We start from the raw sequence: 72,089 nt of genomic DNA on the forward strand, positions 1-72,089 counted from the left end.
AGAAACCCACCTCTATAGGTATCACAAGGGATAAGAAACTAAGAGTAATGCTACTCGACGCCAGAAGTCTAAACCTCAAGATGCACGCACTCAAAACTCTCCTTAGCATGGAGAACATAGATATCTGTGCAGTAACAGAAACCTGGTTCAAGGCTCCTGAGAGCACCCCAGCATTACCAGGTTATACCTCATACCATGCTTTTCAGCCCCAAAACTTGGACTGAACCACAAAAGGAGGGGGTATCAATATTCATCAAAGATACCCACACCTCCAGGTTGGTGGCACAGCACGAAGCATCAGAGACTATCCATGTGCAACTAACAGTGGGTAAAGCTGCCTTCCAGTTTATAGCCTGCTACAGACCACCCTCCCAAACCCAGGAACCCCACTTGGCCTTCCCGAGAACACTGGAAAATATGAAGGTCTCTCCAAACACCATTATATTGGGCGACTTCAATTACCCAAACATAGACTGGGAGCATTACTCTAGCTCCAACACCCTAGCCCAAAGGTACCTAGAATTTATAAACTCAAATGCTATGGAACAACTTGTTACCACTCCCACAAGAGGGGAAAACATACTGGACCTGATCACCACCAACATGGAGGCTCTATGCTCCAGACCAGAAGTGTATCCCTCACTGATAAGATCAGACCATAAACTAATCTCACTGGATATTCACATCCCGACCCCACCCCCTGCCCAGAAAACCACAGTGAAAAACTTCTCTAAAGCAAATTTTACACTCCTCAAAACCGAGGTGGAATCCTTCAAAGCCCCTGGGCCTGTGGAAAATACGGCCCGGACCGCAGAATCCTTTATAAACGCATTCTATGAACACCTTCAGGAATGCATGGATCATGCAATCCCAAATAAAACCAAGACCCAATCCTCCAAAGGCAGGCGTCCTGTCTGGTGGACCCCAGCCATAAACAAACTATACAATAGAAGGAGGAAGCTACTACATGATAGAGCAAAATCCCAAAAAGGGAAGGCATCTCTGATCAGTATTAGCAAAAAACTACGGGCACTCATAAAATCGTCTAAGGCCAGCTTCGAGAGTAAAATTGCACAGGACACTAAGGATAATCACAAGGCTTTATTTAGTTATGCTAGGAACCTGGGTTGGAATTCCCAGATATGCTCAGAATTAGTCCAAAATGACAAAAAATACACCGAACCCACAGACATTGCCAACATCCTAGCTGACAGGTTCAGCGCAAACTCCCCCCCCTCCCCACCAAAAGGGCAAATATCTATCCCAGCAGAGTGCTGCCCCCCTGACATCTCAGATGCTCAGGTAAGAGCCGCCCTCTCCAAAGCAAAAAACACAGCATCAATGGGACCAGACGGTGTCCTGGGCTGCATCCTACATGAACTCCAAGAAGAGCTAAACCCAAACATAAAACTACTGTTCAATCTCAGCCTTACTACAGAATATGTACCCAAAGAGTGGTGTACAGCAACAGTGGTCCCTCTCCACAAAGGTGGTGCCTCAACGGATTCTGGAAACTATCGCCCCATAAGCCTGACTAGCTTGGTCTGCAAAGCTATGGAAAGGATCATCATGGACCTCATAAATAAAGATATTGGGGACCTACAGACACTGGATCCTACCCAGTTTGGCTTTGTTAAGGGCAGATCCTGCCTCTTAAACCTGGTTGATTTCTTTGAAACAGTCACCAAGGCCATTGATGAGGGGAAGGTGGTTCACACAGCCTACTGGGGCCTCGCAAAAGCCTTCGATACAATATCCCACTCAGGCATTATAGATAAGCTCACCAGCTTAAATATAAACCCCTATGTCACTAGATGGGTTGCAAACTGGCTCAAGGACAGAACCCACATGGTTAGAATTGCTGGAGCCATGTCATACTCCAAACCAGTTACAAGTGGCGTCCCACAAGGCTCAGTCCTGGGACCTCTCTTGTTCGGTATATATTTCTCAGAGGTACAGGCCAACACGGAAGGACTGTGGCTGATCAAGTTCGCAGATGACTGCAAACTAGGCACCATAATAGACTCTCCAGCCGACACAAACATCCTACAAAAGGGCCTCATAGAAACAGACAACTGGTGCCAGAGCCATGGCCTCAAGCTAAACGCCAAAAAGTGTATAGTCATCCCCTTTGGAAAAAACAAAATGCCCACAAATTACCACATAAGTGGTAATCCATTAAGTACGGAAGAAGTAATTAGGGACCTGGGGACCCAAGTTAATAGCAATCTCTCATTTGAAAACCACGTGGCCAAAGTGGTTAGAAAAACATTTTATATAGCCCACCTAATCATGAAGGGATTCACATCTAGATCAGGGGAGGTCATCGTGCCTCTTTACTCATCCCTCATCAGGCCCATAATTGAGTACAATGCCCCTTTTGGGATGTACCTTACCAGACACCTGCAGCAACTGGAAAGACCCCAAAAGTACCTCACCAAGAGGATCAAAGGGCTCAAACAGATGCCATATGCTGCCCGGTTAAAGAAACTCCAGCTCTACTCAGTGGCATACCGCCTGTTCAGAGGCGATCTGTGCCTGACGTATAAGGCCATGTCCAACCCAGAATTAAGGGACATGCTGCACCTCAAAAAATCCAAATCCCATCGAGCTACACGCTCGAGAGACTTGAACCTCAGCACTGAAATAAATAGGACATGCTGGAGGGACAGATTCATAACCCAGAGGCTCCCTTCACTATGGAATAAAATCCCAGTCCAGGTTAGGCAGAGTCTCTCATTGACTCTCTTCAAGAGGAATCTTGATGAGTGGATGGGAGATCGTAGGTTTACCCCGGGTATCACTTCTGTGTCACTGTTAGACAGAGGCACAGTATACTAACCTCGAAAAAGGGCATAGCAAAATTAATTTAAAATGGGTGGCGAAAGCCAAACATACTCTGGCTAGGCTTATAAATGCCCTAGGGCAGATAGCCTAGTATGAACCTATGACCCTATAATACACTGTTAAACAAATACAATTAGAATGTCATCTTTTCCTTGGGACCCATTTGCTGAAAATTAATACAGTATTGTCTGTAAGGTCTAAATGCATAGCCTGAAGTCTACTGATTAAAGATTTATAGGTTCATAGGGTAATACAAGGCTCTTGAACTAGTGAACCATTTGTGGCATAGCCACAAGATCTGAGTAAGAATTTACCAAGACATGAATTAATACCAGACCCTGTCAGAATAAAATACATTATACAGAGGTTTAATTCTTGTCCATAAGGAACTGGGAAGCCAGACCAGGTATGTAATTGTGATTGACAATCCCATCATCCACGTTAAGGGTCAGGGAGCTACTCTGCTTTACATCCAAGTAGAGTCTGTTCCATAAAATAGCCTTTTTCTGTGATAGATACCTATTTTGCAAGTAGGTCCTATTTATGTTTTGGTGAAAGCGTAGATCTTTTAAGCATGTGTGCAGGTCATAGAAGACTGGATCTTTTCAGTCTCTGTACACTAGACAGAGGTTACGTAGACGTGTACAAATAAAAATCGGGCATTTACAGTGATTAGTTGATGCTGCAGTACATTGCTGTTAACTGCAGTGTGCTTTCTAAAGCTGCAAAAGCAAGTCGGGGATGAGAAGAAAGAAGGTCACAGCCAAAATGTAGCAGATATGTATCCAGTGAGAACGGGTGTCCCAAAGTCACCCACTGATATCATCCCTGAAACTATAAAGTTATGAATGCCATATATATATATATATATATATATATATATATATATATATACATGTGTGTGTATATACACACCTGTCGACAGGCAAGCATCACTTGATAAGTTTTGACATAACATAGCTTTTGCTCTACCACACCCCTAAAGTGTATCTCATTATGTGTAATGTTTCTCAGTTTGAATCTTTAAAGGCCATGTTCCTCATTGTTCCAAACTGAAAGGGACTGCTGCAAAATCATAAAAATTTAACTAAAATCTAATGTAAATACTGAATCATATTATGTCAGCAGAATAACTTGTGTAAAGTATAACCTTTTTTAAGTGTAAAGTAACACATTTTTAACTGTATTGTGAGCATTCTAGCTGAAAGGGTTGGTAAGCTATTAGTAAGTGTCCCTCAGGTTGCCAATTTGTTCCACATTATGGGAGATAACTGTTCCACATTTTGGAGATAGAAGGTTGAGTTGTATATTCTGCTACTGCATGTACACTTGCTCATGCATACGTAGACACAGACAAACTCCTATGTACTCACATATATAGGCAGGTAGGTGTATATACACACACACACACACACACACACACACACGCACACGCACACGCACACGCACACGCACACACACACACACACACACACACACACACACACACACACACACACACACACACACACACACACACACACACACACACACACTTTGTTTATCGCTGATTATTTTTGGATTTGTATATGATTCTGGTGAGATTTACGCCTGAGTGGTTAGAGCTGTGGATCTATCCATCTGTTTATCAGCACTGAATTCTCAAACTGTTCTTTTGCCTCTCTTCCTGAAATGTAGCCCAAGGTGCAGTTTTAATCAAGGGGGCTCAGCTGAAGGTTTATCAAATTTAAGCTAGTGTTACTTTTCAAAATGCACAAAACGTCTTGTCCTACACAGTATAATGCACATTTTCATCAATACTGCGATTCCGTTACACTTGCTTGATTCTGAACATAAACAAAGTACAGCTGCTGGAAACATTAATAAAGCAAAATGACAGTTTTACCTGGTGGTAAGGCTAGTAAGATCACATTACTGTGAATAATTGCTTAAAAACAATTGGTCGTGTTTCGTAACTTCCAAGACGTTGACTGTTCAGACTTCAGCATCTGATCTATTTTTTTTCCCCTTCACATAAACTGTCACTTCAGTGCCATTGTACAAAAGGTTTGCAGCCATACTATTTATCGACAAGTACGTTATTTAATGTACTTTCTAATGAGTCTTACTCAATAAGGACCTGCACCTAGTCACTGAAAAGCACCAACATTTCTTTAACTGACTTGTCCCAAAGCAAGAAACTTTACCAACTGAAAGTGAAGCGCAGGACTTCATGATGCCTGTTTATCGTAATTTCTATCTCAGGAACAAAGATTTGTTTATGCAAGCATTTACATTGAAGAAAAGAGAAAGGAAGTAAGGTTCTTAAAGCCGAATATGCAGCTATGTTTAAATTTTTTTGTTGTTTTTCTAGCAATGCAACAGAAGGAATTAATAAGTGCATGATTTTGACTGCCAGCAATTTTTCCGAAGCAGCAGAGCTCAAGTACAGCTAGCTATACAACGGTGGCAAGATGACAAGCTTGCTTATTTACTAAAATGGTTTTGACATCGAGTGCAACAGAATAAAAATGTTACATAAGTTGCATGGAAATTCATTATAAGGTTGTACAGTGACTTCTACTGGAAGATAAGCATGACTGTTACATGTGAAACAGTGCATACTATTTAGATCAACTAATCGTGGAGAATCATTGAGTTTTCATGAAAAAATAACAGAATATTGCAGCAGTACAAATATTGTTAAAGTGATAGACTGAGGTAATGTTTACTTTTATGACCCATGCTTAACATTTCTTTTTAAATAAAATGCTAACATGAAGGACTGCACTTCGACAAGCAAATGCCTTTGGAAAAGGCTTCTGAAGCAGACTTGAAATGATAAGACACAGCCTAAAATAAGGGGTGGGGCAAAAGACTAAACTTATAACTGGCTACAAAGTGTTCAACAAATTGCTTTTTAGAATGATCGTTCATTGTCGTCACTAAAGAAAGAAACCACAATGAGCGATCGTAAAAAAACAAAGTTTTAATATAAGGAGCAGTTGGTAACTACTTAATAACAGGAACCCCTTGCCATACCACTCAAGGACGAATAAAAAAACAAGTATATGTACAGATGTCTTGCATGCAAGGGCTTACCAACTGCTTCTGACAGTAAAACTTTTGCTTTTACAAGGATCACGGATTGTGGTTACTATAGAAATGAACCACAATGAACGATCATTCTAAAATTAAAGTTTTACTATAAGGATCAATCAAAAAGCAGGAGGAACCTCTGTGCTCTACCCCTCAGCTTCTTAGAGCAAAAAATCTGCACTAAGCCTAGAATAATGGGGGTTACAAAAGAGCCAAAAAATAGGGACCAATTTTAGAAAGATGCTGAACTAACACTCCTGTTAAGTTGCATTTTCCGTATGGTATGAAAACTGAAATGACGCATGTCATTACATACTGGCTTGTGGCTACAAAACAAAAGGAGGCACAAAGAAGAGCCTTATTATCAGAAAATGTTTATGTATCCATCGTTTGTTAAGCACTTTTAAGTGAAACTGCATGCACTTTTAAGTACTTAACAACAGCTTGTTACAATAAATGGTTGGCTAAAATGATTGATCACTGCCATTCATAAAGAAAGCATATCAGCAATTAAGTAAATGAACAAATAAAAAAAAACACAGTAAGAAAACTCAAGACACTAAAGAGACGACACAGACTGACCACCTGTGTAGTTATTCTCCGCGCACAGACAATGGGAGCAAAGATGCAAAAAAGTTGGAAGTGTAAGCACCATTGAAAAGTGATAGGAACATAAAAACAAAATGTAGTTGATACTGGGAGCCAAAACGGGATTGGAATTTAAGAGATACAGGATATTCAAACAAAAAAATGACACTGTGGGCAGAAACGTTAGTGACGTGGTAAACTGGGCGTTACTTTGGTCAGCAGTAGTGTGGACCCGAATTTTAAACACTGGGATTGTTCCTTTAAGGGACAGGAGTTATTCAGTTGGTGTTGTTGTGTCTTTCGGCTTATCCCGGTGAGGGGTAGCCACAGCGGAACTCCAGTCCGCTAATGTTTGGTAGTGGATTTTTACGTGCCGAGTTACCAGCCCTGACGCACAACCTTCAACGAAGGCACATCCATTCACGCATGCCTCCACACAGAAGACGCTCTAGCTGAGAATCGAACGTGACAACATCTTGCTGTGAGATGACAACGCTACCGCAGCACCACTACCATGTGTTGGGCTGATGATAGTTACAAAGAAAGACAAGTTGTGTGATACATAATGTATGTAAAAGGAATCAAAAGTTAATATGGTTTGTTTTCTTTTATGTTAATGCACTCTTACCTGTGTCTAAAATGATAATTTAATAAAGTTGTTTAAAAAACTTTAAAGAAACGTTAATAAAAAAACAAAAGAAAGAAAAAAAAACATTCCTGACATTTGTATTAGCGACTGCATGAAGTATAAGTATGTTTCAAAATCCATCTTGCATCAGGATAGAAAAATACTAAATGAAATACCTGTACTGGTTGAGTTTTTGGTTTAATCTAGAACAGAAAATGCTGTTGAAGGAGGGATAATTAGTAGGGCAAATAAAATATTGCTCCATAACTCTAGGAATCAATCTGAAGAGGTCAGAAAAGATTGTGAAGAGAGTTTAGGTATGTAATTCACAAAGAAACAATGGGAGGACACATGTATGGATCCCAAACATGAAACAAAGTCTATAAGAGTTGGCTTTTTTGCCTGGAAGAGTTTTCAGAGATACATTTATACCCCAAGCAGACTCCAAATATTTTTTCTTCAGGTAGATGGCAAATGTTAGAGGTGTGATGAGGAAGAAAGAGGTAACTGGCAGTATGTGTTTTAGAAGTGAAATGAGCTGGCAGCCTTTAACATTTCCCCTACTCCAAAGGTGCCCAATACTTGGTCAGCCTGGGAGGACATGGTTGATAGGCCACACTGCTTTGCCAGGGATGGTCTTTGCCTGTCATGTCTAGTCTTTCAGATATTGGCCAAAACATCATATTAAAGCATCATTAATACCATTCTTTTCAGCCCCAGAACTCGGACCAAAATACTAAAGGTGGGGGAGTATCCATTTTCATCAAGGATACCCACACCTCCAGGTTAGTGGCACTGCATGAGGCAGTGGAGACCATCCAGGTGCAACTAACAGTAGGTAAAACTGCTTTTCAGTTCATAGCCTGCTACAGATCACCTACCTTGTCTCAGGACCCCCACTCGGCATTCCTGAGAACAGTGGAGAATATGAAGGTCTCACCAAACACCATGCTATTGGGGGATTTCAACTACCCAAACATTGACTGGGAAAACTACTCAAGTCCCAACTCTTTTGCCCAATGGTTTCTGGAGTTTATAAACTCAAATGCCATGGAACAACTGGTCACCACTCCCACAAGAGGGGACAACATATTGGACTTTGTCATCACCAACATGGGGGCTCAATGTTCCACACCAGAGGTAAATCCCTCGTTGGTAAGATCAGACCATAAACTTATCACAATGGACATCCACATCCAAACCCCACCCCCAGCCAAGGAAACCACTGTGAAAAATTTCTCAAAAGCAAACTTCACACTTCTCAAGATAGAGGTGGAAAGTTTCAAAGCCCCCGGGCTAATGGAAAATGCTACCCAAACTGCAGAATCCTTTACAAATGCACTCTATGAGCACCTACAGGAATGCATGGATCATGCCATCCCAAGCAAAACCAAGACTCACTCCTCCAAAAACAGGAGACCAGTCTGGTGGACCCCAGCCATAAATAAGCTATACAACAGAAGGAGGAAACTTTTACATGACAAGGCAAAATCCCAAAAAGGGAAGGTATCCTTGATCAGTACTAGCAAGAAACTTCGATCCCTCATAAAATCATCAAAGGCCAGCTTTGAAAGAAAAATCACCAAAGACTCTAAAGATAATCACAAGGCATTCTTTAGCTATGTCAAGAATCTGGGTGGCAGCTCTCAGATCTGCTCTGAGCTGGTGCAAAATGGCACAAAATACACTGAACCCACTGACATTGCCAACATCCTGGCAGACAGGTTCAGTGCAAACGTTACCCCCCTTCCCCCCCAAAAGGGCCCGTGACTATCCCAGAAGAATGCAGTCTCCCAGACATCACAGACACACAGGTGAAAGCAGCCCTCTCCAAAGTAAAAAAACACAGCATCAATGGGACCGGATGGTATCCTGGGCTGCGTCTTACATGAGCTCCAAAATGAACCAAACCCTCACATAAACTCACTGTTCCAACTCAGCCTCACCACAGGTTATGCACCCAAAGAATGGTGTACAGCAACAGTGATTTGGCTCCACAAAGGTGGCACCACAACGGATCCCGGGAACTATCGCCCTATAAGCCTGACTAGCCTGGTCTGCAAGGCTATGGAGCGCATCATCATGGATCTCATAAACAAGGACATTGGGAACCTCCAAACACTGGACCCCACCCAATTCACCTTTGTTAAGGGCAGATCTTGCCTCTTAAATCTAGTTGACTTCTTTGAAACAGTTACCAAAGTCTTAGATGAGGGAAAGGTAGTCCACATAGCCTACCTAGACCTCGCAAAGGCCTTCAACACAATACCCCACTCTGGCATCATAAATAAGCTTACCAGCTTAAATATCAACCCATATGTCACAAGATGGGTTGCAAACTGGCTCAGGGATAGAACTCACATGGTCAGAGTCGCAGGTGCCATGTCCTACTCTAAACCAGTTACAAGTGGCATCCCACAGGGCTTAGTCCTGGGACCCCTCTTGTTCGGTATATACTTCTCTGAGGTACAGGCAAACATGGGAGGACTGTGGCTGACCAAGTTCACAGATGATTGCAAACTGGGAGCCATAATTGACTCTCCGGCTGAACAAGCATCCTCCAGAAGGGCCTTATGGAGACGGATACCTGGTATCAGTACCATGGCCTCAACCAAAATGCAAAAAAATGCATAGTCATCCCCTTTGGGAAAAACAAAGTGCCCACAAACTACCACATAGGAGGTAATGCACTATGTACGGAAGAAGTAATTAGGGATCTGGGGACCCAAGTAGATAGTAACCTCTCCTTTGACAATCACATTGCCAAAGTGATTAGAAAAACCTTCTATAAAGCCCACCTAATCACAAAATGATTCACATCTAGATCAAGAGAGGTAATTGTGCCCCTCTGCTCATCACTCATCATGCCCATAATTGAGTACAATGCCCCATTTGGGATGTACCTTACCCGACACCTGCAACAGATGGAGAGACCTCAAAAATACCTCACCAAAAGAATCATGGGCCTCAAAGAGATGCCCTATGCAGCTTGACTAAAGAAACTCCAGCTCTACTCAGTTGCTTACCGACTACTCAGAGGCAATCTCTGCCTGACGTACAAGGCCATGTCTAACCCGGAATTGTTGGACATGCTCCACCTCAAGAAAACCAGATCCATTAGAGCTACACGCTGCAGGGATTTAAACCTTAGCACAACAATAAATAGGACATGCTGGAGGGATAGATTCATATCCCAAAGGCTTCCCGTGCTCTAGAATAGATTCCCAGTCCATGTTAGGCAGAGCCCCTCGCTGACCCTCTTCAAGAGAAATCTTGATGAGTGGATGGGAAATCGTAAATTTGCTCCCTTGATCACTTCTAAGGCCCTGCTGGAAAGAGGCTCAGGAATCTAGTCTAAAAGGGAGGTGAAAGCCAACACATTCTGGCTAGGCTTATAAATACCCTAGGGCAGATAGCCTAGTACCTACCTATGAACCTATGATCTACTCCTATAGTTCCTTTTTTAGGCATTGTTATGGGACAAGACCAACTTATTAAAATGTATATTAATTTTAGTTTATTAGTGATGCTTTAATATGATTGTTAAAAAGCAAATATAATTTGTATGCAGGGCTGGGAAAAATACAGCTTCATAAACTACAGAATTGCTGTTTCTTAAACTGCATTCTTTTAGTATGTAATAAGAGAGAATAGTATGTGTTACATGAAGTTGAGGCATGTAGTTACTACGAAAAGGAATTTGTTAGCCTGACTCCTCCAGGCTAGGAGTGCGTTGTTGCTAGGGCAGGTTTGAAACATTCAAGGTCAGAAACAAGACCCCTTGGAAGCAGGTGGATCATGTATAGAAAGGTGTTCACGTGAAGTCCGAGGCGAAAATCACGAGGAATGAAGACATTTGCAAAGTTTTTCATTTGTCAGAATAACTGTAACGTAATGAGGCTGCATGACCAGGTTAGATAAGAAAATGTATAAAAATACAGTTTTTCTTTGTAAAGTGAGAATTCTTCATCAAGGGCTATGAAGACTGACTCCCAGCACTGTAAGAATAAAATTTTTGTTTGCACATCCTGAAGTGTTGTTCCTGACTGAAGGCATATAAGGTAAATTCTTAATGTTATTTATTTATGACTATAAAAATTTGGTGCCATTCTCGGATCTGAACTTGGCATTGCTGCAGGGCAGTTCTGGAATAGGGCCCATCACAGATTTTCTGTGAATTCCACACTGCTTTGTATGGAATAGTTGGAGACTAAGATGTGCAGCTATTCAGGGTGTGCAAACATACTAGCCTTGGCAGGGAAATTGTTTTGTAAGGGAAAAGGGTTGGTTTATGTTTTTTTCTTCTTTCTTTTATAGACAGTTTTAGCAAAATGTAAGTGCATAACTGTGTTTGTACAATAAGTTCACAACTGTGTTTGTAGTATAAGTGCATGACTGTGTTTAGTTTGACTGAGTTGTTGTAAGATATACAAGTAATAGTGGGAGGACTCCACAGCAAATGAGTACAGTAAATGTATGTGCACATACAGTAAAGGACAAATTAATACAAGGAGGTGCCTTGTGTTGAGGGCAATACCCTCAGGATTGAAAGGTAAGAAGTATGACACATGTTTTTATTCTGTCAATGTATGAATATATGAGAGAAAGAAAAAAAAAAGTTAAAAGCTAAAAACAAAGTTAAAACAAGTTCATGAGCCCACCACATGATTGGGACGTAGACTGCAAAGTTGTCAGTCTTTCAAGCTGAAGCATCACAAGTAGAAGTTCTGAGGTTGCTCAAGGATGGATGTAGAAAATCCTCTGATGGCATATAGTGACATCTGGATGGCCGACTGGTGGCACCTGCCTCTTTTCTACCTTACCTAGTAAGGGCATATCAACTACCGGCCCATACAGGTAAGACAGCTTTATTTAATCAAATTACCTGAAGTTGGTATGCCCTTCATGTCTCCTCTTTGATACTTCAGTATGTACAAAATTGTAGTATTTGTTTGGAATATAACATAAGCAAACATGCCAATAGCAAATCTGCCTGTTTACCTCCACTCTGGGGACCTTTTGTTAATATGCAACTGGATTTTATCCAGATGCCTAAGACTAATAGTTTACAATTTATTTTGGTGGTAGTGTGTATGTTCTCAGCATGGGTGGAAGCTGATGCAGTCACAGTTATTAAAGAAATGCTATCTGATTATATACCGAAATTCGGTATACCCAGCATTGTTAACAGTGACCAGAAAACTCATTATAATAGTATTAAAAGCTTTACGTAACTCTTTAAACAGATTACTAAGTTGAGTCTTCACTGTCCCAACCATGCCCAGTCATCTGGATTAGTGGAAAGGGTAAACAGGACCCTTAAAAATAAAATTTTGAAGATTTGTGCTGAAACCCACTTCAACTGGCCCGAAGCCCTTCCTTTAGCATTAATGAGTATGAGGGCCTCGCTAAATGCCACCAGGAAATTGAGACATATGAAATATCAATGGGGAGATAGATGGCCCTTCCAGCTACCCCTCCAGTGGGAAATGCCGATTTAACTTTGTCAGATGATGCTATGATTTATTATTGTAGGAAACTGATTAATATCTTGCAGTAATATCATCAAACAGTAAGAGCAGCATTACCAAAGCCTCCTGACCAGCCCTGTCATCAACTACAACTGGGTGATTGGTGTACGTGAAAATTTTTCAGAGGAAAAGCTGCCTGAGCCCAAGGTGGAAGGGGCCCTACCAGGTCCTGCTAACGCCTTTGACTGCAGTTCGCTGTGTAGGACTACCAACGTGGATCCATTCATCTCATTGCAAGAAAACCTGTCGTGTGGGAATTCCAAATGAATCATCGCAGCCAACAGATCGAGGTGTGACAGATAAATCATCTGCCCAGTGAGAAGGTCAACTTCAGTAGCAGTCCATGATGAATCCAATGACAACAGGTACTTTTGCTTTGTTTCTGCTGCTGTTTCCTTCTATAAACTGGTCGAGAGAAAACAGTTTCTTGCTGGTCCTTCGGCAATATGCCAAAAAATCTAAACAAAACAAACTGCTGGATATGTTCACATATACCTCATCATTCTAAGGCAGGGATTCCTATGATTCCCATCCCTGCATCACAGGTGTCATTTGAAAATTACCTTAATGACATCAGCTTAACCTGGCGTAATGTAATTTTCAAAGGTTGTGTCTCCAACTTGCAACCACACATCATGGAGACACATGTTATGCCAGAAATGGGACTGTACCAGTAGGAAAAATCAAATGTAATGACACAAGGCATGAAAGTGTGTTAGACTCTTTGCACATAAAAAGATATGACTGGGGGTGTGGCTTGGGCATGATAAGTGACAATTACTACATCTGTGGTGATTGTGCCTACCCCTGGTTGCCTACAAACTAGTCTGAATGTTGCTTTGTAGGCTATGTTACTCCTGCTATTCAACACTTCAAACACCCACCAGGAGGTAGACTGAAAAATAAAAGAGCAATCCACTGGGCAGAGCAAGTATTTTAAATTTTTAATCCTGGGTATGGAGTGCAAAGGACAATGTTTGAAATCACCATACTTGCTCAAATTCTACAGGTGGGTGGCAAATGAAACCTCACATCACATCAGGATGACAAATCGAGAAATGACTGAAATGCGAACTGTGGTGTTTCAGAATCGAATGGCACCTGATATAATGCTTGCTGCAAAACGGGGGTTATGTGCCCTCATAGGGAGTTGTTGCTATTTATATATTAGTGACTATCATGATGAACATAAAAAAATGGCAAATTTCATGGAACAAAGGATCAAAGATTTAAACAGCACATCCAAAAGTTAGACACTTTTTGGATGGTTGGGCAGTATTTTTGATAACCTGGGAACTAGTATAATTCAGGGTATTGTCATTGTACTTTTTATTATATTTGTAATCACTTTGGCATTTTCTATTCTAAAGGCTGTGATTACAAGATGTTTAACCTCATCTGCACATGAAATGCCACTGCATGCACCAATCAATGACAGTTCTGTTTTGACAAAAAATGATGCTGAATATAATGATGCACAGGTGTCCTTTATCAAGTTAAAAAAAAATAAAAATATAATTACATGCATGTATGGTATGACACTGATAGAGGAAACTGTTATGGGAGAAGATCAACTTATCAAAATGTATATTAATTTAAGTTTATTAATGATTGTTAAAATGTAGGGCTGGGAAAAATACAGCTTCATAAGCTACAGAATTGCTGTTTCTTAAACTGCATTCTTTTAGTATGTAATAGGAGGGACTAGTACGTGTTACATGAAATTGAGGCATGTAGTTACTACAAAAAGGAATTTGTTAGCCTGACTCCTCCAGGCTAGGAGTACGTTGTTGCTAGGGCAGGTTTGAAACATCCAAGGTCAGAAATAAGACCCCTTGGAAGCAGGTGGATCATGTATAGAAAGGTGTTCACGTGAATTCCTAGGCAAAAATCACGAGGAATGAGGACATTTGCAAAGTTTTTCATTTTTCAGAATAACTGTAATGTAATGAGGCTGCATGACCAGGTTAGATAAGAAAATGTAAAAAAATACAGTTTTTGTATGTAAAGTGAGAATTCTTCATCAAGGGCTATGAAGACTGACTCCCAGCGCTGTAAGAATAAAATTTCTGTTTGCACATCCTGAAGTGTTGTTCCTGACTGAAGGCATATAAGGTAAATTCTTAGTGTTATTTATTTATGACTGTAGCAGCATTGACAAAAGACAGACCTTCCAACATAACAAAAGCTACTCAGGACAAGCTAAAGGTGCTACTGTTCAATGCTAGGAACCTCAACAAGAAACTGCACTTCCTGGAAGTTCTTCTCACCCTGGAAAATGCTGACATCTGTGCAGTTACTGAAACATGGTTCAAAGCCATGATAATCATTCCGACAGTGCATGGCTATAATGTCTTTCATACATTGTAACCACCCACTGAACATGAAAGAACAAAAGGTGGCGGTGTATCCATCTACATAAAGGATCAGCACACCTCAATGCTGGTCAAACAATATGACATGCTTAAACTACTTCATGTACAACTAACCATGGGAAAAATCCATTATCATATTCTTGCTAGCTACAAGTCCCCCACTATGAACCAGGAAAGCCAAACATCATACCTGAAGTTACTGGTATCAATCACCATCCAGGCCAATATAATACTCATGGGTGATTTTAACTACCCCTCTATTAATTGGAAGGCATACATGACTACTAACATGCAGGTCCAAAGATTTCTTGATTTTGTAAATTCAAATACCCTGGAGCAGCTAGTCTGCAGTCCCACTAGGGGAACAAATATCCTAGATCTGGTACTCATAAATATTGGAGAGTGCTGCATACCTCCCTTCCCAGTGTTATATCCTCACTGGTAAGATCAGATCTTACCAGAGTGGTCTCCCTTGAAATAAAGGTAAAACTAGTCCCCCTACCTAACCCCAAAAACTTTAAGATCCTCTCTGAGGTAAATTACCCTCTATTAAGAGATGGCATAGGTAGTTTCCAGGCTCCCCCACATGCAGAAAACACATAAACCTATGCAGACGCACAGACAAAAGCCCTGTATGAGCAATTAAACAACTGCATATAAATGGCAGTACCAGACTTTAATAAACCCAGGTCAAACTCAAAAACAAGCCACTGTGGCAGACCCCTGGTATTAATGTGTTGAATAAGAAAAGAAAGAAAATCCTGTCAAGAAGAGGGAATGTGCACAGCAGAGCAATATTTCCCTGGTGGTAGTCTAAACAAGTGAATCAGGGAACTAGTCAAGTCTTAGAAAATATTATGTATTATGATGAAAGCAATTAACTTTCATTGATATTTTTATTGTTTTATTTCAATAAAATGTATACTGTTTATAATACTTGGTTATTTTAACGGATTACTGTTGCTGTGCATAACACCTGGGGTAGTGTTTTGGTTCTAGACTTACATGTAAGACCATGGAAAGAATAATCATGGACCTGATAAATAAGGACATAGGAGAGCTCCAAATACTGGACTCGGCACAGTTTGGTGTTGTCAAGAGCAGATAATGCCTACTAAATCTGGTGGATTTCTTTGAGAAGGTCACTAATGCCATGGATAATGGTAAAACAAGACATACTGCCTACCTCAACCTGGCCAAGCCATTTCAAACAATTCCCAACTCAGGTATTACAAATAAACTTACAAAACTGGGTATAAATCCCTGTGTCACCAGGTGGGTAGCCAATTGGCTCACAGACAGGACACATGTGGTTAAAGTGGATGAATCCAGATCCAGCAAAAGGTCAGTTACTAGTGATATGCAACAGGGCTCAGTATTGGGATCCCTCCTGTTCAGAATATACTTCATTGAAGTCAAGGTGAATGTGGAAGGTCTCTGAGTGATAAAGTTTGCCAATGACTGCAAGCTGGGGAAAATCACTGAATCCTCAAATTATGTAGATATCCTTCAGGAGGATCTAGATCAGACAAATGATTGGTGCTAGAACCATGGCCTAAAACTAAATAAAAAAAATGCATTAACATACCCTTTGGGAAGTCAAATACCCCTGTCAATTACAACATCAACACACACCACTTAGAGTAGACTCAGAAGTGAGAGATCTAGGTACACAGATAGATAGTAGTCTGAACTTTGACTGCCATGCATCCACAGTGGTGAGGAAAACCTTTTATAGGGCATTACTTATAAGTAAAGGTATGGCATACATATCCAAGGAAATTATAGTCCTGTTGTACTGAGCCATCATAAAACCAATAATTGAGTACAGTGAACCATTTGGCATGTAATTCACTAGGCACTTACAGCAGCTGGAGTGACCTCAGAAGTTCCTTACAAAGAAAATACAGGGTGTAAATAACATGAACCAAGCGGATAGACTAAAAGCCCTATCCCTTTATTCTGTCTCCTACCAACTATTACTGGGTGGCCTGTGTCTGACCTACAAGACACTCACATATCCAGCCCTGATGGAGCTGCTACACATCCACAAGTCAAACAGCATGAGGGTCACCAAATCTAGAGATATAAACTTACAGACTAAAACAAAACCTGCTGGAGAGGCAGGTATGTGTCTTAGATATTGCCCCTTCTTTAGAACAGGCTTTATATTCACATTAAGCAGAGCCCTTCCCTGGCCCTCTTCAAATGCAGTTTGGATCAATGGATGGGGAATTGCAAATTCACACCTGGGGTAGTGTGTATGTCCCTTATGGATGGGCAATCTGTAAGATACTCTATCTACAGGCACAAGTCCGTGCCATCCTCTTGCCCCTAAGGGCCATATACTGGGCAAAATTGTGTTATATTAGCTAGGCTTGTAGGGACCATTAAGCAGTTAGTCTAGCAATCTTCTATGGACCTACAAATACTGGGCAAGCAAATGAGTGTAACTAAGGAAATAATTTTTTTTTTGTTGGGATACCGGATCTGAATTGCTTAGACTTAGTAAGGTCTTGTTAAATTTAATTCTAGTGACTGCCAAAAAACAATTACTAGAAAATAGAAATCAAACTATAACCCAGCTATACTTGAAGTAGTGAATATTGTAACAGAGATAAGAGAACAGGAAGTGGGATCTTTGGAAAGGGGTTGGTGTAAATTACATAAAAAGAAATGGAAACTGTGGGAACAATACATGCAGAAAAATGTTTTGGAGGAGAAATTAAGTTTAAAAGAAGGCAGGAATTGAATAATTTATGCAATGTAATGATTACAGGATATATAGATATATATGTGATGTATAATGTTTATAGATATGAACTTGTTAATATGGTTTAATTACTTTTATATAAATGTAACTCTGCCAGTGTCACAAGTGATAATGCAATAAAAGTGTTTAAAAACAAAAAACTAAATCCATCTTGCATCACAATGACTGCAGATTCATGGTACAGTCTTCCTGGATTTTTTGAACAAATGTCTTAGCTAGTGCATGTGTGAATGGATTATGTAAGCATAATTGTAAGTGCTTGATGCCATTTTGTTTTGTGAAAATTTTGAACTGTCCTGAAGAAAATACAATCTTTTTATCACTGTAAATGCAGTCTTACAGATCACTCTTTGTGAATAGTACCGATAAGAATGCAGCCATCTTTTCAGAGGTGGCTGATTTCATGTAACTATCTCTGCTCACTTGGAGTATGAATCTATAACCGTAAGAGTCCATGAATGTCTTCTACAATCAGAGTGACTACACTGGTGTGATGCTTAAAACAATTTTGAAGAGTGTAAGGGTGGATGTGGAACTGTTTTTTGAACTATCTGGTATCCAATACAATTTCTTAGTAAATCTTCAATTTGCTTGTTAATATATGGCTACCATAGTGACCTAATTTTCATGGTTCCCAAATGGCCTTCATGTACATTATTAAACACACTAGTGTGCAATTTGGAAGGAAATACCATTCTGTATCTACAGAGTAGAGTCCCTTGCTATTATGGACAGATTATCCTACCTAGCTGCAAATGCAGTAAATTAAGTTGGTATTTTGCAATCAACCTTTTCCTGGAGTCTCATATACTCTGTACAGTAAAACATTATTTCTTTTCACTTTGAAAAAGAAAGTCTGTGGTAGATGTTTGTTGATTGTGTTATAAAAAACATCTAATGGATTAAGAGTGTTTGGTTGTTCTGCAGTATCATAAAGAAAATCAGGCTGTCTATTAACAATTACCATGGCTCTTAGTTGTTTGAACTCAACGTAATAGGAATATGCTTCTAGGAAAAGGGCTCAGTGTTGCAGGCAGGCTGTGGCATTCATTCTGTAACTGTATTTATTTATGTTAAATAAAAGTGGTCACTAAACACTATTATATTTTTTCTATAAAAATGTGCGGCATTTGTTTGAATTTGTTGGTTAGAAAAGTTTTTTTTTGGCATAGCCCATGTGTTCAGAGGAGATCCAGGGAGAAAAGCTTAAAGATATCAACAGAAATGACAATTTGTGCAAAAAAATAAAAATAGGTATAAGTGCTTATGGACTCATGGTGCTTACAAATTAAGTAGAAAAAATAGTATACATATAACATCTGACACTATAGTTCTAAAACAGAGAGTAACATGCATGGTGTAGATGACTACAGCAACCATTCATGATGCAATATTTTACATGGATATGAAAATTACTGACAGTGCATAGCTACATATATTTTCTAACTCACCGTTACATTGGCTTTGACATACAGATAGTTGGATTTACACTCGACATCCATGAAGTCAGCTGAGTCAGAGGAAATCAGTGTCAGTTGCACAACAAGTAGCATACTCACCTTTGGTATGGAAGGCTGTAGGTTCTGCTCCCACACTAGGTAGATCTATTACTGACACTGCAGTGCAGCATAAGGGAAGCTGCACTACTGAGTGTGTCCTCCTTTGAAAGAGATATTAAGCTGAGGTCTCATCTGAGATGGTGGTAGAGCAGGTGAATATAAAAGATCCCTTGGTAGCTATCAAAAAGAATAGGGGAGATGTCCTGATGCACTGGCCAAATATCTCCTAGTAGTATAAATACCACATCATGTCTTCTTTGAAAAGAGGCTGCTTATTAGCCTAGTGGGACTAATCCAGTCAGCAAAGGATAACTAAAAACCATATTACTAAGACTAAAAGAACAAGGTGCAAAACAAGTGGAATTAGTTTATAACTCATGCTTACACTGAGTGAATAAATGGCTTAGAACTGTTAGTCTTGCCTATCAGTTAAAGAAACCATGCCCAAACCTGCATAAAACTCAGATGCGGTATGTCTTTGAGATGTAGCTTAGTTCCAAACACTGCTATGTAATGACAGACACACAGTGGTATTACCTGTAAATTTTACTTATCAGATACAAACACCCATGTTGCTACCTTCTCATTTTCACTTTTTGGGATGGTAGAACCAGTGGGATGTGTCAGCTGGAACCTTCCTAACCACACAGTGTCACTACATTTTGAACTGGTACCTAGAATAGAATTCACCAAATTCTGGCTAATCTTTCCTCCTTGCATGAGTGCAGCAGCCATGACAGTGCAAGAAGTTGGCAGTGACCCATGAGGCAATACATTTGTTGCTTTTAATTTAATATTTTGCCGATTAGCATCCTTAAGCTTGTCACTTTACTTATCATTATGCAGACAGTTTATACTTATCACTGCAGGCCCTTACTGGTGAGAGTACTATGCAACAGTATGTGCTACAGTACAGGTTACAGTATGCCAATCCTAATATGTTACTGTATGTCATACATCATGTGTTACAGTATGCCAGTCTGTGTTATAGTATGTGCTAAAGTATGTCATACAGTATGTTACAGTACTCCAGTCTGAATGTGACACAATATGTGCTAGAGCATGTGTTACAGTACATCAGTTAGAATGTGTTACAGTATGTGCTAGAGCATGTGTTACAGTACGTACTACAGCATGTGTTACAGTACACCAGCCTGAATGTGTGACAGTATGTGTTAGAGCATGTGTTACAGTACATGTCTGAATGTTTTACAGTATGTGCTAGAGCATGTGTTACAGTACGTACTACAGCATGTGTTACAGTACATCAGTCTGAATGTGTTACCATATGTACTACAGCATGTGTTGCAGTACATCAGTCTGAATGTGCTACTTTATGTACTAGAGCATGTGTTACAGTACACCAATCTGAACATGTTATAGTATGTGTTAGAGCATGTGTTACAGTACACCAGTCTGAATGTGTTATAGTATGTACTACAGCATGTGTTACAGTACATCAGCCTTAATGTGTTACTTTATGTGCTAGAGCATGTGTTACAGTACATCAGACTGAATGTGAAACAGTATGTACTAGAGCATGTGCTACAGTACATCAGTCTGTGTTACGGTATTTATTACAGCATGTGTTACAGTGCACCACTCTGAATGTGTTACAGTACAGCAGAATTAATGTGTTACAATATGTATTAGAGCATGTGTTTTAGTACACCAGTCTAAATGTATTATAGTATATGCTAGAGCATGTGTTACATTACATCAGTCTGCATGTTTTACAGTATGTGCTAGAGCATGTCTTACAGCATGTACTATAGCATGTGTTACAGTACCTCAGCCTGAATGTGTTACTTTATGTGCTAGAGCATGTTACAGTATCATTCACTCTCAGTACCGTTCCAAACTAAGAAGACATCAACAAAACATCTATAACAGCTGATATACTCAGTGAAAGGATTATTATAATAAACTGATTTGTGCTCCCATTGCACCAATACTAAGCTGGCATAAGAGTTTGCACAGACGGTGCCCATGGCAACACTGATCAATTGAAGGTAATAAGTGTCATCAAAAACAAACATGTTCTCCAGAATAAACTCAAGAAGTGAACAAATAAAGGTCCAAAATGAAATTCTTGGTGTCTCGAAGAAAGAAAACAAAATTTCGGTTCTGGCCCCAAAACTTCTTTCAGAATCTCATCACACATAAGAACATACCAATTCCTTCTAATGATTTCACAGATAGTACCAGTGTCACTAGACTATGTAAACACCATATACATGTTCCTTCTATACCCTAAAGAATTACAACAAGCATTACCTGCAGGTCTTCTATGATGCTCGCCATGCTACAAGATGAAACTACTTATAAATGTTTACATACGTTTCAGGTGGATGGGTTGATTAGTAAAGCTGATTTTTACATTTATAACTTACATATGACTGGCCTTATTGCACTGGACATGCATAAGTATTTTTCCACTGAACATCTTGTGATATCTATTTTATATGGTTCACCCAAAATGTATAAGAATCTTATGGACCCTCCAATGCATACAATTGTTTCCAGTAGAGGATGGATTACTGAATCACTTTCAATATTTGTTGAAAAAGCACTTCACCACATATTAGATGGTGTTACAAGTATTCTTAAAGACACCAAGAATTTCCTCTGTGACCTTTATTCTTGGTCCGTTCACTTTAAAATAGAGAGAATTTGACTTTTGTCGCCTTAGATATTCTCTCTCTCTTTACCATGATACCCAATTATAGGGGTACAGGTAAAGGGACAGCTTTTTTTGACCACCTATAGTGATTTTTCTAATAATACGATCATGCTCATTTGTTCACTTCTTGAGCTTATTCTGGAGAACATGTTTGTTTTTGATGACACTTGTTACCTTCAATTGATCAGTGTTGCCATGGGCACCATCTGTGCAAACTCTTATGACAACTTAGTATTGGTGCAATGGGAGTGCAAATCAGTTTATGATAATAATCCTTTCCTTGAGTATATCAGCTATTATAGATGTGTTGTTGACGATGTCTTCTTAGTTTGGAAAGGTACTGACAGTGAATGATCCTGCTTCATTGATTATTTCCGCAGTACTACTGACGTTTTAAGATTTACTTTTAAGAGTTCACACACAGAGATAGACTTTCTTGATGTATTTGTTAGTAAGAGTACATTAGGTGAATTTGCCACTAAGCTGTACAAGAAAACTTGTAAGACTAACATCTTGCACAAAATGAGTATGCATGCATGCACATTTCTAGAAATATATTGAAAGGGCAATATCTTAGGACCATGAGATTGTATAATAGAGATGACCTTGCTGCAGATGCTTTATATGAGATTTCAAAAGACTTTAATGATAGAGGATATTCATTTTCTGAAGTCTCTGAAGTTGCTACAGATGTCAATGCACGTATGGATACTGTTGCTAAACCGTATTTTGCTGAAAGACCTGCAGGTAATGCTTGTTCTAATTCTTTAGGGTATAGAAGGAACACGCGGATAGTGTTTACATATTCTAGTGACATTGGTACTGTTTGTAAAATTGTTAGAAGGAATTGGCATGTTCTTGTGTGTGATGAGAATCTGAAAGAAGTTTTGGGGCCAGAACAGAAATTTTCTTTTCAAAATAATAAATCACTTAAGTGTGTTCTGTGCCAGTCCCAAGCCCAGATAAATGGGGAGGGTTGCAACAGGAAGGGCATCCAGTGTAAAATTTTGCCAAATCATACATGCAGACAACAGTACAGATATACATGCAGGATTGGTCGAGGCCCGGGTTAACAACGACCACCACCAATACTGTTGGCCAACAAGGTGCTGGCGGAAATTGGGCTACTGTTGGCCGAAGAAGGAGAAGAGGGGGAAGGCATGCCCGAAGGCAAGTAAACGCTAGGACTGGGATAGTGAGGGTCGGAACTTTGAATGTTAGCAGTATGACTGGTATAGGGAGAGAGCTAGCTGATATGATGGACCGAAGGAAGGTTGGTATATTGTGTGTGCAGGAGACCAGATGGAAGGGGAGCAAGGCGAGGTGTACTGGAGGCGGGTTCAAATTGTTTTATTATGGTGTGGATGGGAGGCGAAAAGCCATAGGGGTTATCCTGATGGAACAGTATGCTAAGAGTATTTTGGAGGTGAAAAGAGTGTTGGATAGAGTGATGTTAATGAAGCTGGAAATTGATGGTGTAATGATGAATGTTGTTATTGCATATGCTCCACAAGTTGGGTGTGCGATGGATGAAAAAGGAAAATTTTGGAGAGTTGGATGAAGTGGTGATGACTGTACCCAAGGGTGAGAGACTGGTGATTGGAGCAGATTTCAATGGGCATGGTGGTGAAGGGAACAGAGGGGATGAGGAAGTGAAGGGTAGGTATGGTGTTAAGCAAAGGAATGCAGAAGGTCAGATGGTAGTGGATTTTGCGAAAAGGATGGACATGGCTGTGATGAATACGTATTTTAACAAGAGGGAGGAGCATAGGGTGACATACAAGAGTGGAGGAAGACGCACACAGGTAGATTTTATCTTATGTAGAAGGGCCAGTCTGAAGGAGATTGAAGACTGTAAAGTAGTGGCAAGGGAAAGCGTAGTTAGGCAGCACAGGATTGTGGTTTGTAGGATGACACTGGTGATCAGGAAGAGGAGGATGAGTGTGAGAGCAGCACCAAGGATCAAATGGTGGAAATTGAAAAAGGGTAATTGTGAGGTGGAGTTCAGGGAAGAGTTAAGACAGGCACTGGGTGGCAGTAAAGACTTACCAAATAGCTGGGTAACTACAGCAGAGCTAGTAAGAGAGATGGCTAGAAAGGTGCTTGGTGTGACATCTGGAAAGAGGAAGGAGGACAAGGAGACCTGGTGGTGGAATGAAGAAGTACAGGAGAGTATACAGAGAAAGAGGTTGGTGAAGAAGAAGTGGGATTGTCAGAGAGATGAAGAAAGTAGACAAGAGTATAAGGAGATGAGGTGCATGACAAAGAGAGAGGTGGCGAAGGCTAAGGATATGGTGTATGAAGAGTTGTATGAAAGGTTAGACACTAAGGAGGGAGAAAAGGACCTGTACTGACTGGCTAGACAGAGGGACCGAGCTAGTAACGATGTGCAGCAGGTAAAGGTGATAAAGGATAATGAGGGAAACATACTCAAGTGAGGAGAGTGTGTTGAGCAGAAAGAAAGAGTACTTTGAGGGGTTGATGAATGAAGAGAATGAGAGGGAGAGAAGGGTGGATGATGTGCGGATAGTGAATTATGAAGTGCTGTGGATTAGCAAGGAGGAAGTAAGGATAGCTATGAAGAGGATGAAGAATGGAAAGGCTGTTGGTCCTAATGACATACCTGTGGAAGCATGGAGGTGTTTTGATGAAATGGCAGTGGAGTTTTTAACTAGATTGTTTAATTAAATCTTGGAAAGTGAGAGAATGCTTGAGGAATGGAGAAAAAGTGTTTTGGTATCGATTTTTAAGAATAAGGGTGATGTGCAGAGCTGTAGTAACTACAGAGGGATCAGTCAGAGCATGAAGTTAAGGGAAAAAGTAGTGGAAGCTAGGTTAAGAAGGGAGGTGATGATTAGTGATCAGCAGGATGGTTTCATGCCAGGACAGAGCACTGCAGATGCGATGTTTGCTCTGAGAGTGTTGATGGAGAAGTACAGAGAAGGTCAGAAGGAGTTGCATTGTCTCTTTGTGGACTTAGAGGAAGCATATGACAGGGTGCCTAGAGAGGAGTTGTATGAGGAAGTCGGGAGTGTCAGAGAAGTATGTAAGAGTGGTACAGGATATGTACGAGGGTAGTGTGACAGTGGTGAGGTCTGCGGTGGGAGTGACGGATGTATTTAAGGTGGAGGTGGGATTACATCAAGGATCAGCTCTGAGCATTTCTTATTTGCAATGGTGATGGACAGGTTGACAGACGAGATCAGACAAGAGTCCCCGTGGACTATGATGTTTGCAGATGACATTGTGATCTGTAGTGAGAGTAGGGAACAGGTGGAGGAGACCCTGGAGAGGTGGAGATATGCTCTAAAGAGAAGAGGAATGAAGGTCAGCAGGACTAACAGAGAATATATGTGTGTGAATGAGAGGGAGGATAGACGAATGGTGAAGATGCAGGGAGTAGAGGTGGCAAAGGTGGATGAGTTTAAATACTTGGGATCAACAGTTCAGAGTAATGGTGAGTGTGGAAAAGAGGTGAAGAATAGAGTATAGGCAGGATGGAGTGGGTGTGTCATGAGTGATTTGTGACAGACGAGTACCAGTAAGAGTGAAAGGGAAGGTCTACAAGAGGGTAGTGAGACCAGCTATGTTATATGGATTGGAGGCAGTGGAACTGACAAAAAGGCAGGAGTCAGAGCTTGACGTGGCAGAGCTGAAGATGTTAAGATTTGCACTGGGTGTGACGAGGATGGACAGGATTAGGAATAAGTATGTTAGAGGGTCAGCCCAGGTTGGAAGGTTTGGAGACAAAGCCAGAGAGGCAAGATTACATTGGTTTGGACATATGCTGAGGAGGGATGCAGAGTATATTGGGAAAAAGATGCTAAGGATGAAGCTGCCAGTTAACAAGAAAAGAGGAAGGCCCAAGATAAGGTTTATGGATGTGGTGAGAGAGGACATGCAGGTGGTTGGTGTGACAGAGCAAGATGCAGAGGACAGGAAGAAATGGAAACAGTTGATCCTCTGTGATGAACCCTAATGGGAGCAGCTGAAAGAAGAATATAGAATATGCTGCATCCACCCTGGTGATTAGTCTTTCTTCGCTATGGTATTTATTGTGTGGATTTTTTCAACCTTTGCCTGCAAGTACTTCTTTTTTCCTTTGGATGTGTTACAGTATGCCAGTCTGAATGTGTTACAGTATGTCAGTCTGAATGTGTTACAGTATGAGCTATGTGTTATACTATGTTACAGTATGCCAGTCTGAATGTGTTACAGTATCCCAGTCTGAATGTGTTACAATATTCACAATAGTATGTGTTACAGTATGTTACAATATACCAGTCTGAATGTATTACACAATGTGTTACAGTATGCCAGTCTGAATGTTATAGTATGCATTATAATTTGCCAGTCTGAATGTGTTACAGTATGCCAGTCTGAATGTTATAGTATGCATTATAATGTGCTAGTCTGAATGTGTTACACTACGTCAGTCTGAATGTGTTACAGTTTGCCTTTCTGAATGTGTTGCAGTATGCACTACAGTATGTGCTACCTTATGCCAGTCTGAATGTGTTACAATATGAGCTATAATATGTGTTATACTGTGTGACAGTATGCCAGTCTGAATGTGTTACAATGTTCACAATAGTATGTGTTACAGTATGTTACAATATACCAGTCTGAATGTATTACACAATGTGTTACAGTATGCCAGTCTGAATGTTATAGTATGCATTATAATTTGCCAGTCTGAATGTGTTACAGTATGCCAGTCTGAATGTTATAGTATGCATTATAATGTGCTAGTCTGAATGTGTTACACTACGTCAGTCTGAATGTGTTACAGTTTGCCTTTCTGAATGTGTTGCAGTATGCACTACAGTATGTGCTACCTTATGCCAGTCTGAATGTGTTACAATATGAGCTATAATATGTGTTATACTGTGTAACAGTATGCCAGTCTGAATGTGTTACAATGTTCACAATAGTATGTGTTACAGTATGTTACAATATACCAGTCTGAATGTATTACACAATGTGTTACAGTATGCCAGTCTGAATGTGTTACAGTATGCATTACAATATGCCAATCTGAATGTGTTACAGCATATGTTACAGTATGCATTACAATATGCCAGTCTGAATGTGTTACAATAAGTGTTACAGTATGCCAGTCTGAATGTGTTACCATATTCCAGTTTACAGTACACCAGTCTGAATGTATTACACAATGTGTTACAGTATGTCAGTCTGAATGTGTTACAGTATGCCAGTCTGAATGTTATAGTATGCATTATAATGTGCCAGTCTGAATGTTTTATAGTACGTCAGTCTGAATGTGTTACAGTATGCCAGTCTGAATGTGTTGCAGTATGCATTATAATATGCCAGTCTGAATGTGGTACTGTATGTGTTACAGTATGCATTACATGTCATTCTGAATGTGTTACAGTATGCCTGTCTGAATGTGTTGCAGTATGCATTATAATATGCCAGTCTGAATGTGGTACTGTATGTGTTACAGTATGTATCACATGTCATTCTGAATGTGTTATAGTATGCCTGTCTGAATGTGTTATAGTAAGTGTTACAGTATGCATTATAATATGCCAGTCTGAATGTGTTACAGTATGCATTAAAAATATGCCAGTCTGAATGTGTTACAGTATGCTAGTCTGAATGTGTTACACTACATCAGTCTGAATGTGTTACAGTTTGCCTTTCTGAATGTGTTGCAGTATGCTCTACAGTATGTGCTACCTTATGCCAGTCTGAATGTGTTACAATATGAGCTATAATATGTGTTATACTGTGTGACAGTATGCCAATCTGAATGTGTTACAATATTCACTATAGTATGTGTTACAGTATGCTACAGTACACCAGTCTGAATGTGTTACAGTATGCCAGTCTGAATGTGTTACAGTATGCATTACAATATTCCAATCTGAATGTGTTACAGTATGTGTTACAGTATGCATTACAATATGCCAGTCTGAATGTGTTACAGTATGCTAGTCTGAATGTGTTACAACGTTCACTATAGTATGTGTTACAGCATGTTACAGTACACCAGTCTGAATGTGTTACAGTATGCCAGTCTGAATGTGTTACAGTATGCATTACAATATGCCAGTCTGAATGTGTTACAGTATGTGTTACAGTATGCTAGTCCGAATGCGTTGCAATATATGCTAGTTTAATTTCTCCAAGCCTTTTGGGTTTCTAATAGCATGACATGAATGGACTCCAATCCTAAGTCAAAGTATAACTAAAGTTCATGAAATTAGTATTGTTTTAATCTTAGATGTTAGCCAAAAGTGCTCTTCGTAGGATCTGCAGTATGCCAGACCTGACTTCTTCTGTAGTTCATATGGAGTAACATCTATCTTTTTATGAGACCAATTGCTTCTACTATTATTGGGTCTGCCTGGCCATCTTTCTTCCACAAATCCTGGTATTTTATGACTTTGTGTCTCTCTGTACATAAAACCCTGTAATCACTGCGGGTAGCAATTTCAATGATTAATGCTAATTTTGTCTTCTTTTCATGGACTACTATATCTGGTTTTCTCACATCTATTAATTTGAACTGTTGATGATGTATGATTCCATGTGATATAAATTATAGCATTTTCGATAATGCTTTGTGGGTCATGTTCCCAATGCTTTTTATCTACTTCAATATTGTAGTGTTTGCACAATCCCCAATGCAACAGTCTTGACACATTACTATGCTTTTCAGTATACAGGCCCTCCTGCTATTAGTATATCACATCCAGGAGAAAGATATGCAACTCTTTCCAATTCTGTTTTACAAAACATGCACTTGTTTCTCCCATATATAACACTGGTGACCACTGGTAAGCTCAGACCACGAAATGGTCTCCTTCGAAGTAAAAATAAAACTACTCTAAGGCTAACCTGCTATTAAGTGAGAACCTGGTAAAATTTCAAGCCCCCACAAAATCCTAAGAACACTGCTGCCTATGCAGAACTGTTCACAGAAACCCTGTATAAGCATGTTAATAGCTGTATAGAGCAGCTGTAACCACCAGGAAGAAGTATAGAACTAACTCAAAAAACAAGCTACCCTGATGGAATCACAAAATCAATAGGCTGTATAACAGAAGGAAAAAAATCATGGCAACAATTAGGAGGTGCAGCACCCAGCAGGATAAAAGCACTCTCATCAAACTAAACAAACAACTCAGAGGACAAATAACGTCTACTAAAGCCAAATATGAGATAAGTCTGGCCTCCCAGTCCAAGGACAACCACAAGCCATTCTTTAGCAATAACTGCAACCTCAAAGGCAATACACAATTGTGTTCAGAGCTCATTGTAAATGGAGCCATCTATAATGAGCCAGAAGATATAGCAAACCTACTGGCCAATAAATTTAACTCCAACTTTACCCCGCTGTCCTCCTCAACCTTCCCTCAGGAAATACCATCAAATATAATTCTATGCTATCACTAGGGAACAGGTCCTTAATGCACTCTCTAAGGCCGAGAACAATGCATCAATGGGCCCAGACAATATCCCAGGATACCTTCTAAACAGCATGAAACATGACCTATCAGGGCCTCTGGAATTGCTATTTAGCTGTGGCCTCTAACAGTTTTCATGCCTCATGAATGGAGAACAGCAACAGTCATTCTTCTACACAAAGGTGGGCCATCTACAGACCATGGAAACTACAGACCCATAAGCCTGCTAGTCTTATATGTAAAACTATGGAAAGAATTATCATGGAAATGATCACTAGTGATATAGTAAACCTCCAGACAATGGACCCAACCCAGTTTGGTTTTGTTAAGGGCAGATCATGCCTACTCAACCTGGTAGATTTCTTTGAGAAGGTCACCAAAGCAATGGATGAAGGCAAAATTGTTCACACTGCCTACCTTGACCTGACCAGGGCATTTAACACAATACCCCATTCGGGCATTGTTGACAAACTTAAGAGATTAGATACAAACCTGTATGTGGATAGCCAACTGGCTCACAGACAGGACCCAGGAAGTTGGAATTGGGGAATCCACCTCTACAAAGAGGCCAGTCACAAGTGGAGTCCCTCAAGGATCGGTCCTTGGACCTCTCCTTTTTGGCATTTACTTCTCTGAAGTCAAGGCCAATGTCAATGATCACTGGCTGACTAAATTTGCAGATGATTGCAAATTAGGAGTTGTCATTGAATCTTACACTGACACAAATGTTCTCCAGGAAGGACTGACACAGACAAAAAACTGGTGTCACAGCCATGGACTAAAACTAAATGCCAAGAAATGCATAATAGTATCCTTTGGGAAGTCATCCACCCCTGGTAACTATCATATTGACAAAACACCCCTTAGAGTTGACCCAGTAGTCAGGGACTTAGGGACACACAGACAGTAATCTAGCCTTTGACCATCAAGTGTTTACAGTAGTGAGTAAATCATTCTATGTTGAGCAACTTATAAACAAAGGTATTGCATCTAAGTCCAAGGAAGTCATTGTTCCACTATTTGGCATTCATTAGACCTATCATTGAGTAGAGTGCCCTCTTTGGTATGTACCTACCCATGCATATCCAACAATTGGAACATCCACAGAGGTTCCTCACTAAAAGAATAAAGAGCATAAGTAAAATGTCCTATCCAGGGCGCCTCAAGGCCCTATATCTGTATTCTGTCTCCTACAGGCCTTAGAGGTGAGATCTATGCCTGCCATACAGGCATTGCCAGACTTCACTCTGATGGACCTCCTGCATATCCACAAAACAAATAGCACTAGAAGTACCCATTCTAAAGATGTAAACCTTGCCTGTGATATAAATAAGACCTGCTGGAGAGACAGGTATGTATCCCAGAGACTACCCAGTCTCTGGAACAGGCTCCCCATCCATGTGAAGCAGAGTTCCTCCTAAACCAATTCAAAAGCAATTTGGACATATGGAAGGGGAACGGAAATTCATCCCTGGATTGGCACCTATGTCTCTAATGGACACAGACAGCCTGTTCATCTCCCAGGCCGCTGCTTGTAAATGTTTAATCTCCCAAGCCCCTGCTTACACTTATCAAGGGTATCAGAACTTGTCAGAGATTTGGGATGCATCACTAGGCTTAAAAAGGCCCTTGTGGTCATTAGCCTCGTAAACACCTATGAACATGTGAAAATGTTCTGTGGACTTTGTAAACCAATGTGTACGTAGTCCGCTATCCTGGGCCGGCAATATTAACCTTTTGTCTTCCGGTTTAAATTCACCTCTTCTTAACCATTCCTGCATCAGATCCTAATCGACATGGAGTTGTTCCAGAAGTTTTCTATACTTGTAGCTATACTTATGCCTTTTTCACATATTACCTTCTCAACTGATCTTTTACCTTATATTCTTTGTTTTGATTTTTGGCACATTCAGTTGCAGCCTGATTTTTGCTTACTTCTGGTATGATTTCCAGTCCTGCTCGACACTGACATTCTTCAGCTAAACTAAGCAGGGAAATCATATTAGAATTGTTTTCCTCATGTTTTTAACTTTCACTATGTTTGGGTCTTGTGAGGTCAGCAGATATGTCAGCAATCCTACAAGTGCAGATCTATACATGTAATCAGTTTTGAAGAGGCCCATACCTCCTTCAGAATGGAGGATATATAATCTTGGTATGCACTGATTTTTATAAATAATTTGATAAGAATGAAGCATTTTTCTTCTTTTTCTGTCCAATTAATCTAATACCTTTTGGGGCCAGCCAATCACTCCAAAACTGTAAGCTGGAACAGGAAGAGCAAATTGGGTTATAGCTTAGACTTTTTCCTAGATGTCAGGGTTGTTTTCAGTATTAAATTTAGTCTTTAAAAATATTCCTTACTGAGTTTTGTTCGCATTTATTCATGTTTTATTGTTGATCCTTCATCCGTTCCTAAACATTTATACACTCCCACCTGCTCAAGTTCCTTTATGTCACATTCCTGTTTCAGACTGATATTATCTTGGTGCTGCAGCTTTCCTGATTTAAATGTTGCTTTTGCACATTTTTCAAGACCAAATAACATTCTTATATCATCTGAGAAAATTTTGATCGCCTGCAGTTGGGCTTTCACTTCTCATCTGATAAACTCTACAGTTTGACATCATCCATAAAAAACTAAGATGAGAAGTCTTTACACTTTGTTATTTTCTGGAAGCCAAATTATAACCATGACCTAATCTATTAAGTAGACAGCTTAATGGGCTAAGGGCAAGACAAAAGAGCAGCGGTGACAAAGATTCAACCTTGAATAATTCTTTTTAATTTTTACCCCTGGGATAATAATTTGTTCATTATCATGGTTAGTTACATAGTAGTTTGCCACCGTTTCATGGTCACTGTAAAGCAATTGACCAATATAGGGTGTATCTTGTACATCTGTAAGCACTCCTTCATCCATGAATGTGAGATGCTATCAAATGTTTTTTGTAGTCCATCCATGTCATACTTATATATTTCCCCTTTTTAGAATTCTCCATTATGACTTTATTTAGCAACAAGTGATCTTTTGTTGTATGTCTTTCTTTTATTACCCATTAGACATTTCTCCTTTTTATTATTCTCCATTATGACTTTATTTAGCAACAAGTGATCTTTTATTGTATATGTCTTTCTTTTATTATCCTTTTTATACTGTCATGATTGAGCTTTCTTCTAAATGACTATAAAACTCTGTCAGCAGCAGTTCCAGTATATAGTTTATACATCGTCAGAAGGCAAGTTATTGGTCTATAGTTTTAAGGATAGAGTGCAGGTTCACTTTTAAGGGAGAGTTTTAGTTTTCCTGTTGTTAATCAGGTTGGTGTCTGTTCGGGATGTGTATATAAATAGTTTTTACTTGGGGCTAATTTTTTGTGTAAAGAGGTTAATATAGCCAGAAGTTAGGTACTGCATCTGGGCCTGAGGTTTTCAAATTAGGAGGTTTTTTTAATTTTGTTTCAGTTTCTTTAGCTGTTACTTCATCCCATTTCATATCCTGTACATTTGAACTTCTTATTGTATTTTTCTTCAAATGTCTTTGAAGGTTTATTTTTTTATGGTTTAGTTTGGCTTTCTCCTGTGCATAAATATTGCACCATATCAGAGTTCTCTCATTTCCATGTCCATGTTTCTTTTTTATACATTTCAAAAATCTCTAGATTTTGTTCTTTTTATTTTCACACTTTCTAAGTCACTTCTTTTCCAAACAGCCTAAAGTTTCTTGGTCTATATGTTTTTCATAGATTTGTTGCATTAATGAACACACATTTGCATTTGAAGCTTTTGGCAGTTTTTCTTGTGCAAGTATTTTTCTTTCCTCTAATTTCTATCTTAATCTTTTTCAGTACCTTCTATCTGGAAATGTTGGGCTTCTTGCATAAATGAAACAATATGTAATTTCTTTCTTATTGTCAATAGTCCACTTTTTTTTTGACCTGTCAGTTGTGTTTTTTGTAGACTACTACTTTTGTCTATAACAGGGGGTCTAACCCCTTTGTAGGAATATTTCCATGTCTTGAGGATTTTACACTATTTTTTCAGTCCTGGCACCAGTGCATCTACCAGGATTTTACACCTTTTATCCTGGGACTTGTGCACCTAGCTGCCTTTTTTTATTTTTTAACCCACTTCTGTCCATGACGTATGCTATATAAAATACAATCTACATATCAGTGTTATCTTGGTGAGCTTTTGTAAAAACAGGGTACTCACCAAGACTTGAGGATGAATTAACTTCCAGCAATACTACTCTCCGTTGTTGACTGATTTTATCATCTCTCCATTTGGACCCCATTACATATGCTGCAGTATGCGTTACCATATGCCAGTCTAAATGTGTTACATTATGCCAATCTGAATGTGTTACAGTATTTGTTAATAATATGCCATTCTGAATGCGTTGAAGTATGTGCTACAGTATGTGTTACACTATGCCAGTCTGTATGTGTTACAGTGTCACTGGCATTACTGTCTGTGAATGGGGAAGGTAACAGGTGATACACGACACAGAGTCACTGGCCTTACTGTGCATGAAGGGGGAGAAATTAGGTCACTGGCCTTACTGTGTATAAAGGAGAGGAATTAGATCATACAGGAGAGTTAGTATTAGAGACAGTGCTTCTTTACTCCTGGAAATCCAACTTGATGTGGTTTAGGCAACTTATAGGGAAACTACTGGGAGATGGCTCTTGGAATTGTGAGCCACAGAAGGGATAACGGAACAAGGCTGCATGAAATTGGAGAGCTGTCAGGAATCCCTTCAGCTAGGGCTGCATGTTGTATATTGGCGATCTTGTTTGTGCAGTAACTTACACAACTACTTGTTCAGTGTTCAGAGTAGAAGAAATTCAAATTCAGGGCTTCTAGTAGCCACTTAAGGGCTCACCAACAGTTAGACCAGGATAGCAAACAAAATTTTTATAACATTCATCTATCGGCAACTTGAAAAGTTCAACACTACCAACTTCCCTTACATACTTAGGAAGAGAGCTCTGGAATGTTCCTGCTCTTTGAAGAAAATACTGACTCTTAACTGATGTTGTAACATCTGGAAGTCTCATATACAGATTGTTATTCCTGGTATTGATACTATGCCCCAAAAAATTAACAGCAAGAGAGGCTACTAATGCCTTATTTCTTAATGATCTGTACACAGGAATCAAGTCACCGCTTAACTGCCTATAGCCAACTGACTACAGGGGAAGGTGTCTCCAATCTCTCTTTACAATTGAGGTTTTTCAATCCTCTCACTTTCCTAGTGATCATCTTCTGGATTCTTTCAAATCTGTTTATTTGGCAAACATTATAACAACCAAAAGACTCAGAGTGTTCCATAATAGCCATATGAGAGAGGTTAAAAGTGGAATCAAGACTTATTTCTCTCTACTATTGACACTTTTCCAGATGTCTTTTAAAAGACCATAACATTTCCTCACCACTGTCTTTATATGCTCCTCAAAGTCCAAAGTATCATCCACCATGTATCCTAAATCTCTCACAAAACTTACTGAATTCAATATTCAGGGCACAAGGATAATGGTTACTTCCAGAACCAAAATGGTATTTTTGGGTATTAAATTGCATTGCATTTCCAGTGACACATCTGAATAAAATATGTAGATAAATTTTAAATTTCTTATAAACATACATGCATATTTGTAACTATACCCCCTATATATAGTGTCACTGCAGAATTTACTTATCCAGTGCTATCATTTGCTATTATGTACCGGAAACTCAGATGTCAATAGTCCAAACAACAATGGGACCTAGAATAGGTCCCTGGGGGACCATTAAATCAACATTTCCTATTTTTTTTAAAAAAAGAATGTCCTATTCTCACTCTACATTTCCTTCCTGATAGCCAGTTGGCTATCCGGTATTCAGTATAGATATTCATATTATGTTTTATCATGACATCAAGTATTATGTAATAGGGGACTGAATCACAGGCCTTTGCCAGATCCAGGTAAACAACATCACTACCGAGGCCCAAGTCGATTGAGCAACGAATGTTATTAAACTGGATAAGATTAGTCACACATGATCTCCCCCACAAGAAAACCACTCCCCTTGATGAAATCAGCTGGAACTGAATTCATTCTCAAGTCTTGGTGAGTACCTTTACATGGTGATCTCTGTTTTCATAAAATCTCACCAAGATAGCACTGATATATAGACTGTGTCTTACATAGTATATTTCATGAAGAGGGGTAGGTTAAACTATAGACAGCTGGGTGCACAAGCCCCAGGATAAAAAAGTGCTTGATTCTGGTGTGCACACTTTTACTAGGACTGGAAAAAATTGTGGTGTAGAATCCTTAAGCCATGGAAACATTCCTACAGTGGGGTTAGGCCAAGCTCAGGGGGAAGATGTCCCCCTGTTGCAGAATGAAGTAGTAGTCCACAAAAAAGGATAGACCAAAAAGAGCTATAAAGATAAAAGGGTGGACTATTGAGGATAAGAAAGAAATTATTTATTATTTTTTATGCAAGAAGCCCAGAATTTCCAGATAGAAGATATTCAGAAAGTTTATGAGAAATTAGAGGAAAGGAAAATATCTGCGCAAGAAAATTTGTCAAAAGCAAATTTGCATTCATTAAATGATCCATAAAAAGTATTACATAGACAGGAAACTTTGGGACACCTGGAAAAAGAAGCAACAGAGGAAGTACAAAAATATAAAGAACAAAACCGAGAGATTTTTGAAAGGTATAAAAAAAGAAACATGGAAATGGGAAAGAAAAATAAATATGATATGGTGCAATATTTATGTGAAGGAGAAAGCTAAACTAATCAATACAAAAAGCAGCTCCAAAGACATTTAAAGAGAAATACAGGCAAGGGCACCCAGATATGAAAAATTTTAGAACAGAGGATTAATAAAGTAGAAATTAAACAAACAGAAACTAAAGTTAAGGAATATCTGCAAAGTGAAGGATTTAGTGTAGGAAAATCCAACACAGGTAATGTCACAGCATGATGGAACAATTAGTCCCCAAACTAAGGAGAAATAGGTGGAGAGGAGACATCTGAAGAAGAAATATTTACAGAGGAAAGAAAAAGATATTTGACATGGTGCAATACTTATGTAAAGGAGAAAGCAAAACTAATCAATACAAAAAAGCAACACCAAGGCTATGTGAAGAGAGGTGCAGGCAAAGGCACCCAGATATAGAAATCTCACAATACAAAAAATAAGAAAATAAAGGGGAAAGTAGAAAAGCAGATTAATAATGGAGAAGTTAAAGAAATAGAAACTGAAATGATGGATGGATTACCTGCGAAGTGAAGGATTTAGTGTGGAAAATCCAACACAGGCAATGTCACAGCACGATGGAACAATGCATCTCCAAACTAAGGAGAAACATGTAGAACAGGAAGCATCTGATTACTTGCCACACTGTGATGCTCTGGAGCCTTCAGTAGGAAACCAGTACAAAAGTTCAGTTGTTGTTGCACAGCAAGGGAAGGACAGGAAACAGTGGCAACTCTGACAGATGCAATGTTGTGGAGTGATAGGTCAGTAAGTTCCCATATCAAGGAGCTGCAGATAATGCAGGACGCAGCTAAAGAGGATATGTCACAGGAAGATGTTCTGGAATTTTCTGTAGAATAGCAGCAATAATCAGAGAGCAAAGAATGTACACTCAATTTAGAAGAAAATGATCTAAGGCAAGAGTTGCTTGATTTAATACATAATATTAAGATCAATGAAAGAAATTGAGTACAGAAAGTCAGTAAGATCCAAAATGTTACAAGTCTGATAAAACAGATGAGCACAGTAATCAAAACTATTAATTCTGCCCTCCCCCCAACTGCTTCTAAAAAAGGATGGATAACTTTTTCCTAAGGGAATTACCAACTAATCTGTTTCTGACAAGGCTCAAATGAAGGCAGTCTCTATTGAAGCAGGTATTCTTAATTTCTAAATCTTTCCAAGTAGTTATTACTGTAGCGATTATTGTAGCACACAAAAGTGCTACCAGCACTAAACTTTCTACAAGGAAACAGATCCAGTACTTATAATTAATGCCCACCCCTCCAGGCATATCTAAAGGTCAGTTCCCTGTGCTTTCTCTTATTAACCTGGTGAACTTGGGCATCCTGAGGCAATGTAGCAACTGCCTCATGTACATTGACAACTGTCTCCTCTTACCTCCCAACACTAAGACGTATGAGAGATGCACTTATATATCAAAATTGGAAGCCATGTACTCTCCAGCCAAGACCAGAATAGCTGGTCAAGAGGAAAAGGTCAACACTTGCACCACACCACATAAAACACATAGCCCTCCAGAACACACACCAGCACTGCCTTCACATAAAAGCACAAACCACAAACCCACTTTTGTGGAGGCTCTCAAAAATCTATCCAAACAACTTAGACCTCCAAGGCAGAAATGCACTCAACCACCACAAAACAACACTAATCACGAGATGCATAACTCTCCTAAAGAGTGTGCCACTCAACCAAAGCCCCTAAGGCAAAACAGCATGCCCAACACACTAGTCATAGGTGACTCGATAGTGAGGCACACTGATGTCCCACTCACTAGGTTGAATTAGGAGAAAGTAACAGTCAACTGCCTGTCAGGTGCCAGGATCCACCAGATAACGCATGCACTCAGGTCCCTCAACAACAGGTACAAATATGACTTAGTTATTATACATGTGGGTGTGAATGACCTGAGACATACCTCCCTGGACTACATGAAAAGAGACATGGAGGAGCTCTCAAATTATGTAGCCTAGGTGGGTATGACTCTAGCCCTGAGCACCATCCTACCATCACCCAGAATGATACCACAGTACAAGCAGAAAAGGAGTGATTTGAACAACTGGCTAAGTTTCTGGTGTCGTTCTAAGGGGATACAGTATATGTCTGCCTGGGATGACATGACTGACAGACCTTGATGCTTTGACAGAGATGGCCTGCATCTGTCACCCCTGGGCTTCCAGATACTGGCCAAGGCTCTTGCCACCCCTATAGTACCTTTTTAGGTTGTGTTCCAAAGACCAAATTACCACTGAAACAGCTACAAACAAATGCAATCTGAGGGTCATGCTGCTCAATGCTAGAAGTCTAAATCTCAAAATGCACTCACTCGAAGCACTCCTTAAAATGGAAAACATCGACATTTGTGCTGTAACAGAGACCTGATTCAAGGCAGCATAAAGCAACCCTACACTACCAGGCTTTAACTCTATCCACACCTTTTAGTCCCAGAACTTGGACCGAAGCTCCAAAGGCGGTGGTGTTTCCATATTCATAAAGGATGCGCACACCTCCAGACTGGTAGCCCAACATAACGCATCAGAGATACTTCAGGTGCAGCTAACATTGGGTAAGACAGTGATTCAGGTCGTAGCCTGCTATAGGTCCCCAACCATGTCCCAAGACTCACAATCCATGTCCTAAGCACCCTGGAGAATATTAGAGTCCAACCTAACACTCTCATACTAGGTGACTTCAACTACCCCTCCATTAACTGGGAAAACTACTCATGTACCAATACACATGCCCAACGTTTCATGGAGTTCATTAATTCCAATGCCCTGGACCAGCTCGTTCTTACCCCCACTAGAGGTAGCAACATCCTTGATCTGGTCATTATTAACATGGGCGACTGTTGCTCTACACCAAGAGTCAGCTCCTCCCAGGTTAGATCTGACCACAAACTAATCACCTTGGAAATCTACATCCATCCCATCCCCCCACCCCCTCCACTGCAAAGGTAACCACCATGAAAAATGTCTCCAAAGCTAACTTTTGGCTCCTAAAAACAGAGGTGGCTAACTTCACGGCACCCATGCAAATGGAGAATAGTTGCATGACCGCCAAATCATACACCAATGCACTGTACAAACATGTACACAAATGCATGGATCTCGCCATACCCAATAGAACCAAGAAGCTCTCCTCCAAAAGAAGGAAGCCAATCTGGTGGTCCCCTGCCATAAACAAACTCTACAACAGAAGGAAGAAACTGATGTGGAATAAGGTGAAGTCCCAAGACTGGAAAAACTCCCTTATCAGCCTCAACAAAAAGTTGAGATCCCCCATCAAATCCTCTAAAGCTAGCCATGATAACAGAATTGCAGCAGATAGTAAAGACAGCCACAAGGCCTTCTATAGTTATGTAAAGTATCTCCATGGCAATACCCAGATTTTCTCTAAGCTACTGCACAATGGTACGTCCTATACTGAGCCAACAGATATTGCCAATATACTGGCCAACAGATTCAGTGCCAACTTTACCCCTCTCTCCCTCAAAGGACTAATCACAATACCAGTAGATTGCCAGGCACCCAGTATTACTGCTATACATGTTAAAACAGCACTGCCCAAGGCCAAGAATACAGCTTCTATGGGATATGACAATATCCCTGGCTGTGTTCTACATGAACTACAGAGTGAACTGGCACCTCACCTGTGTGCTCTGTTCAATCACAGCCTCACCTCAGGCTTGGTCCCTACCGAATGGTGCACTGCTACAGTCATCCCATCTCCACAAAGGAGGAGCGACTACAGACCCTGGGAACTATTGCCCCATTAGCCTGACAAGTTTGATATGCAAAGCTATGGAACACATCATCATGGACCTAATAAACAAGGATATAGGGAATCTCCAAACTCTGGATCCCACACAGTTTGGTTTTGTGAAGGGTAGATCATGCCTGCTCAACTTGGTCAACTTCTTTGAGTCAGTCACCAGAGCTATGGGTGAAGGCAAGGCAGTTCATACAGACTACCTTGATCTGTCCAAGGCCTTTGATACCATTCCCCACTCAGGAATCATAGAAAAACTCACTACGTTAGGCATCAATACCTATATCACTAGGTGGGATGCAAACTGGCTCACAGATAGAAAGTGTGAAAGTAGCTGACTCCAAGTCAGACTGCCGATTAGTCACAAGTGGAGTCCCTCAGGGTTCGGTCCTGGGTCCTCTTCTGTTTGGTATCTTCTTCTCTGAAGTCCAGGCCAACACGAAGGGACTCTGGCTGACAGAGTTCACAGACAATTGCAAACTGGGAGCTGTTATTAACTGTTATTTTGGTTTCTTTGGCTTTTGCTGCTTTGTTTTTTGACTTTTTCGCTGCTTTGGACCATGACCAGTGAGGAGGAAACTTTTAATCCCGGTGAAACCCCGGAGATTCTGCAGGCTACTACGAATGACTCTCCTGTGAGCAGAGCAGAATTCAACCAAGTATTGGTTGCGCTTAAGGATCTAACAAGTTTGCTTAGACCAACGACTATTGCCTCATCGGGAATTGCGTGCAACCAACAGCACGCTTTAGAAAGTAAACAGAACACCATCCCAGTTATTGCTGACTCGGACGAGGGAAGAATTACAACATTTCCATCTTCTTTTGACGTGTCCAGCGCTGGGTCTAGAAGGAACAATGTTATTCAACACCAGGATTCAAATGGGAGACCGGATGCAGGTGCACGACCGAAAACAAACGGACTTAACAACGCTAGAGCAGAAAATAGAAACAAGGATGTTAATTTCACAAAATGGGCTGGTCAATGTTTTGTATTTTCTAAAGGTACTGTTAACTCTAACAATTTTTCTAACTTTGACCAGGCAATGGACTTGTTCAAAGATAAGTTGTATTCCTTAAGGAGTACACAACTAGAAATTGATTACTTAAATGAGTGTGTCAGAGTTAAGCGTATTCCAAAAGGTTTACGCTTCTTGAAATTCCCTAATAATGTGCAACATGGTACCAGTTATTATTTTAAGTTGTGTGAAATTTTTGACAAGACAGGTTTGGATATGCTGAACGTAATGATTAGTGAATATGAGCTTAAGGCACAAACGCTTATGAATGACTTAGACGTTTTGAACAACAAACTAACAAGTGATTTAGATTTTAATGCTTTTAAACCTGACTATGATAAATTATTTGATAATGTTGACACTTTTTGCGACAAGATTCTTAACAGGAAGTTAAGAAAGTTAGAAAGAGATTTAGTGGATTACAGAGATGGATTAGCCTACCCTTCCCCTAATGGGTATAATAGAGGGGTTTCCACCAATACATCTACCATTCATGTAGAAAGGGGTGATGATATCCCAGAAGAATTAGAAGAACTTCCTAGAAGAAGTGAAAGATTAGCTGAGAAGGGTAGAAGGGGTAATAATAATCAGGATTTTCAGCAGAACCCCGGCAAGACCGGGGTTTGGGGGCAGAGACAAGCACCGAGGGCATGGACGACCAGACGTTAAATGATCTTACCTGGTTTGAGACCTCTGGACCCACAGATGGACCTCTATGTGAACCTAATTTAGTATTTGATCCGGATACTAACCACATTGTTAACATAGGGGGCAACTGTACTATTTTAAGAAAAGACAATTTTGCTATTTACAACTACACGGATGTGGATTTAGATGAATGTGCATTTGATGTGTTCACTCGGGGGTTACAGTTTGTTCCATCCAAACCTATGAATTTGACGCAAGCTTTAGTGGAGCTGAAGTTGTTCACCAGGGGTTTGAATTTGAATCAGATATTTAAGGGCCTGAAAGCACATGATTTGGATTTAACCCGCACTAGTCTGTTTAATCCACCACTTCATCCGATAATTCTTTTCTTTGAGAAATTGGTGGAGAATGATTTTAGGGAAATATCTAAAAGTAGGAAATTTTTGTCCCACCAGAACTTATCTGAACAAGAAACCAATTTCATAAAACATCTCCAAGAAGAGAATATCAGGATTATGAAACCGGACAAGGGTGGAGGTATAGTGCTCATGTATTCTGGGGATTATGAAGCACACATTTACACCATGCTTCAAGACGATGAACAATACGACACGGTATCACGCAATGAGGTTAACATTGCTTTTGCACAGATCAACTACCATCTGAAGGACCTCTTATTACAACAGGTTATCAATGAGAAGGTCTTCAACTACTTGTATGTAGAAAAACCTAAGATACCGGTCATATTTGGGATCCCCAAGACACATAAAGGTACCCACCCTTTAGGGTTCAGACCGATAGTATCAGGTGCAGGGGGTGTGACTGAGCCTATGGGGAAATTTATTGATTTTATGACTAAGGAATTTACACCTCTGCTCAGCCACGTTTGCAAATATTCTTGGCACTTTTTGCGTGACATCCCTACTTCCTGTTTTTCACCAGACCTACTAATGGTTACTATAGATATTAAGGATCTTTTCTCTAGCATTCCACACAAAGAAGGATTAGAATGGTTTGGTGAGTTTCTTACCCAAGAAACCACCCTTACTAACAAGTTGTCCAACTTACTCATCGAGATGATGGAAATTGTTTTATTGAACAATTTCATTTTTTTCAATTGAGAATTGTTCCGGCAATGTAAGGGTGTAGCTATGGGAGCATCATGCGCCTCTTTTTATGCTAACGTGGTGTTACATAAATGGGAGCATACATTTGTCCTCACACCACCTTGGAAACATCACATCCTCTTTTATAGACGTTATTTGGACGACATTTGTATCCTCTGGACTGGTTCAGAGGATGAGCTGAGGCAGTTTCTTAGTTACATTAACTCCACCACCCATTTTTTGCAATTCACACACACTGTTGATCCACATGAACTTCACTATTTAGATATCACTTTGTACAAAGATTACACCCAGAATGTTTTCCATTCTAGATTACACCGCAAACCCACCTTCTCTAACTCCTTTTTACATTTCGAGAGAGCACACCCTCTATATCAAAAAAGAGGAATTATCAAGGGACAGCTCATCAGAGCAAGTAGAATATGTAGCACTCAGGAAGAGTTCAAACTGGAAGTAAAAACTTTACAGACATTATTCTTGGAAAGAGATTACCCCTTGGAACTATTCAAGACCTTAGCTGGTGAAGTAAGTTCTTCAAGGAATTCCTTATATCCACCGATTTTGGGGAAAGGATCAGAAGCATTGATTAACTCAGCTTCAAATACACTGGTCCACCACACGAACAGCTTTGCATACACATATTCCTCCAACTCTAAGGAAATGGAGGAAATCATAACGCACCATTGGCCGGTCCTAGCTCTTTTTGAAGAATTGAAGGACTTTATACCCACCAAACCAAGCTTTGTCAGAAAAAGAGGTGTAAATTTCAAAGAAATTTTTGAAAGAAAGAACTGCAGTAAGAAAAAAGTGAAACAACCAAGATTAGGTACATATAGATGTGGCTCTTGCACACAATGTCAAGCCATATCAAATGAATCATCTCTCTACATCCCCTCCAGGTATTTCAAAGTACACCCTACAGGTTTCTACACGTGTGCCACCAAAGGGGTTGTATACCTGGGTCTCTGTACCACATGTCAAAGTTTTTACGTGGGGAAGACCGAGAGGGAACTTAGAAAACGGATCTATGAACATCTCTACGACATGGCTAAAAAGAAGGAAACAAATGCCTTTTACAAGCATTCTCTTTCTTGCCCAGGGCTGAACATCAAATTCACAGTACTAGAACAAGTTGAACCAGATGCAAGGGGAGGCGATTGGGAATCAACATTAGGTTACCGCGAACTACTATGGCAGCTAAGGTTGGATGCAGGAAGACCACCTGGGCTAAATGGGACCATTAGCATCAAACCAGTTCTGAAGTTAAGAAGAGCTTATAGTTCCTGTCCTGCTGACTTACCTTTGGACTTAGCCATTTTAGTGGGCATCCATTCCCCATGGTGTCTTATGCGCCAACTTCCCCCACTTCCCCCCCACCACTATTTTTCAATTTTAATTTCTTATTTTTCTTTCTTTCAAGTGTCCATTATCAATAGATTATACATTAATGTTGTTTTTTAGCAGCATGATATCAATTCTTAGAACTCACTACAATAGATTTTATGAAGAAAGATTTTGATGTTTTTAAACATGTACTTTTTTAATCTAGATACACGGGGAGCACTAATTCCCAGATGTTTAAATCTTTTTACTATTTGTTATGCTGCATAGACTACAATTTGGATAATATATATCTATTTCTTATTTTCCAGCCTTATGCAACTTATTTAATTTATGAAATGCATTTACTATTTTAATTTTTAGCTTAGAAAGTGTGTTTATTCATAAGCCAGTTTTGTAACATATTTTATATCTATTCTTAAAGTAACTTTCTGGTATGTACCTTTAATTCACTGATCTATTTTTGACAACATGTAGTTTCAATCAAGACCTTGATTACCACAATATTTAAGATGCACTGGTGAATGAGATATTTGTATTACTTGAAAAAGCTCAGGACTGCCTGAGCGAAAGCGCTTGTGTCATTTTCTTCGTGAATTGTGTTTATTAAAGGACATTCTCTACAAGATTTAACAAGGTGCTGCTTCCTACTTCCTTGGCTGTGGATTTGGTTTCTTTGGCTTTTGCTGCTTTGTTTTTTGACTTTTTAGCTGTTATTAACTCCCCAAGTGATGTTGACATCCTACAGAATGGCCTCACTGAGACCAATGACTGGTGTCAGAACCATGGCCTTATGCTCAATGCCAAAAAATGTGTCATCATCCCCTTTGGGAAAAACCCAGTTCCCATGAATTACCACATTGATGGTGGTACACTGAACACAAAAGGCGTTATAAGAGATCTGGGAACACAGGTTGACAGCAACCTCTCTTTTTATCACCACATTGCCATTCTGGTCCGAAAGTCCTTCTATGTGGCACATCTCATTACTAAGGGTTTTACATCCAGGAAGAAAGAGGTCATTGTCTCCCTCTACTCTTCCCGCATTAGGCCAGTCATGGAGTACAATGCCCTATTTGGCATGTACCTCACTAGACACCTGCAACAACTGGAAAGGCCACAAAAGTACCTCACAAAGAGGAGACTAGGCCTAAACATTTGTCCTATATGGACAAACTCAAAAAACTCCAACTATTCTGTCTCATATTGCCTACTTAGAGGCGATCTCTGCTTGACTTACAAAGCCATGTCTGATCCAGCTCTGTTAGAAATGCTACATCTAAAGAAATCCCAATCCCTCCGCACCACATGCTCCAGAGACCTCAACCTCATTACCACAATCAAAAGAATGTACTGGAGGGACAGGTTCATAACTCAGACACTGCCCATGTTATGGAATAAACTTCCCATACATGTCAAGCAGAGCACCTTGCTTACCCTCTTCAAGAGAAATGTTATTGAGTGTATGGGAAATAGAAAATTCACCCTGGAGATAACTTCAGTGGCTCTACTCGACAGAGGCAGTGGGAACTAAGGTCGGATGGCACATTGCCAGGGTAACCCTATGGCTAGGCTTGTAAAGGCCCCAGGGCCATTAGCCTAGTACACACCTATGAACATACATGATCAGTGAAATTCTATGTGTTATTTATCATTTCCCTTTCCATTCTTTTTTTAACACCTACATAACAGGGACTAGAAAAAATATCATGAAATGGCAGTCTACACTCTTGGGATTTACTTAATCTCACCATCTCAGAAACCACTTTTTTAGCCACCTCAGTACTAGGAGACCAGCATCATTGTAGCCTTCTACAATAATAACTGTACCATAAAGAGAGGACTTTTTAAATAACATTGCTTCTAATATGTCAGCCATTCCATTTCTTAGGCAACTAAGAGTAATGTGCTCTCAAGTCATTCTCAGGAGAACATTTTGAATACCTCTCACCGTGGAACTGTCCAACATGAGAACACCGCATTTGTCTCATTTCGACATGGTTCACTGTCTATAACAGCAGATGCTGTCTTCTTCTCATTTCAGTACCCCCAGGGCCCTTTATCTTATTCTTCTTGTCTTTTTAACTTCTTAAAATTGGTCCTCTTCATCTAATTGCTCAATATAATTCTATAATCTTTTATTTTGATGAGTAAAAGAAGCGTTAATAACTAAATACTTAGGCTGTGTGTGTAAGGACAACTTACATTATTGTAGTTTGTCAGCTACTGGGACAGCAGAAATGAGGATGAATTTGATAGACATCTCACTATGAGCACAGCTGGTTTATGGCACCAGCGAGCCCTGTGGCCACTGGGGGGCCCACAATTCCAAGTTATTTTATTTTGATACAGTGCTGCACATTTGTCAAACCAACAAGTTCAGCAATCTTGCATACTTAATGAACTAGGTGGGTAAAACTCTTAGGATGATGAATCCTAAGGACTGGCATAACTTCTCCTTTAAAATTCAAAGATATGCTCGGTTATAGTAACAGTGTTTTGTCAAGTATCAGGCTTCATAATTTCATTACATGATTTACCACTGTCATAGTGCTTTTATTTAGTTATATCCTGTGGGTGGACATTGTCTCCACTGAAACCAGTGTTAGGCACCAGTGATACCAACAGCTTTGATGGGGCCCCAATCATCCTTGACTGTATGGGGACCCTTCAAAACCTGCCACTGGTTGGAGAAAAATGAGGAGAGAAACTTATCATTCATTCTTCAATTATACACTTTGTCCTAAGCAGGGCTGTTATATGACCCTGTTAGGATAAAGCCCGGGGTCTATATTACAACGTCAAACTCACAGGAGTCCAAACGTTGTAATATCAAACCCAAATGTTTGAAACATGAAAATAGTGAAGGCACAGAACACAGTTCTTGCCATTTTCGCGGCTTTGCTATTTCCTCCACTGTGGTGCGATCTCGGAGTTGGTATATTTAAGTAAGGGGGGTATGGGGGCACAGTCTCCCATGTTAGGGAATGTGGGGGGAAAAGCCCCCCACATTAGATTAAGTTTAAAGTGTATGTGTTTTTTTTTTTGTACCGGAACAGTGATTTTTTTCCCTGGGAAAAAAATCGCTGTTCTGTGTTTTCGTACTTTTTGGGTTTCGAACTTCACAGTTCGATATTACTTTTTGGGTTTCGAACTTCACAATTCGATATTACATCGTTCGGACTCCTGTGAGTTTGACGATGTAATATAGACCCTAAAGCCATTAATCAGTAAATGACCATGAGCTTGTTAAGTGCTAGAGACTGGCAGCCCAGAGCAAGCAATCTCAGTGTTTAACTGGGATTTTAAGAACAGATGCTCCAGAGCTCCAGGATAGTTTTCTCTGTCAAGGAGAATTATACATACTGTCAGGACATCAACTACAATAGGTCTCAATATCTTTGCTTAAGAATTCTGGACAGTATGAAAATCTGTAAAAAAGCAGAGAACTATAGAAATCAAGAAAATGTACAAATGAATATGTTTATGGAAGAATTAAATATGTCAAGGTTAGAGGTAAATAAGGCTCAATTATTAACAGGATAGGGGGAGATGAGATGAAAATGGAGACGTATAACCAAACTACGGGAAAGTCCCCAGGAATAGATGGTATTCCTGTGGAAGTTTGGAAGCTAGGGGGGTAAAACTGATAAAGATCTGGAAGGTTTTGTTTAACTGTATTTTAAAAGGAGGAGAAGAACCAACTATCTAGAAGAAAGTGGTGGTAGCTGTAATACCTAAAGATGGTAAAGACACATCAGGTCGAGCTTCATATAGGCTCATTTCAATTCTAAACCATGATTATAAATTGCTTATGTTTATAATGGCTAAAAGAATGGCAAAGGTAATGCCAAAATTGGTAGATATGGATCAATGTGGTTTTGTGGAGGGTAGGCAAACATTTAACAACATTGACAGAATTATGGTCCAGAGGGAAGCAGAATGTAAGAAAATATTACTGTTATTGGTGGGTCTTGATGCAGAGAAAGCACTGGACAGAGTAACAGACCACAAACTGGCACAAGGAATACACACAAACGAAGAAAAAACATGTAATCCTGTGCGAAACTGCAGTATCCGATATATCCAATGTATCACTTTCCAAAAACAACACAAGGAAATTCCAAATTCTCAACTTTTATTCCAACATAGAACAATGAGTTTAGCGCTTTTATCTTTTTAATTCAAAACTCCATCAGAACTAAAACTTAAGTAATAAACACACTTTAAATACATCTATGCAATTAATTCCTGCTCTAGGCATATAAGTGAGTGTCCAACACATGTATTTAGTATTATTGTAATAGAACAGGTTGTTAAAGATCAGAGGGGGTTTATTGCTGAAGAACATTTAAATAAATGTGAGTTAAAATGGCAACTTATACTGAATGCCATAACCCCCCCCCCCAGGTCTCAAGGACTGTTCTATTAATTCTGTGTTAAATTTGAAACATTTGGAAGTGTAATTTCATGTAAGTTGTGTATGATTTTTAGTATTAAAATACTATTTTCATTGTATCTGAGAAGATATGTTTTAATATGACTTTATATTATATGAGAGCTTTTTCATATATATATTTTTTTAGAATTTTCAAAGCATATAATAAATTAAGAGTATAAAATGAAGAAAAACAGTCGCAAACTTCGCTGGAAATTGAAAACTGTTTTAATGACAAACAGAGTAGCAAATCAACCAACAACTAAGCGCTTTCACCTTGGATTCCACTGGCATCATCAGAGTGCCAGTGGAATCCAAGGTGAAAGCATTTAATTGTTGGTCAGTTTGCTACTCTGTCATTAAAACAGTTTTCAGTTTCCAGTGAAGTGTTGCGACTGTTTTTCTTAATTTTTTACAAGTTTGCTGCTTGTTAGCAATTGGTTGATAAATTAAAAGTATTTGTGGCTAATTAATGGGATGTAATTAGGCGATTAGCTGTATCAGTTGTCTTATTGTTCAGGAATTAATTGCATAGGTGTATTTAAAGTGTGTTTATTACTTAGGTTTTAGTTCTGATGAAGTCTTAAATTAAAAAGATGAAAGCGCTAAACTCATTGTTCTATGTTGGAATAAAAGTTGAAAATTTGGAATTTCCTAGTGTTGCTTTTGGAAAGTGATACATTGGCTATATCGGATACTGCAGTTTTGTACAGGATTATATATGTATTTGACAGAGTAAGCTGGGATTTTATGAGCAGGGCAATGGAAGCATTTGCATTTCCTGATTAAATTATAAGGTTGATTAGGAGGATATATGAGGGTTTGAAGGCAAAAATTTAAAGTGGGTGGATTCCTCTCTGATAATTTTGCTTTGAGCAGAAGAACCAGGCAGGGGTATCATCCTCTTTTGCAATCTGCATTATATTTAGAGCCATTAACAAAGAAAATAAGGGACTCAGAAATTCAAGGATATACTTGATATGGTAGTCATGAAAAGTCGGCTGTATTTGCACATATTATTTTATACCAAATAAAACCAGAAAAGGACATTTCAGTGTTGTGGAACATTTTGTCTTTTGGGATGCAAACTTAATGAAGCTAATACAAAGGCAATAGCTGCAAACTATGTACCCACACATGAATTGGTTCAGCAATATCTATATTTATGGAGACATGATAAAATGAGGTACTTAGGAGCATGGATTAAAAAGGATTCTGTTGTGGCAGCTAAGGATATGTGGGAAGAGGCTAAAAAGATAATGCAAAAACTCTGAAATTGGAAGCTCATTTTTATGCATATGGATAGCACGATACAAGCTTTTAAAATGTTTTTAGTCCATTTAGATTTATACAGAGGCCAGGCATATTTTTATCAACCAGGGAAGAAGGTCTGGATAGCATTTAATAAAGAGCTGAAGGATTTTATCTGGGAGGGGAAGATAGCAAGAGTCAAGTGGGATAAGATGATTCTACCAATAGAACAAAGTGGTTTGGGATTACCTGATTTGAAGAGGCATTTTAAAGTTACATAGTTAAGGCTCCTATACATGGTACAAGCAGAAAGCTACAATTCAAAGTGGAAAGGTATGATGATGAAACAGGGGGGAAGCTCAAAAAACAAGGAGAGACTGGGATTTTGGATATAGATCCTTAAGGAGAATAACAATAACCATACAGAATATTATATTCATAAAGTAGCAGAAAATATTCTAAGAAAGAAGCCAACATGGGAATGGAGAAAGGAAATTCCGCAAATAGGGATGTCTGCAATTAGGGATAGATAAAATATGCAAGTGGGGCCTGGAATCTATTGGGGAAAACTGGAAAAGGAACCAAGGTATTGGGAGTAAATAATTAGAGAGAGAAAGGTAATAGAATGGAAAGAGGCCAAGAATTTATCTGGACTGCAGGTTAGAGGCTACCTTCCCTATCAAGGATTAATATTAGAGGATAGGCAAAGAGAAAGAAATAGGGGGTCCTAAGCAAAAGGCCAGTACTGGTAGAGGTTTCAGTAGAATCTAGAACAGAAGCTGCTGGTAAAAAAGGGATAATTAGCATAGCATATAAAATATAACATGATTTATTTATTTACATTTGTTTATCGGGAAATTCCAACTGGACACAGCTCCTTTTTCAGTGGAGGCCTGGGGAGAAAAGCTCCACAGAACAATACGTGAGCAGTAGAGTATATGAAGAACAATTGAATATACATACAATAGCAAATAATACATACTGCAGCAAACATTAGCTATACATACAATATGAAACACAGTAATGAACAGAGATACCAATATCTAGCTAGAGGCTAGGAATAAAGGTAGGATGTATATACAGATAGTACTAAGTTCAAACAGATACTGTTCTAAACTCATATACCTAAATCTTATATACAACATATTGCACTAAACTCAAGCACATATAAAGCAGAAGATCCACAAGAAGGTGGAACAAGCTAGAAGGGCTAATGGGATGAAAGGAGAAACTAGAGGCGTAAGAGAGGAAACTGAGTGTGTAGTATATGTGGTAGTGTGAGGAAGCTAGGTGTAAGTCAGTTGGATATGTATTTGGAGTTGAGATGAAGTGAGGTAGTTAAGCATGTTATGACAGGTCTGAGAGATTGAGTGAGGAGGGAAGGGGAGGGTAAAGGGTGAGCAAGAGCCTGCAGAGGAAGGAATGCAATGATCAGATGGTGTAAGGCAGGGTGGCTAGGGGAGGGGAGAGGAAGGTGAGGTAAAAGGAGGGTTACTAGTCGGGACTGGTGCATGGGCATAACCAGAGAGTTTTTATGTGAGTTTTTAGGTGTGAGGCAGGGTGGCTTGGGGAGGAGAGAGGAAGGAGGGTTACTAGTCGGGACTGGTGCATGGGCATAATAGAGACTTTTTAAGTGAGTTTTTAGTGCAGTCTTGAAGTGATTGCAAGAAGGTAGTGTGGTTATAGAGGGGGGAAGATTGTTCCATAATCTGGATATGACACAGGAGAAAAGTACTTCTCCCACTGAATTCTTGGGTTTGGTCACTAGAAGTAGACTTTTGCTGCTGGAGCATAGTGATCTAGTGGAGCAGTAGGGCTGAAGAAGGTTTTGAAGGGATGGGATTTTAAGAGGATGGTTTACTAACTTGTAGGTGAGAGAGAGTTGATTCAGGTGAAGAAGTTGAGGGAGTTCAAGCCAGTCAAGTTCCCTAAGTGAGATACAGTGGTGGCTGTGATAAGATGCACCAGTGGCAAACTTAGCAATTTTATTGTAGCAAGCCTTGAGCTTGTTTTGGTCTGTTTGTCTAAGATAGGTAAGTATAGGAGAGGTGTAGAGTAAAGTGGAGATTAGGTGGGAACTGGCAGCAGAAATGCTGGTTGTCTTGGTGAGGAATTGTTTGTTTCTGCACAATGCACCTAGCTTTTTGTGAACCTTTTTTATGGTAAGAGAAATGTGTGTCAAATCTGAGATTGTTATCAATCTCAACATCAAATAGTTTGGTGTGTTCTGTTGGGGAGATGGTGGTAAGAAATGACTATAAGAATCAATCAGAGGAGAGTAGAACGAATTGGGAAGAGAGATGGATAAGCAATTCACAAAGAAACAATTGTGGGATATATGTATGTCTCCTAAATATGCAACAAAGTCTAGAAGATTTAGGATCCATATGTATTTGTATACCCCAAGTAGATTCCAAAGAATTTTCCTTATGTAGATAGCAAATGTTGGAGGTGTGATAGGGAAGAAATAGGTAATTGGGAATACATTTTTTGAGAGTGTAATGAATTGGCAGACTTTAAAAATTCAATGAAGAAAAAAGGGCCACCTCATAGACAAAGTTGGTGTATCCAATATAAGTCCAACTAACAAAAAAGAAAAGATAACACCAACACCATGATGCAGATAAAAAAACAGGGAAACTTTATTGCTCAATAAATTTCCCGTTTTTTATCTGCATCGTGATGTTGGTGTTATCTTTTCTTTTTTGTTATTTAGACTAAAAATTCCCTGCAGACTACTCTATCAGAAATACTGGGTGAATAACATGTTATAACTAAGGAAATGATTTTTTCAGCAACGATACAGAATTGGAATTGCCTTGATATAGTAAGGTCTTGCTAAGTCTAATTATTGTGACTTCCAGAAAAACAATTACTAGAAAATGGAAATCAAAGTCTAAATCAACTGTACTAGAATTAGTGAATACAGTAACAGAGATAAAATTACTGGAAATGGGATATTTAGAAAGGGTAAGAGCAAACTACATAGAAAAAATGGGAATTGTGGAAACAATACATGTAGAATAAAATTTTGGAGGAGGAATGAGGTTTAAAAGAAGGCATGGTTTGAATAAGCTATGAAATGTTGACTGATAATGACTGGATGGATTATAAGGAATGTATAATGCTTGCAACTAAAATATGTAGATATGGTTTGTTTTCATTTATATAAATGTATGGTTGCCTAAGTCATAAGTGATAATTTAATAAAGATGTTTTTATTTAAAAAAATAAATTCTGGGCAAAGCCAAAAATAATGGCAGAATAAAGGATATAAATTGGGAATTTTTTTTAAATATTACTTTTAATTGCTTAAAAAGTTAACAGAATAACATGTTTTGCATCAACATCCATTTTCTGAATAAGCATGAAACTCTTGACTTTCTATAATCCTGAATGAAATTACAAGTAAATAAAAAAATGATGAGAGACAGGGCAACAACATGAGATAAAATCAGAAACATTCTGAAAAATCATGGAGTGTGACAGGTATGCAACACTCCTCAATGAGATGAATGAAAGTGCTTTACTCCCTGCTTTTCTTGATGACTGCTAAACAACAATTAGTGTCACACAGTGTAATGCTACTTGTTCATCAATGTAAAACTACTATTGCCATGGCTTACACTTGTGTGTGTCTGTGGAGGGGGGGGGTACATTGCAGTGTAATACTAACTTTGCTTTTATCCTTGTCTAACATCGGAGTTATGCAGAGATGGTGACTGTCTCTTTTTATTGGGGGGGGGGGGGTGGTGATGCAGGCAGTATTCCCAGATAGAATGTGTGTATCCTGTCAAACATTTATCTTACCATCCACAACCCTTTTTCCCATTTTTACACATGTGGTCAGGGTGTCACTTTAATGTGACAGTCATCTAGAGCCAACTTGTTAGTTTATTGTGAGATATGATGGGCAGATGCAGTACTGCAGTGGCTAGCGTTGTCGCCTCACAGCAAGAGGTTCTCTGATTCGATTCTCGGCTGGGGTGCCTTCTGTGTGGAGTCTGCATGTCCTCCTTATGGTCACATGGGTTTCCTCTGGGTGCTCTGGTTTCCTCCCACATCCCAAAGATATGCAGTAGGTGGATTGGACATTCCCAATTGGCCATAGGTGTGACTGTGTGTGCGAGTGAGTGGTACGGATGAACTACAGTGGCAGGGCTAGCCACCAGATGGTATAAACCTTGGCTCGATATGATTGTCACTGTTGAAGTGACACCCAGACCCCATGTCCAAAAATGGGAAAAAGGGGTTGAGGATGGATGGATGGATAGATGCATTTTGTCTGTTTTGAACATTAAGTTTTGGACACAACTTCTGCCTTTCCTGAAACAAACAAACAATAAAAAATAAAGACTAAATTTCTTTTCTTATTCATATTTTTTTTCAGACTACCACTTGATCAAAGGGTTGGGAAAAATATTTAAAATGCACTTCAGGGCATCTATAACAATATAGCTTCTGATGAGCCTGGCAGAACCTAGACCCCATCTTAATTTAGTTACTTCCTACATAGTTATCACAGTGCTGTCTTGGCCAGTTAAGCTATACTGAAATGAAGCAATGAAGAGTCAAGTTGAACAATAACACTGAATTTCCTTCCTTAACTTCAAGTTTTGTTCAGGGCATCATTGGATGAAAAGGCTGATCTAAAGAAAAAAAAACTGTAAAATACACCACTGGGCATCTAAAAAGTCATGAGTTCTGGAAAAAACTGAAGAGTGCGGCAAAATGTGAGAAAAGAAAGTAAAAGTAATCTGCATAGTGTAGTGCCTGGGATGGTAGAAACAAGAGGAGCACTGAAGGATGTGTCTTGGGAGGTAAAACAGTAGATAGTGGGGGCAACATGGAGCGCTTTACCTAGAGCACCATTTCACTTAAGGACATCCCTGTTTATAAGGTAGCATCATTGCATCTAAATGCCAGTCACTGTGACTGTCCCTGTGTGAGATAGTCCAACAGGGTGTGGTACACAGCCCAGCCTCAATATGAGACCATTATAGCTACCATTCACTCTGTGTGTACTACTAAAAATTTGCAGCATGAACTAAAAGGCTCCTTAGGAGGGGTGGCAGTGACAGGGTGATACTTACACTGAAGTGTCCAGGGGGCCCAATTTGGCACTTGCTGGGCCCCCCAGAATGTTAACAATAGGCCTGATGGGGAGTTAAGTCACTATTGCTTTTTTCCGGGCATTTTGCTTGACTTATTTATTTGGGCTACTGACTTCAATATTGTCTATTTGAATGTCAGTATTACAATTTCCACAAAAAGAGCTAATTGTATCATCATATTTTGACTTATTTTTGTAATAAGATAAAGATTTATATTATTGAGGTTCCCTGAATTGTTGAAATCCACTTGCCCATTTGATTTGAGATTCTGGCATTTAAAACAGATACCATCCATGTTTTCCCATCACTCTTTTGTTTTGCTAAACATTACATTTCTTATACAGAGAGAGTGAAAATATGGACATGGGAAAGAACAATATGGTGCAATATTTATGCAAAGGAGAAAGCAAAACAATCAATGCAAAAAGAGCAGCACCAAAGATATCTGAAGAGAAATACAGGCAAAGCATCCGGATATGGAAAATTTTACAATACAAAAAAATAAGAAAACAAAGAGGAAAAGTAGAAAAGAGGATTAGTAATGGAGAAGTTAAGGAAACAGAAGCTGAGGTTATGGATTACCTGCAAAGTGAAGGATTTAGTGTAAAAAATGTAACTCAGATAACAACACAACAGGATAAAGAAACTGACACCCACATTAAGGAGAAACCAGTTGAGCAAGAAACATCTAATCAGTTGATATATGAAGATACTTTGGAGCCTCCATAGAAACCAGTACAAAGGTTCATTTGGAGCTACACAGCAAGGGAAGGAACAGAAAACTGTGACAACTCTGATACAGTCATTGGCGTGAAGTGACAGGGCAGTGAGTTCCCATATGAAAGAGCAAAGGATGACACATGGTGAAACTGAAGAGAACATGGCACAGGAAGAAGTTCTTGAAATTTCTGTAGAGTGCCTGCAAAAAATGTGGCCTCAGTTTAGAAGTAAATGATCTAAGAGAAGAATTACTTGATTTAATACAGATGGATAGACATATGATCAAGGAAAGAAATAGACTGCAGAAGGTCAATAAAACCCAAAAAGTTAGAAGTTTGGTAAAACAAATGAACACAGTAATTAGGAATGTCCATAGAGATTCATGCAATATAACAGAAGTAAATAGGATACATTACTGTGCAGCTAAATTAATAACTGATAAAGGTCTACCACAACAACACAGGGTAGTAAGGGGAAAGGACGGGAAGAAACAGCATGCCATCATGGAAGTATCAAATAGAGAAAACTATAAAACAATTAACACAAGAAGTGTCACTGTTAGAAGATTATAGAAGAGGGAACAGATCGACAAAAATACTCAGAAAGATAGACATGATAAAAGCAATGTACAGTATTGGGATGACCGTGCCCTAGCCCAGCAATCAAGGAGCCTTAATCCTCACCACTTACACCAGAGAGGTCGTCTAATAGAAGAGGGAAGGATAACAAATACACACAGTAAAGTACAATTTCCCTTAAGTGCACACATAGATCACAGTCAATCTGGGGCTGGTTGCTCCTTGCTCACCAGGTCCCCAATAAGACTCCCCACTGGCACAGCTATAGGGTCCAGGTCTCAGCCTAGCTGGGCAAGCTAAAACCTCCAGTACCCTCTCTGTCCCACCAGTGCTTCATGTCCCTGCCCAGGTAGCTGACACACACCCACACTTTGAGATAAGCATTAATACAACTTCACAGACACTCCTGGGAAAGGCTGACACAGATTCTCCAGCTGTGCCCCTTTATCCAGACTATACGATAGTAATTTCTGACACCACGAGCTAACAATTATCAGCTACCCAAAGGCCCTTGAAAGGGTATCCAATTATTACTGTGCAATATTATTATCCAATTGGTAATGTGACTATTCAGTCTAAGGCTTTTTAAACTCTATAAATATGCAATATACTCTAGAGCCTACTATCTCTACACAAACCAGTCACATGTAAAGGTTTTAAAAATATAAGACAAAACTACTACACCACAGAGATATCTAAGAGTTCAGAGATCACACAGAAACTTAAAATAATACAGTAGGACAGGTCTGATGTCAAAGAAAAACACTTAGTCTAACTTTCTAATCTTTAGCTATTCTTAAGAGAAAACACAGTACTACAATCCTACTTACAGACATATAGAGCATAAGCAGTGCTGGGGTTTATGGTCCAAGAGAAAATGCTTTCAGTCTCTCTCTCAACAATAGTTTTTTAACTCACTAACAGCTCTTCTAAGGCATCCCAGATTACATCATTTTGACACTTAGGTTTTCCCAGTATTCACCTTACATCATTTTGACACTTAGTCTGGAGTTCCCAGGCAAACTGCATTATTTAGCAAGCTAACACCTGTTCAGGAAACTACAACAATAAAAGACATTTCACATGTATACTCCAGCAGTCATTCCTTAAGTTAAGACAATAGAAAGAATGTGTTCAGCCAGCTGCTTCTGCACCACTTTTTAGATAATTGCAACTTTAAAGAACATTTGAAATGCTTGGCTTGTTTTTCCTTACAGCAGATTGCAATGTTGCAACAATCTTGAATTTAACATTTTACAGTGTTTTCTTTCATTTGAACCCACGGTGGTGGTGCTGCGGTAGCGTTGTCGCCTCACAGTAAGACGCTGTCTGGTTCAATTCTCAGCTTGAGCGTCTTCTGCGTGGAGACATGAGTGAATGGGCGTACCTTTGTTGAAGGTTGTGCATCAGGCCTGGCAAGCCGGTACGTAAAAATCAACTGCCAGTCATTAGCGGACCAGAGTTCCACTGTGGCGACCCCTAACCGGGAAAAGCTGTAAGACACAAACCAACAAACAGTGTTTTCTTTCATTTAAGAACACAAGCCTGTATTTTACATTTATATATACAAATGATAGAATTATGTCTCAAATCCTATTTGACTAGGCTGGCAGCCTTCGCCCATCTTTCCCCAGTCTTCACAAGTATTATACTGGATCAGGATTTATCATACATTATCGCAAATAATAAACTAAAAATATCAGCACAGGCAGAAAAATGTAGAAGATACACAGATAAATATAAAGGAGAAGTACAAAATAAGGAATTTATTGATGACCCAAAAAGTTTTATAGAGAATTGGGAAACAAGGTAAAAGGAATTGAAAGACCACCAAAAAAGAAGAGATAGATACATTTTGAAAAGGTATTTATGAAGAGCCTGTGGAACATAACACAGATGCTAAATGGATAGAAGAAGTAAAAGAAAGAATAAGAAGTTTAAATGTATATGATATGAAATGGGATGAAGTAAGGGCCAGAAAGACTGAAACAAAGTTAAGAAAGGCTTTTAATTGGAAAACCCCATGCCCAGATGCAGTGCCTAACTTCTAGCTTAAAAGTATTGACATATTTGCACAGAGATTTAGCCATAAATAAGAACTATTTATATCCGTACCCCAAACAGACAGCAGCCTGGCTAACAACAGGAAAAACAATACTCCTACTTAAGAATGAACCTGCAAGCTACCCTAAAAATTATAGACCAATAACTTGCCTTTCAATGATACATAAAGTATTCACTGGAATTAAAGCCGACAGAGTTTATAGTCATTTAGAAAAAAACTCAGTTATGACACTAGAACAAAAGAGTAATAAAAGAAAGTCATATGGAACAAAGGATCAAGTGTTGTTAAATACAGTCACAGTGGAGAACTGTAAAAAGGGGAATAATCTAAGTATGGCATGGATAGACTACAAAAAAGCATTTGACAGTATCCTACATTCAGTGATAAAAGAGTGCTTAAAATGTATAAGATAAACCCTACACTGATAAACTACATCACAGCAACCATGAAACAATGACAAACCACTTTGCAGTTAAGCCATGATAAAGGGCAAATTATTATTCCAGAGATAAAAATCCAAAGGGGGATATTCCAGGGTGACTCTCTGTCACTGTTCCTCTTTTGCCTTCCCCTTAACCCATTAAGTTGTCTAATTAACAACTTAGGTCATGGCTATAGTTTGGCTCCTAGAAAACAAAAAAGTGTAAAGACTTCTCATTTTCTCTTTGTTGATTTAAAACTGTATAACTCATCAAATAAAGAACTGAAAGCACAACTGCAAGTAGTCAAAATGTTTTCAGATGACATAAGAATGTCATTTGGTCTTGATAAATGTGCAAAGGCAACCTTTAAAGCAGGAAAACTGCAGCATCAAGAAAACTCAGTTTGGGACAATAATATGATATAAGAGAACTGGAATGAGTGTATAAATATTTGGGAATTGATGAAGTGTCAACTATAAAATGAACAAATGTAAATAAAACTTAGGAATATTTTAGAAGACTTAAATTAATATTGAAAATAGTGTTGACCTCTAGAAATAAGGTCCAAGCTATAAACTGATTTGCTCTTCCTGTCCTAACTTACAGTTTTGGAGTGATTGACAGGCCCCAAAAGGTGTTGGCTAGATTAGAGAGGAAAACAAGAAGGATGTTTCATGCTCATCAGATGATTTATAAAAATCAGTGCATACCAAGATTATATATTCCCCATTCCGAAGGAGGTATGGGCCTCCTTGAAACTGATTACATGTATAGATCTCCAGTCATGGGACTACACACATATCTGTTGACCTCACAAGACCCAAACATAGTGAAAGTTTTACAACATGATTAGAGTAAATCTAAGATGACTTCCCTTCTTAGTCTAGCAGAAGCAAGTGGGAGTGGAAATCAAAACAGAAGTAGATAAAAATCAGGCAGCGACTGAATGTGCCAAAAAACAAAAGAAAGAATATAAGGTGAAGGATCAGATAAAAAGGCAAGAAATGTGGAAAATGCATAAATATAGTTGTAAGTCTAGAAAACTCCTGGAACAACCTCATGTTGATCAGGATCGAATGCAGGAATGGTTAAGGAGAGGGGAATTGAAATCAAAAGATGAAAGGTTAATATTGGTGGCCCAAAATAATGGACTACGTACATGTTGGTTTACAAAGTCCATTGAACATGTGGGAGAAACAGACAAATGTAGGTTTTGTAAAACAGAATTGGAACAGTTGCACACCTTGTTATTGGTTGTGACATGACAAAAACGGCTGCCAAATAATCCTCTTCTTTATTTTACAAAACGAAACACTACAGGAATACTTAAAATCAAGCGCTTTCGCCTGATCAATATCAGGCTTTATCAAGACAAAGGTGTGTGTGATGTGCCTTGGTTTAAATACTCTTCTCAATTAAAAATTGTTTCACTTAATTAGATTAATTAGCTTTGAAAACAAGTAACACGATTAATTAATTGATTAACCCACAATCGGGTTTTAAAGTGCTAGTGCCCTTATCAAAGTTTGTATAACAAAACACATAACTACAAGCCCCATTCTCTTTTTAAAAATAAATACATAAATCTACTGACAATAAAGTATGAATCATTAAAAGCAACACAGTTCTTTACAAAAATACAAATGTGTGCATAAAACATGTCATTATAAATGCTTGAATGCATTTTCAAAAGTTAATATTTTAAACAGTGTGTTATAAGATTGTTTAAAAACTGATCTGAATAGTAATAGCAGCCAAAACACTAAAAATTGTTAAAAATCCAAGACTAAAATGACAAGACTACCATGTAACAAGGGGGTGAACTTGCTTATATCGAATCCTACTAAGCAAATCACTGTGCACAGTGTTGCTAAACCTTCTGGTGAAATGCCATATTAAAATATTAAAATATCCTATAGCCAATACAACTTGAAATGTTTAAATAAATAAATAAATTCATTAGATTAAATAGCCTGTGTTAAATTAATTAATGAATTAAATAACTTAACTAATTCTATTTGAAGTGTTAAAAATGCTAAAATGTTAAAATGTGTATTCCATGAAAAACCTGCCTTATAACCTAGCTCGTCTGATCTTTAGAACACTTTTGATGCTAGTTGATTCATTCATACCTGGGGGTTTGGTTGCATTTAATCTGATCTGCCATAAAAGCTCCTTGTATTCTAGAGAGGCCTCCCATTCCCTCCTCTGGGGTTTTGGGGTACATGTTCCAGAATCAGAAATTTTAAGGCCATATTGGGACATGTAACCGAATGCTTATAAAAGGCATTACTCTCTTTTTAATACTAACATCGTATAAATGCTCATAAATCCTTTTCCGCAAAGTCCTTTCTGTCTTTCCCACATAGAATCCAGAGCAAGCCTCACAAAAACCTAAATAAACTATCCCTTTAGTGGCACAATTATAATACCCCTAGGATTAATATTAAAATTTCTAGAGCTAATGTAATATTTACTGTTGTTGTAGATGTGGTTACATTGCTTGCAAGTTTGACATTTGTATGTTCCTACCTTCTTATTACTCACCAGAGACGCCTTTATTTCCTGTCTTTCAAATAAATCTTTCAAATTAGCATTTCTGCTGTTAACAAATGTCGGATGTGTTGCTGTGAACTGTTTAATCTCCTCATTTGATTTCAAAATAGGCCAGTATTTTGAGATAAGGTCCCTAAATTTTGTGGAATCATTGTTGAAGGTGTGAACAAATGTGTTGTGGGAATCTGTCTTGTTTTCGACGTTGTCTCCTGTGATGTCTGTGGTACCCTTACCTAGTAGTGGGGTGAATTTACTAGTTCTTAACCCACAAACCTCATCAAGCACTTTTTCAAAAAGCCTTTTAGGATAATTTCTTTCTAGGAACATATTTTCCAAAATCTGTGTTTCTTTTTTGAAAAATTCAAGTGTACTGCACATCCTGCTTGCTCTAATTAATTGGCCTTTTAAAATGCCCTTTTTTTGTGTTGTGGGATGACCACTGTCAAAGTGCAGGAATGAATTTGAAAATGTAGGCTTCCTGAAAACAGTTGATTCAAAACTTCCTGTTGCGGGATTTTTTAAGAGAGTCACGTCTAAGTAGTTGATCTCCTTCTCACTAATGTTATGTGTGAATCTCAAATAGTCCGTTGTGGAATTAATATATGTAAAAAATTCTTGTGCACAGTGATTTGCTTAGTAGGATTCGATATAAGCAAGTTTACCCCCTTGTTACATGGTAGTCTTGTCATTTTAGTCTTGGATTTTTAACAATTTTTAGTGTTTTGGCTGCTATTACTATTCAGATCAGTTTTTAAACAATCTTATAACACACTGTTTAAAATATTAACTTTTGAAAATGCATTCAAGCATTTATAATGACATGTTTTATGCACACATTTGTATTTTTGTAAAGAACTGTGTTGCTTTTAATGATTCATACTTTATTGTCAGTAGATTTATGTATTTATTTTAAAAGAGAATGGGGCTTGTAGTTATGTGTTTTGTTATACAAACTTTGATAAGGGCACTAGCACTTTAAAACCCGATTGTGGGTTAATCAATTAATTAATCGTGTTACTTGTTTTCAAAGCTAATTAATCTAATTAAGTGAAACAATTTTTAATTGAGAAGAGTATTTAAACCAAGGCATATCACACACACCTTTGTCTTGATAAAGCCTGATATTGATCATGATTTTAAGTATTCCTGTAGTGTTTCGTTTTGTAAAATAAAGAAGAGGATTATTTGGCAGCCATTTTTGTCGTGGATTACTGTTTCTTGGTATTATTCTTTTCATTTTGGCTTCTTGGAGTGTTTTTCGACCATGACCGAAAGGGGCAGCCAGTCCGACTTTGAAGTAACACCTTGTTTGCTGAAGGATGTGCCGGATGACAGACCTGTATCGCGAGAGGAATTCCGCCAGGTTCAGTCTTTGCTAACGCAGCTTCTCTCTTCTTTGAGGCAATCGGATGCCAGTGATATTCCTTGTAACCAGCAAATTGGACTTGAAAAAGGTAGAAACGTGAACAATGGTAATGGTAAAAAGCAGACAGCACCTTTTGCCAACAAAACACTGTCGCACAAAGGGTGTAGTGAAGACTTAAGCAACCGTCCCTCTACATCCGTGGGTAGTACGGAAACTTCTATACCAGCAGCTTTTAATTTTAACGCGTGGACATCTAGGCAGTTTGCCTTCAATGCAGGTACTGTTTTTCGTCAAGAAATTGACAATAAACCAACGGTTGATAATTTTAAACTACTTAGTGATAAGCTATACGCTTATAAATCCATGCAACTTGAAGTGGATTATTTAACTGAATGTGTAAGAGTGCAAAGGGTACCCAAAGGTTTAAGGTGTACCAAGTTCCCTAACAATGCAACACCGGGATCTACCCTTTTTAATGACTTAACTGACTTGTTTAATAAAACTGGACTTGAAATGATCAAGCTAATGTTAAAAGACTATGAATCAAAACTTGATGTGCTTTTAGTAGATTTAAACAAACTGAACAATGTAGTAGTGACTGATACGCATTTTGCACAAGTTAAAAAAGATTACGATCAGGTTTTTCATGAGGTAGACCAGCATTGTATCAAAATAGTTAACCGGAAAATGAGAAAGTTGGAGAGGGATCTCAATGAATACAAGAATGGTGTAGCGTATCAACCAGCCTACAGAAATAATTATAAAACTAACAACAGATTTAGTAGAGTAGACAACACTGACAGCACTGATTCTCCAACAGAAGGTCCACGTAGAAGTGAGAGACTGGCTCAGAAGTTTAATTCTAATAACAGAAATGAGCAGCAGGTTTTTCAATTTCCCCCGGGCAGGACCAACAAGAGGGGTCCGTTCTACCAACAGAGGAATTGGGTGAACCAACAGAGATAGAAATGGAGGAAGGGGGGGACATGAATAATTTAGTTCTCTCTATAGAAATATTTAATGCAATTGATCTACCTTGCTCCATTATTTCTAGAGGTAATTTTAAGATCTTTAACTTCACAGACATCGAGGTTGGGGATGCACACTTTGAACTATTTACAAAAGGTTTTCACTTTGTCCCACTACGCTCCCTTGATATTACAAAATCCATCCTAGAATTGAAACTATTCACTAGAAAGCTTAATCTAAACATCTTTTTCAAAGGGCAAAATTACTTGCAAGAGAGGTTTTCTAGAGCTAGTACATTCAACCCTCCATTACACGCAGTAGTCAAAACATTTGAAGATTTAGTGGAACGAGATATTAGGGACACTTTCAGGGGCAACAACTCAGAAGTTCAAAACCTGTCCCCTGATTGTGCACAACTTATTAAAAAATTGAAAGTTGACAAAATAAGAATCATGAAACCGGACAAAGGGGGTGGGGTTGTTTTAATGTACAGTTGTGATTACGAAGCAGCAATGTTTAGCATTTTGCAAGATTTTGATCAGTACTCCACTGCCTCGATTAATGAAGTTAACCTTGCATATTCTAAGATTAGGTACATGTTGTATGACAACCTCATGCAAGGAGCCATAAATGAAAAATTATACAATTTTTTGCTGGTCAACAAACCTGTCACCCCCACCATTTTTGGTATACCTAAGGTGCACAAGGGGCTGAACCCTTTAAAGTTTAGACCAATTGTGGCTGGGGGAGGGGGCATCACTGAGCCTCTTGGTAAATTCATTGATATCTCCTTGAAAAGCCTGGTTAAATCCTTAAAATACATATGTAAGGATTCTTGGGAGTTCTTAAAGAACATCAAAACGGAATTATACGAGGCAACCAAATTCCTTATCACCATCGACGTCATTGAACTTTTCCCAAGTATCCCGCATGTGGAAGGTTTGGAATTATTCAATGAGTTCTTAGTAAGGTCAGGTGAATTCACAGCAAACGTTATTAGATTAATAGTAGAATGTATGGAGGTCATCTTGAACAACAACTATATATTTTTTAATGGTGAGTTGTTCAGACAAAAGAAAGGTGTGGCAATGGGTTCTCCTTGCGCTTCGGCGTATGCTAACATTGTGTTATATATGTGGGAGCAGAAATATGTCTTCAATTCTGCATGGGCCAGGAACATAGCCCACTATCAGCATTTTTTGGACGATATATGTGTTTTCTGGAATGGGTCGCTATTGGAATTTTAAGAATTTTTTACATATATTAATTCCACAACGGACTATTTGAGATTCACACATAATATTAGTGAGAAGGAGATCAACTACTTAGACGTGACTCTCTTAAAAAATCCCGCAACAGGAAGTTTTGAATCAACTGTTTTCAGGAAGCCTACATTTTCAAATTCATTCCTGCACTTTGACAGTGGTCATCCCACAACATAAAAAAAGGGCATTTTAAAAGGCCAATTAATTAGAGCAAGCAGGATGTGCAGTACACTTGAATTTTTCAAAAAAGAAACACAGATTTTGGAAAATATGTTCCTAGAAAGAAATTATCCTAAAAGGCTTTTTGAAAAAGTGCTTGATGAGGTTTGTGGGTTAAGAACTAGTAAATTCACCCCACTACTAGGTAAGGGTACCACAGACATCACAGGAGACAACGACGAAAACAAGACAGATTCCCACAACACATTTGTTCACACCTTCAACAATGATTCCACAAAATTTAGGGACCTTATCTCAAAATACTGGCCTATTTTGAAATCAAATGAGGAGATTAAACAGTTCACAGCAACACATCCGACATTTGTTAACAGCAGAAATGCTAATTTGAAAGATTTATTTGAAAGACAGGAAATAAAGGCGTCTCTGGTGAGTAATAAGAAGGTAGGAACATACAAATGTCAAACTTGCAAGCAATGTAACCACATCTACAACAACAGTAAATATTACATTAGCTCTAGAAATTTTAATATTAATCCTAGGGGGTATTATAATTGTGCCACTAAAGGGATAGTTTATTTAGGTTTTTGTGAGGCTTGCTCTGGATTCTATGTGGGAAAGACAGAAAGGACTTTGCGGAAAAGGATTTATGAGCATTTATACGATGTTAGTATTAAAAAAGAGAGTAATGCCTTTTATAAGCATTCGGTTACATGTCCCAATATGGCCTTAAAATTTCTGATTCTGGAACATGTACCCCAAAACCCCAGAGGAGGGGAATGGGAGGCCTCTCTAGAATACAAGGAGCTTTTATGGCAGATCAGATTAAATGCAACCAAACCCCCAGGTATGAATGAATCAACTAGCATCAAAAGTGTTCTAAAGATCAGACGAGCTAGGTTATAAGGCAGGTTTTTCATGGAATACACATTTTTAACATTTTTAGCATTTTTAACACTTCAAATAGAATTAGTTAAGTTATTTAATTCATTAATTAATTTAACACAGGCTATTTAATCTAATGAATTTATTTATTTATTTAAACATTTCAAGTTGTATTGGCTATAGGATATTTTAATATTTTAATATGGCATTTCACCAGAAGGTTTAGCAACACTGTGCACAGTGATTTGCTTAGTAGGATTCGATATAAGCAAGTTCACCCCCTTGTTACATGGTAGTCTTGTCATTTTAGTCTTGGATTTTTAACAATTTTTAGTGTTTTGGCTGCTATTACTATTCAGATCAGTTTTTAAACAATCTTATAACACACTGTTTAAAATATTAACTTTTGAAAATGCATTCAAGCATTTATAATGACATGTTTTATGCACACATTTGTATTTTTGTAAAGAACTGTGTTGCTTTTAATGATTCATACTTTATTGTCAGTAGATTTATGTATTTATTTTTAAAAAGAGAATGGGGCTTGTAGTTATGTGTTTTGTTATACAAACTTTGATAAGGGCACTAGCACTTTAAAACCCGATTGTGGGTTAATCAATTAATTAATCGTGTTACTTGTTTTCAAAGCTAATTAATCTAATTAAGTGAAACAATTTTTAATTGAGAAGAGTATTTAAACCAAGGCACATCACACACACCTTTGTCTTGATAAAGCCTGATATTGATCAGGCGAAAGCGCTTGATTTTAATTATTCCTGTAGTGTTTCGTTTTGTAAAATAAAGAAGAGGATTATTTGGCAGCCGTTTTTGTCGTGGATTACTGTTTCTTGGTATTATTCTTTTCATTTTGGCTTCTTGGATTGGTTGTGACATACTAATGGCAAAAGGACTGTGTACTGAAAGGCATAATAATATGGCAATACTGTTGCACTGGGGATTGTGCAAACATTATAATATTAAAGTAGCTGAAAAACACTAGAAACATGAGCCACAAAGCATCATAGAAAATGATGAAGTCTATATCACATGGGATCACCCACTACCAACAGTTCAAAAGATAGATGTGAGAAAACCAGATATAGTGGTCCATTAAAGAAGACAAAAGTAGCATTGATCATTGAAATCACTGCACCCAGTGACTACAGTGTTTTGTGTACAGAGAGACATATAGTCATAAAATATCAGGATTTGCAGGCAGACATGAGAGCAATGTGGAAGAAAGATACCCAGACAGTTCCAATAGTAGTAGGAACAACGGATCTTACAAAACAAGAATCTACAATCGTATTTAGATATGTTACCAATTCATGTAACTCCATATGGATTACAGGAGGAGTCATTTCTGGGCACACTGGGGATGTGGCCAACAGCACTTCTGGCTGATGACAGAGATTGAAACAATACTAATTTCATGAACTTTAATCATACTTTGACTTAGGAATGGAGTCCATTCCCAGCAAAAGAAACATAAAAGATTTGGAGAAAGTAAAATGCAAGAAAAACATTAACTCAGCTGTAACATTTCTAATAATGTACAATAATGAAAGGGTGCAGAGGGAGACAGGTTATACTAGGAAGACAAATGAAATCAGTCAGCTACTGCCACCTCAAAATTACTGTATTATAACGGTCCCTCCTACTCATGTTTCCATAGTGATTATTTACTTTTAGGCAGAACAGCAAAATAGGCATTTAAAATTTTAAAATTATGAGTAGAGATGCCTGTGATGTATGAGAATAAATATGCCACTATATTCTGAGTCAGAATGCAACAGATCCATGAGCTGCATTTATTTCCTGTAAAGCCTGCAGCAGGTAAAGTAAAAAAAAAAATTAGATTAAATCTGCAAACATGTTTTTTACAGACATGGAAGAATGTATGAACTTTTGAAATTTTGCTACTCTGAAATTAAAAAACAGTTTGTAGCTACCTTTTGCTAAGAGCAACAGCAAGTATACACAGGGGGAAAGATTCCAAAAGATTTGTTGTCAGTGTAAGTCAGCCCTGATTCCACAAGACTTGCCCTTAGTGTAAGTGACCTACTTCAGTGTAAGACCTATTTAAAACTTACCTACACTGAGATCAAATCTTATGGAATCAGGCCCAGGATGTGAAAATGTAATTATTCTGCCCTGTGTTTAAAAAAACCTATAACTTTTCCTTAGCCAAGAAGCTAACAAGTTGTAAAAGCCCAATTAGAAGATTCTTTATAAAAAGATAGTTAGCCTTAAACAGGTAAACAAACTCATTAATATATAAATGTGAACTTTGCTCAGTTGCATCTCTGGTTTGTATGAAAGATATATACAAAAATAGCAGAGGTAAAGAACTATCACCCTGTAGCCTGTGACTTATGAATTGTTTTAGCATTTGTCTGTCTCTGTCAGGAAATTCAGTAATATAAGACTCAGTAATTCCTTAAGCCAAGAACACACAGGAAAAAGTCTACATATAGCCAGATGTTTTTTTTCTTGGATTATTTGATTAAAATTACTTTCTGTTTCCTTATGCTATTCAATATTTCTCTTTATATTTAGATGTTGACTGTACTGTTTAACTCATTATTCTTAAGTATTTTATTTATCCACCTACAAACAGTTTGTGGTTGGTCATTTGTTTACTTACTTTTTAATTGATTAGAGGGCTTTAATGGCTAATCAGTGGCAAACTGCTAGTGGCCGCCTCTAACTTGCCAGACTTCTCTGTGAAACAATACCATTTGTGTTTATAATTAGCTTATTCACAAGAGTAAAATAATGTTTTGAATATCTCAAGTTTGATAATCTATTGTGGTGGCAGTTTACTACTCTAAGCCAGGACAAAAGTCAACAGTACTGGAGCATATTACCTACCTACCCTAAATATTAATGTGTGTGTGTGTATCTGTGTAAAAGAATTTATTTAAAGCATAGTTTTTGTGGGCAAGTTGCACTAGAAGGCACTGAAACCCAGAGGAAGTGTTTTGAAAGGGGTTGTGGAGTGTGGGATATTTAGTGTGAAGTCTATTAATGGATATGAATGGTGTAGGTCCATACCTGGGGCAGTGACATTTATTTTCTGCAGGCTCTTGAGACCAAGCTACAATTACAAAATCGCTTGGCGATTCACATTTGAGCACTTGTTTTCATACTTTAATATGTTTGATACAAGTGGTGAGACTTGAGAGACCATACCTGGTGGCCATCATATTTTAAGATTTTTAGATTTAAAAGATTTAATTTAGTGGTGAGTAGTGGAGTACATTGCATCACAGTTCCATAGTCCTAATCTACCATTTTAGTTTTACAGTGTCATCTATCATGTTAGAAGACTGCTGGGATGAACCTTTTTCTTCTCTTAGAGTGATAACATAGATTGCAATAGTGAAGAGGCACACTGATAACCAAGTTATAGCCTAGCCAAGGCCTCTCTAAAAAGGCAAAAGTTAGTAACTCCTTTAGTCTTTTTTTTTATTTTGATGGCAGAATCATAGCAATCAATGCAATTTGCAGTTCAGCCACAAAACCCTCTAAGTTGTTAGGTGCAAAGGAAACAAAAAAAAAATACCATACTTTGTCCTTTCTTACACACCACAGGGTTTCACTTTTTCTAACATTTGTTTTTCATTTACATACACTATATATATTATATATATGCTTTCGATCTTTATAAAAACTGTCATTCTCTATAACAAAAATTACTAAACTCCTGCTTTCCCTTAAAACTCACTCCTCCTGAACATTATTCAGCATGTACTGTTCCTACAAATTCCATTTATCTTTTGTAATTTGCCCCATTCCCTTAAAAATTTCACTTCCAGTTTTTTTTTTATCTCTTTTACAGTATTCAGTACTTCAAATACAGTTTGGCAGCCAATAGAATTAAAGTTAACAAAGCCTTAGTTTAAAAATATCCTATGTTCCAGCTCAAAAGAATAATTTCCTTAGTTACAGCCATTTGCTCCCCCAATATTTCTGACACAGTACTCTGCAGGGAAGCTTTGAAATCTGCCAACTCATTACACTCCCAAAAATATGCTCTCAGTTACCTCTTTCTTCCACATCACACCTTCATCATTTGATATCTAGCTGAAGAAAAAATTATTTGAAGTCTGCTTGGGGTATAAAAATACCTATGCAAACACATCACAGCAAAAATCTGAAACCTTCTGGACTTTGTTGCATATTTGGGAGCTGTACATATATCCTGCTATTACTCCCTTGTAGATTGCTTTTCCAGCCTCTCTTCCAAATCTTTTCTAACCTCCTCTAATTGATTCTTATACTTTTCATACAGTATTTTATATGCCTTACTAATCATCCCTTTTTAGCAGCAGCTTCTGTTCTAAATTCAACTAAAACTCTACCAGACCAGTTCTTTCACTTAGGACTCTCCTATCCCTTTCTCTTTGTATATGCATTTACTCTAATATCAATCCCTGGTAAGGAAGGTAGTCTGTAACCTGCAGTTAGGACTGTTTCTTGGTCTCATCCCACTCTATTGCTCCCAATACCTTGATTCCTTTGCTAGTTTTCTCCAGCAAATTCCACCCCACCCCCCTTACCTATTTTCTCTGCTGCTCGTTTATCTCTAATACAAATAATTAGAAGGCTTGGGGTTTTGTTCAGATGCTTTAATGTATACAAACACATCAGAATAGATAACAGGATCTTTAAATATGAACAAACCAGTTAACAAACAGAGCTTACAAATATACATACTTAAATCTCAACAGCTGACTACAAAATGGCAGTCTGGCTTGCATGTGCTCAGTATTTATACACTTGTGCAAACCCTTGGATAGCTTCTTAAAGGTATATATACACACATATTGATCTACATCCTCCCTCTTAAACAGATTGCCCTTTATGCAAAACAATGTTAGAGTTAGCCATGATTACTATACACATTGGAAACAAAACACAATGTTCATGTCCAAGTTGCTTCATATCTGCTACAAGATTTAGAGATTCGACCATATCTCGTAACATAACAGTTGGGACTAGATTTAGCAACAGGGGCAGTCTGCGGTGCACAACTCATATCAGGAACTTTTGGATTCATCATAGGAACAGGAATGTCCTCTGGAATTGGAACACCAGACAACTCACTCTGAGATATAGTCTCAGGCTATTTGTTATAGTATAGGCTCAGATACTGGTAGGAAATGCTTCTGATTCTGCCTACAGATTGCTTCTTCTGACTCCACAATGTATGATCTTAGCTCTGGACCAATATTCTTCATGACACCAATCCAGTCATAACCTCTTACCACTTCCCCCTCTTGTCATGGATTGCGCGGTTTATTGGTCTTATCGTAGTAGGACTTCTGGGATAGCCACTTCTTCAACAAATTGGCTTTCACTGATCTGTTGTTCTTGACACATGGAACTAACAATTGACTACTGATTGGTAATGTGGTTCTGGTTTGTCTCGACAGAAGTCTCTGAGCAGGTGAAGCAAGACGTTTATCACAACGAATATTTCTGAGATTCAAGAGATTCAGGAAAACATCACTATTGCCTCATTTAGACTTCTCAAGCAACTGTTTTGCACTTTGAACTGCACATTCTGCCAAACCATTTGATTACAGGTACTCTGGACTATGTTTGACATGAGTAAAGTCCCATTCCTCAGCAAATCGTTTCAACTGATAGCTTGTAAACCGTGTGTCATTGTCAAAAACAACTTTGTGCAGACCAGCATGTACTGCAAAATGATGCTTTATCTTAGTAATGACAGTACTAGATGCTAGGTTAGGAAGTAAGTCAATCTTGAGCCAACTGGAGTAAGAGTCTACTAACACCAAATAATGTTGACCATTCCACTCGAAGATATCAGTAGCTACTGTCGACCAAGGTAGTTATGGGATCTGGTTAAGCTGAAATGGTTCCATCTGTTGATGTGGCTTCATACTATTGCATACTGAACAAGAAGAAAGTGCTCACTCAATGTCTTGAGACATAGAAGGCTGAAATACTAGATCTCTCGCCCTTCTTTTGGTAGGTTCGGCTCCTGGCTGACCACAATGCAAGATACTAATGTACTCAGGTTGCAAGGACTTTGGAAGAATTACTTTCAAACCTTTCATCA

The sequence above is a fragment of the Protopterus annectens genome, chromosome 3.part1 (genome assembly GCF_019279795.1).
Source record: "Protopterus annectens isolate FY-2018-M chromosome 3.part1, PAN1.0, whole genome shotgun sequence".
Lineage (NCBI taxonomy): Eukaryota > Metazoa > Chordata > Ceratodontiformes > Protopteridae > Protopterus > Protopterus annectens.